Source organism: Cetorhinus maximus, chromosome 6, assembly GCF_964194155.1.
Source record: "Cetorhinus maximus chromosome 6, sCetMax3.hap1.1, whole genome shotgun sequence".
NCBI lineage: Eukaryota > Metazoa > Chordata > Chondrichthyes > Lamniformes > Cetorhinidae > Cetorhinus > Cetorhinus maximus.
This window is the reverse complement of record NC_135884.1, coordinates 89,371,324-89,443,412: the sequence shown is the minus strand read 5'-3', so window position 1 is coordinate 89,443,412 and position 72,089 is coordinate 89,371,324. Positions and strand designations below refer to the sequence as shown.

Sequence of the window (72,089 nt, the reverse complement as noted above, 5' to 3'; positions counted from 1 at the left end):
TTTTTGCTCCCCTGAGTCCTATCCTATCCTGCTTCATTATCCATATCAGCATATCTTTCTATTTCTTTCTCCCTCATATACTTATCAAGCTTTCCCTTTCAACGTCTCCATGCGATTCACCCCAACTACTTCTTCTAATGCCCTTCACATTCTTACAATTCTTGAACTGTAAAGTTCTTGAATTTCCTATTAGATTTTTTCATAGCTTTCTTATGGTTCTGCCCTCTAGTTTTGCACTCCCTCACAATTTTCTCTAGGACTATCCTATCAAACCCTTTTATAATTTCAGAAATACCGATCAGCTCTCTTGAACCACTGCAGTCCATGTGGTATATGCACACCCACAGTGTTGTTAGGAAGGAGTTCCAGGATTTTGATCCAGCGACAGTGAATGGGCGATGATATAGTTCCAAGTTAGGATGGTGTGTGTCTTGGAGGGGAACTTGCAGGTGGCAGTGTTCCCATACATCTGCTGCCCTTGACCTGCTAGGTTGTAGAAGTTGCGGATTTGAAAGGTGCTGTCAAAGGAGCTTTGGTGAGTTGCTGCAGTGCATATTATAGATGATACACACTGCTGTCACTGTCAGTGGTGGAGGAAGTTATGTTGATGGTGGTGCTTGGGGTGCCAATCAATTGGTCTGCTTTGTCATGGTTGGTGCCAAGCTTCTTGAGTGTGTTGAAGTTGCACTCGTCCAGGCAAATGGAAAGTATTCCATCACGCTCCTGACTTGTGCCTTGTAGGCGGTGGGCAGGCTTTGGGGAGTCAGGAGGTGAGTTACTCTCCGTAGAATCCCCAGCCTCTGAACTGCTATCGTAGCCACAGTATTTATATGGCTGGTTCATTGAAGCAGGTGAGGTGAGAGTGACTGCCCTTGACATCAAGGCCGCATTTGACTCCAAGTGTGGCATCAAGGAGCCCGAGCAAAACTGGAGTCAATGGGAATCAGGGGGGAAACTCTCCGCTGGTTGGAGTCATGCGTAGCACAAAGGAAGATGGTTGTGGTTGTTGGAGGTCAGTCATCTCAGCTCCAGGTCATCACTGCAGGACTTGTTCAGGGCAGTGTCCTAGGCCCAGCCATCTTCAGCTGCTTCATCAATGGCTTTCCTTCCATCATAAGGTCAGAAGTGGGGGTGTTCGCTGATCATTGCACAATGTTCAGCACCATTCGTGGCTCCTGAGATACTGAAGCAGTCCATGTCTAAATGAAGCGAGACCTGGACAATACCCAGCCTTGAGCTGACAGGTGGCAAGTAATTTTCGCGCCTCACAAGTGTCAGGCAATGACCATCTCTATCAAGAGAAAATCCAACCATCGCCCCATGGTGTTCAATGACATTACCATCACTGAATTCCCCACTATCAACATTCTGGGGGGTTACCATTGATCAGAAACTGAACTGGACTAGGCATATAAATACTGTGGCTACAAGAGCAGGTCAGAGGCTAGGAATCGTGCGACAAGTAACTCACCTCCTGACTCTCCAAAGCCTGTCCATCATCTACAAGGCACAAGTCAGGAATGTGATGGAATATTCCCTACTTGCCTGGGTGAGTGCAGCTCCTACAACACTGAAGAAGCTGGGCACCATCCAGGTCAAAGCAGTCCACTTGATTCGCACCACATGCACAAACATTCACTCCCTCCACCACCGATGCAGAGTAGCAGCAGAGTGTACCATCTACATGATGCACTGCAGGAATTCACCAAGAGTCCTCAGATAGCACCTTCCAAACCCACGACCACTACCACCTAGAAGGACAAGGGCAGCAGATAGATGGGAACACCGCCATCTGGAATTTCCCCATCAAGTCACTTACCATCCTGACTTAGAAATATAGCGCGGTTCCTTCACTGTCACTGGGTCAAAATCCTGTAACTCCCTTCCTAACAACACTGTCGCTGTACCTGCACCACATGGACTGCAGTGGCTCAAGAAGGCAGCTCACCACCACCTTCTCAATGGCAACTAGAGATGGTCAATAAATGCTGGCCCAGCCAGCGAAGCCCACATCCTGTAAATGAAGAAAAAAATTACAAATTTAACAAACTATTCTTTAGAAGTTTCATATTGGACTTGAAAGTTGACCTGTTTCTCCCTCCACAGATGAAACCAACTTGCTGAGTTGTTTCCCAGCATTTTCTGTCTTTTTCATCGGAATTTGACATTACCTCTCTGCCTTTTAATTCTGTTCCTTGAAACATTAACTCCAATGCTTGCCTTAGCCTCCATTAATACTTCTCGTGATTTGTGGTTTATAGCCCTAGATCCCTTTTCCACTCTACCCCATTTAGGCTCTTACTATGCAAACAGTATAAGATCCCCTTATTCTTGCTACCGAAATACACTACCTCGCACTCAACTATACTAAAATTCAATTACCAATTGCACAGGAATTCTGCAAGATTATTAATGTCTTCTAATATTTATCATATTCTTCCTCAGTATTAACCATAGTCCCATGTCGCTATCGCCAGTCAGCTCGGCAGTGCTACAGATTCCCTAAGTTAACGCTTCAGGTCGACCAGAACTCCCATGCTTATCTTTTCTTCTTACACTTGTTAAAACCCAAAAGAAAGGAATATCATTTTAAAATTTAAGCCAGGCATTCGGGACTGAAACCAGGAAACATGTTTTTTCACACAAAAACTCGTAGGAATCTAGATGCCGCTCCCGAAAAGGCTGTGGATGCTTGAACAATCGGAGGCTTCAAGACAGAGATGACGGATTTGTGTTAGTTATCGATATCAAGGGATACAGAGCTAGGCAGGTAATTGGTATTGAGATGCTGATCAGCCATGATCTAACTGAATGATCAATCGGCACCCAGAGACTGTTCTTATGGCATGCCTGCAGAAACCATTTTAGACGCATACTACCCCCATTAGCGATAATTTTGCGATGTTTCTCATGTTTTAATGGATCCCCCAAAATGTTACGTGGTTGATCGGCAGACCCCTGCTCGAATGATTAGCTGCACATCTGCACAACTTATCAGCTGAGCTGAAATTATACAATTGTGCTGCTAGGGTTTGAATTTTGCTGTGCGATGGTCGGCCCTAGCCGCAGCGGTAAATTTGCGTAGCCTTGGAGAAATGCTCTAAATGGTAGGGCATCCGCCAATCTTTTGGCACAGTTATTGCTGGATTTCCGGAGAACCCTGCGCCGAAATAGCACGTCATTAAGACCCAATGGAGGCATAAGTCACATTACATAAACTAAAATCTGAACTCCTGTCATCAATCTCATTCACCAGGCATGCCTGCAAATGTATTGGACTTCATAACAAAGTGTATTTTTAATGGTCAAATAACTTTTGATTATTGAATTATGAAAGTATTTTGGGCAACTTCATCATATAGTTGGTGGAAATGTGCTGCATTTAATTTGATGTGAGTGGTGCGTTGTGCACAGCTTGGAGCGCAAAACGACTCTCTGCCAATGCCCTCAATGTGGAGATTGCAATCTGGAATGGGAAGTTGAGTGTGCCCGTGAGGGGACGTGGTTTCTGCTCCACATCCAAGTATTTAACATATATCTTCGGGAACTGCTACAACTGCTCAGATGAGGAGGACCAGTAGAGCAAATTCAGCGCTCCTTTCTTTGGACCTTTCATGTGAGCGACAGGCCAGGTAACATGGGAAGTCACTGAACATGTCCTCCAATGAAGACCAATTTATTATATTTCTTAAAAAAAGTATCATATGATAAAGTCATCAAAGAGTCCAGGCCCTGAGAGGAGAGTGCCCGGAGAATCTATTAGTCTTACTATTAATGAAACTTGTGGCCTAAGGAACATTAATAAAAAATCAAATTAAACAATGCGTGGGGTAGTCTTAACTTTGGACAGGATGTAAGATGGGCGATATTCAATTGGGTGTCCCGATTTTCATTTACTTTCCTGGAGATGAAAATGCGGCGCGGCTAATTCAGTATCACCCAGCTCACAACAGCGTCCAAGGGTAAAATGGAGTCTGTACACCGCTGAATTTTAAAGAGAAACATTTTTAATTCCTATAATCTTACCACTGATACAAAAGGCCTAATTGAAATAATCACTTTGTTTAGATAGATTGCACGAAAATCCTTTATTAAATAGATTCTATGATGGTACAAACAGAAATCGCCCATTCCAATAAAAAGCTGGCAGTACGCGACGTGGGTTAGATTTTCCACATGCTACCCAAACGGTTTCTATTACCAAGGGCTGATTCGCAATGTCGGTTTTACCCCTGGTTGGCAAATTGAAGATCTAGCCTTCATGATGAAAATAATACTGTCAATATATTGTACACTACAGGTGGTAATTTAAACACAACTGGGCTCCAATTTTCTGGTGTCTCCAATGATATCATTAGAAGTTCATTTTTGTTAAACAGGCCAACGCTATTCATAGTAAACTCATTTTACTGTTTTCCTTTGAGGAGAAAATGAGGCCGATATTGACTTTGTGCCACATTGTAAAACGAATGACAACAAGGCAGCTGCCCGTGTTATAGCACATCGGATCTATCGTACACCAGATTGACTTCAATGAGGAGAGATATAGTTTGCAAACAAGCTGTCATCGTTGTACAAGATCTACCCCGCTTTGCTTTATTAAAAATCAGTTCAATTACGATGGACATTTTAGTTGGATCCTATCATTATTAAATATCTATTTCTGTGGGTTTAATCAGAAGTTCGGCTACAAAACTTTGCAAAAAAACAAATGACCGTGTATGGATGAAATCAAAATTGTAATGGTTGTGCTGGAGCCAGTGGACGCTGACAGTATAATTATTGTATCTGGGTATCTAATACTACAGGGAGCATGGGGCCAGATCTTGACTTTTGGAGACAATGTAAGATGGAAGACAGTGAGGTAACAGCCCGTTTTATATTCCTCATATTCCTATTGAATTTTGTTCCCATTCTCACTGAAATAAAACTTGGGAGAGATGTAAAAGGCACTGCCAATTCTCTAACACCCATTCACCGCTATCTCACCAAATCAAAATCTACCCCCATCACATATTGGGGCTTGAGAGTCATACCTTGCACAGAATACCGGTTTCACAATTTTCTTGGAGACAGTGAAATCTTGTTCCAGACAGTTGTTTCCTGGAGGACCTGCTAAAAAAATACAACATTCTATGCTGGCAGTGGATTGAATTATTGATTACTTTGAATAATTATTACAAACTCCCAACCCCACCAATTTTACCGGTCCTCTTCCATACGTGCTGATAAACTTCCCTTCTATGTTGGCAGTACACTTTCTGTTATCTCACTCAACTGACGAACTTTCAATGGTAAGCGTAATCGGTAAGAGGTATATGTTTATCCCGCGCAATAATGCAGTACAGGCAATAGCGAATTGTTTTTGAATTCCGCCTGATTTGCTTCTCCATTTTCTTCAACGAAAAAAGCAAATCAGACAGAGTGAAAACGGGCCACCGATTCGATTTGGCCCGAAACTTGATATTGTACAAAGCTAATTTCTATCTGTAAGTTTGAGCAGGATTTTGGTCTCAGGTGGAGGGAACATCACATCCTGAGCTCCACACATGAAGTCTTTCCAAGGGAGTGATTAACCGTACAGTCATTGAGCGTCTGACCTGGCTGATTTCACCCTCCCTAGACAAGAACAACACAATGGGATCATACTGCCCCACTTGCAGAAATCAGCCCTTTCAGTATAGTCCAATATGGAATATGAGATCTTCCCACTCCCTAAGTATAGCCTTTGACAACACGACTATTAGTTATTGCTATTTTAACCATAAATATACATTTGTTTCAACCTTTAACGAGTTTCTCAGGTTATCTCCAGTCTGTAACAATAGCAGGGTGATCAGCGAACTTCATTTTATCCGTAAACATGATTAAATCAGACTCCAACCCAACTATTGGAACCAATGTAATCTACTCTGAGTTTATCAATAACCCGACATCTGGGAGATTGATTCTATTCTCCTTGGGGGACACATGTTTTCGGCACGCCGGCCTTAAAGTAGAATGTGGTTCTGAAAAGCTTACTGAGTTCCTCAATTTGCAGAAAAAAAACCTAAGGAAAAACAAAACAGGTGAACACAATACATAATGAGTAATGCCTAATGAAAAGGAAGGTACCTGCGCTGACTCCAGCCAAATCACAAACGCTATTTAACAAAAACGGATTTACAATGACCCCAAACAAGCATCGGAGAAAAAAAAACTTCCTCCTTTCTAACGATGAGTGTCAGCCTTGGCTCGTTTTGTAGTTCTTTTACCCCTGGTTTAGACAGTTGTGGGTGGAAATCCCATTCCAGGCCTTGAGCACAAAAATCAAGGCTGACACAAAGTGCACTACCGAGGGAGTGCTGCACTGTCGGAGGCGCTGTCTTTAGATATGAGATATTTAGCCGAGGCACCGTCTGTCCTTTCAAGCGCAAGTAAAAGAAGCCATAGCACGATTTAGAAGAAGAGCAGGAGATTCAGCTCTGGTGTCCTGGCCAATATTTATCATTCAATCAAAATCAGGAAAACAGATCACCTGGTCATTATCAGATTATTGTTTGTGGCAAGTCGCTATGGGCAAGTTGGCTGCCTTGTTCCTACATTACAACAGTGACTACAATTCAAAAGTACTTCATTGGCTCTAAAATGCTTTGAGATTTTAAATGGCCATTAAATGCGACATATAGATGTATTTTTTCTTTTTGAAATTGTTTTGAAACAAATAATTGGCCTCATAACCAGCGATTAGATTTTTGCGGTCGTTTAATAACTGGGATAATATTCCTCTGTTTGCTATATCTGGTGAAATCTTAAATGTTTTATTTTAAATCACTTGTAAGAACATAAGGTTATGAGAAATAGGAATAGTAGTAGGCCATTTGGCCCATCGAGCTTGCTCCGCCATCTAGTAAGGTCATGTTGATTTGACTGTGGCCTTAACTCCACTTTCTGCCCCCACCCCACCTCCCCGTCAAAACCTGTATCGCTCAAGCTTGAATATATTCAATGACCCAGCCTCCGCTGGCCTCTGTGGAACAGAATTATAAAGACCAGCGACCCTCTGAGAGAAGAAATTCCTCCTTATCCCCGTCTTAAACGGCATACCTCTTCCTTTAAAACCGTGTCCTCTATTTCCCTGGAGCATAGAAACCATCCAAACATCTTTACAACGTTGCTAACCAAGGGTAACCAGAGAGGATCGTTGTCCTTTGTGAGGCTTTGCTGGCCTGAAGATATAATCGAGGGAGCCCTGTGCCCACTATTGCTCCGCGATAACATCCTATTACTTTCAATGTGCAAATTGTAGTCCGAATATCCAACTTCAAAGACTATTCTTTTTCACCTCCTATAGGTGAACGCTGACCGGCAGCAAATATGCGGTTTGTAAAGCGCTGATGCGCTCTGGTGATAATGGTGCGTCTTACCTTTGACAGTACCTCAGCTTAAATTAACTCCCAACGATGATCATAAGCACCATTATTATCAATATACCCACTAAATGTCGAGACACCAACAATGGATTAACGTCGTTAGCGCCTGCAAAAGAGTAACGGCGGTATAAGGTCAACATGCATTAATATCAATTCGACGAGCAAGAAAACCCAGAGATAGACAGGATCATGTAATCCTGTAAAGGGGATTTAATATATGTTTTTAAAATATTCAAAATAAAATGCCAACAAATGAAACAATTCACAGCCTGAACAATGAATCCTCAATGCAATAAAAGAATGCAGAGGCATCAAATGCTTACACGTGTCCGTGTCTTAGGTAAAACGATAAACGTTTTCTGACCGAACGTTTCTGAAAAGAATGAATCAACGGTACCTGCAAAGCTGTAATTGATTTTGGCGGGAGTCTGAGGGGAAAGATGAGACACTTGACAGCTGTATACAGCTGCGCTGCGGGATGGCCCCGTCTGATTTAAAGTGCTGAACACCTCATACATTCCCACCGCGGTTCGCTGTTTCGTAGTATTGATCCCAGTTACAATTTTCGCCTCGTTCCGATACCAAGTCAAATTGAGATCGTCGGGGTAAAACTTAACCGTCTTACACAGAAGAGTCAAGGCAGTCGACGGACGGAATTTAGACTCATCCAAGCTGATCGTCAGAGGCGTTGACCGAATTTAGGAGAAAAAGAACATTATTTATTGATTGAAATATTAAAGATTACTGTATTTCTGTTCATAACACGAATTTAGGCCGGGTATGTTTAATATTGTGCTTCATTGGAACGTTTTTAATTCCTACATTTTCAAATAGTAGTAAATATGTAGCTAGAAATTACATGGAGCCCTTAACGGAGAAAGGAACGATGTAGATGGGAGCGTCACGGAGGTCAGGAGGCTCTCCATAGCCCTGCCAAAACTTTCCATTTTAAGTATATATCCAACCCCCTCTTGAAAATTATTATTTATTCGGCTTGCTACCAGGCTGTGACTTGCACATCATAGGACCTGCCGTGCAAAACTATTTCTCCTCCTCTCCCCTGGTACTCTTTTGTTAATTAGCTTAAATCTGCGCCTCCTGGTTACCGAATCATGGTTTTATGGTTATAGAGTCATAAAGCTTTACAATGCAGCGGGAATCCATTTGGCTCAGTGTTCTGGTCTCCTCTCTGACAGAGCAATCCAGCTAGTCACATTGACATATTCATCCAGTTCCCCTTCTAAAAAAATCATAGATTCTGCTTGCATCACTATTTCTGAAAAGATATTTCACCTCTTTAGGTATTCCAGTCATAGGCTTACTTAATTTCAATATTTTGATATACTCCAATTGTTTCCAAACATCATGATCTCCCTGGTTCGCCTTAATTCCGCCGAAAGAGCCGCAGGAATCCAAGGGAAGCCGGAGTTCCAGGAGATGAATGGGAAAATCACCCGTGTCGTGTTGCGAGGAACCGCAATGAAGGGGTTCTGTGGTCGCTATGTGCAGAGGCATTGTAAGTATGTTTATAAAGGTCCTTTGTGGATTTGCTTCTAATAAAATCATAAAGTTGCTCCAAAAGAAGACTTAATACCTCGAGAACAAAATTGCATGTTAATTATGAACAAAATTGGAGTGACCAGTCCTACTTTCTCCACAACAGAAATTCGTTATGTTTGATGTTTCCAGTAAACGTGAGCAAATATTTGACCAACAATAACGAGAAGGAATCTTCCATACCGATACCAGGCCGGATCTAGCACACATTGACTTTGTGTGGTAATGGAAACTGGACTAGAGTCAGCGGGCAACCCCTTTTACATCTGCCCCGACTTTTATTCCGATTGAAGTTGCAATCACCAACTTGCCGTCAACTGTTCTGGACAGCGCCGCAAAGTCAGGTTCTACCCATTGTCACTGAAGGAGGAAGATTTTCTCTCTTGTACTCTTCAGGGAAACAGTATTGCGCAGAACACAGGCTGAAACGCTTCCCCGTAAATCGACGATGTCAGCCCCAAAGTGTCTTGATGCTGGCACTGGATACAAAACCCAAACCCGTATCCCATTCTCGCACCCTTCTCTACCTCTTTGCTATTTTAGCAAATACTCATTGCACAACTAACACCTGTACCGATTGGAACGAGGACTCACCGGACACAAGGAGCTCTGAGCCGGTTCCATTCCCAAAACATTCTTCCCTCACAGTACACGGAGCAGTAATAGCGGCCAGAATCGTTGAAGCTCACATTCAGAAGATGGAGGACGGCTCCCCCTTTTCTCAAAAGCTTATACTGTTCCTTGCTCGCTTCTACGTGGCTCCGGCTTTTCTCAAAAGCTTATACTGTTCCTTGCTCGCTTCTACGTGGCCCAAGAACCCGTTTCCACCATATCGCCACCAGTGAACCGTTACCTCTGACTCTTGAAAGAGTCGGAATGTGCAGGAGAGAGTAATGTTTGTCCCTTTGAGCGCAACTGTGAGTGGCGGGATTTGGACGATTTTGGAATCCGCAACAACGACAGAAAGCCAATATAAACACAAAAATAAACATCTCATTATACATATAAATAAAGGTAGAAACGGGGTTAAAAAGATTGATAAACTATAAGAACCGTAAATGGAGATTAATAAACTGATCAAATAATATCACTATATCAGATATTGTTCTTATCATTACCTAGTAACTATTAAAGTACCTGTGTGTGCAATCCCCAGGATCAATATACATGGAAGCATGTATGACGGTGGAAGTCGAATGAACGCAAGTAAGCCAAGGACTTCAGGTAGTTCGGATTGAGTGAGTTTACACAAGGCCAGGGAAGAAATGTGTCAGAGACTGGTGACACTCCGTAGCGATGTGCCTTGAATAAACCTGTCTATATCTTTATAACGGCCATGTAAATAGCGGTTTCTAACCCCAAACCTTTAACTCCAACCACTAGCCCAACTCCTAACAGCAACCGCGAACCCTAAGAAACTAACATAAACTCTATCAAGCTAACTGTTAATCTTAAACCAATGCGCGAACTCTGTTTAAACCTAGGATACTGAATCAACATGCTAGAAGAGAGACTAAATGGATCTTGGTCAATTTTTTTGTCTAGAAATTCCTATGTTCCCATGTTAATTGATGGCTAGTGACAGTCCAGACAAAATTCTGTTGGCTCCGTGTTGCTGTTCTGGTCTCATAGAGGTATTAGAAACCTCGTTGTTCCACTTGTCTCACCATTGATTAATACTACTTCTAAATGACAACGATAGTTTTCAATTCAGACTTTAACACTGGTTAAGTTGTTATTCTGATCTGGTCTCAGCTGAGCCACAAGAATCAGATTAACTGAAACTATAAATTTGAAATTGAATACCAAACTGTTATCCGAAGGAACACTAAGGGGAACGCAATGAGGTAGACAGCTGTCCAGTTATTGTTCGTAATTGGGTACTCTTACTTGCAGGCTGAAATGCTCCTTTGCCTTGTGAAAGCAGTTTTTTCCAGTTTCATTCAGAAATGTTGCAGGGCTGACTCTGCGGGGGGAGTTAGAAACGTTGCTCATAACGAATGTTCTATGACGATTGGAACGTTGGTGACATTTGAGGGTGCTTTACTTCGCTTCTAACATGTGCTATGCAAGACTTACAAGTCGTCGTGAGGCCTTTTAGAGGGAGTTTCTTTGCTTGAGTTTTGCATCTTAGTTGAGACGTGTTATGCAGGGATTCAGTATTCGGGTTGGGAAAGTGCTCTATTGCCTGGTGTTGATATTTTTAGTTGTTCTGGTTATCCCTCGAGTTAAAAATTTTCATCTCTCCGGCCGACACTTTGCTCTATCGTTGCAAGCTCGTCCAGCCCGACAACTCTCTGAGATCCCTGTGCTCCTCCAATTCTGGCTTGAAATTCAACTACGGGGTGGGTGCAAAACGGGTGATAGTAGATTAACCACTTATCACGCACCAGCTGATAAATCGGATGGGATGTAAAGTGGTCAGCAGCCACCTCATTTGCACCTCGTTGAAGTTAACTTTCATCACTTTTTCATGTCATTCTTAAGCTATTTTGTAACACCTGAACATATTTATGTCTAGTGCATGATGGATCCTCTTAACACTTTATAACATTTGTCCGTACTGTGTACAAGGAACGACAGCATCCTTAAACGATTTTACTCTTGGTCAACATAAGAACACTGGATGAAAGCAAAATGCTGCGGATGCTAGAAATCTGAAGCAAAAACAGAAAATGCTGGAAAAACTCAGCAGATCTGGCAGCATCTGTGGAGAGAGAAACAGAGTTAATGTTTCGAGACTGTGTGACCCTTCTTCAGCTCAGTCCCACTTTCATTCCTTACCCCATGTTCTTTGATTCCCTTAGTGCTTAAAAATCTATCAATCTTAGCCTTGAATATACTCAATGAGTGAGGATCTACAGCACTCTGAGATAGAAAATTCTCAAGATTCACAACTCTTTGAGCAAAGAATGTTCTCCTCTTCCCAGTCCTAAATGACTAGCCTTTTACCCTGAGACAATATTCCAAGCTCTGATTCTCACGTAAGGAAAAACAACTTCTCAGCATCAAACTTGTCAAAACAAAATAATTTTATTAGTTTCAATGAGGTCACCTATGATTCTTCTAAACTTCAGAGAATATAGGCCCAGTGTACTCAATCTCTCATCAAAGGACAGACCTCTCATCCCAGGAATCAACCTATTGAACTTTTATTGCACCTCCTCGACGACAAGTATATCTTCCCTTAGGTTAGGAGACCAAAACTGTACAGATTACTCCAGATGTGGTCTCAGCAAAGCTCGCCACAATTGCAGCAAAGCACCTTACAATTGAATTCCCTTGCAATAAATTCTAACATACAACTTTCCTTCCTAATTGCTTGCTGTACCCGCATCTTAATTTTCAGTGATTCATGTACAAAAACACCAAATTCCTTTGAATTTTATATTTACTAGTTTTATCGCCTTTTGAAAAAGTATTCTGCATTTTAATTCTTCCTACAAAAGTGGATAATTTATTGTGCTCCATCTGCTATGTTCTTGCGCAATCATGTAACTGATCTATATCCCTTTGTAGTCTCTTTGCATTGTCCTCACAATTTATCAATCCATCTAGCTTTCTGTCCCAAACAAACTTGGATATGTTATATAAAAACAAAAAACTGCGGATGCTGGAAATCCAAAACAAAAACAGAATTACCTGGAAAAACTCAGCAGGTCTGGCAGCATCAGCGGAGAAGAAAAGAGTTGACGTTTTGAGTCCTCATGACCCTTCAACAGAACTGAGTAATATTAGTAGAGGGGTGAAATATCAGGTGGTTTAAGGTGTGTGTGTGTGTGTGGGGGGGGGGGGGGGGGGGGGGGGGTTGGGGGGAGAGAAGTTGGGGTGGGGGTGGTGGTTGTAGGGACAAGCAAGCAGTGATAGGAGCAGATAATCAAAAGATGTCACAGACAAAGGATCAAAGAGGTGTCGAAGGTGGTGATATTATCTAAACCAATGTGCTAATTAAGAATGGATGGCAGGACACTCCAGGTACAGCTCTAGTGGGGGTGGGGTGGATAGACTAACAGGGCATTAAAGGTATAAATTTAAAAATAGTGGAAATAGGTGGGAAAAGAAAAATCTATATAAATTATTGGAAAAAACAAAAGGGAGGGGGAAGAAACGGAAAGGGGGTGGGGATGGAGGAGGGAGTTCAAGATCTAAAGTTGTTGAATTCAATATTCAGTCCGGAAGGCTGTAAAGTGCCTAGTCAGAAGATGAGGTGCTGTTCCTCTAGTTTGCGTTGGGCTTCACTGGAACAATGCAGCAAGCCAAGGACAGACATGTGGGCAAGAGAGCAGGGTGGAGTGTTAAAATGGCAAGCGACAGGGAGGTTTGGGTCTTTCTTGCGGCCAGACCGCAGGTATTCTGCAAAGCGGTTGCCCAGTTTACATTTGGTCTCTCCAATGTAGAGGAGAGCGCATTGGGAGCAACGAATGCGGTAGACTAAGTTAGGGGAAATGCAAGTGAAATGCTGCTTCACTTGAAAGGAATGTTTGGGCCCTTGGACGGTGAGGAGAGAGGAAGTGAAGGGGCAGGTGTTGTATCTTTTGCGTGGGCATGGGGAGGTGCCATAGGTGGGAGTTGAGGAGTAGGGGGTGATGGAGGAGTGGACCAGGGTGTACCAGAGGTAACGATCCCTACGGAATGCCGCCGGGGGGGTGGCGAAGGGAAGATGTGTTTGGTGGTGGCATCATGCTGGAGTTGGCGGAAATGGCGGAGGATGATCCTTTGAATGCGGAGGCTGGTGGGGTGATAAGTGAGGACAAGGGGGACCCTATGATATTTCTGGGAGGGAGGAGAAGGCATGAGGGCGGATGCGCGGGAGATGGGCCGGACACGGTTGAGGGCCCTGTCAACGACCGTGGGTGGAAAACCTCGATTAAGGAAGAAGGAGGACATGTCAGAGGAACTGTTTATGAAGGGAGTGTCATCAGAACAGATGCGACGGAGGTGATGGAACTGAGAAAATGGGATGGAGTCCTTACAGGAAGCGGGGTGTAAGGAGGTGTAGTCGAGGTTGCTGTGGGAGTCGGTAGGCTTGTAATGGATATTGGTGGACAGTCTATCACCAGAAATTGAGACAGAGAGGTCAAGGAAAGGAAGGGAAGTGTCAGAGATGGACCATGTGAAAATGATGGAGGGGTGGAGATTGGAAGTAAAATTAATAAATTTTTCCAGGTCCCGACGAGAGCATGAAGCAGCACCGAAGTAATCATTGATGTACCGGAGAAAGAGTTGTTGGAGTGGGCCGGAGTAGGACTGGAACAAGGAATGTTCCACATACCCCATAAAGAGACAGGCATAGCTGGGGCCCATGCGGGTACCCATAGCCACACCTTTTATTTGGAGGAAGTGAGAGGAGTTAAAGGAGAAATTGTTCAGTGTGAGAACAAGTTCAGCCAGACGGAGGAGAGTAGTGGTGGATGGGGATTGTTCGGGCCTCTGTTCAAGGAAGAAGCTAAGGGCCCTCAGACAATCCTGGTGGGGGATGGAGGTGTAGAGGGATTGGACGTCCATGGTGAAGAGGAAGCGGTTGGGGCCAGGGAACTGGAAATTGTTGATGTGACGTAAGTTGTCAGAGGAACCACGGATGTAGGTGGGAAGGGACTGGACAAGAGGAGAGAGAAGGGAGACAAGATAATGAGAAATGAGTTCCGTGGGGCAGGAACAGCCTGACACAATCGGTCTTCCGGGACAGTTCTGTTTGCGGATTTTGGGTTGGAGGTAGAAGCGGGCCGTCCGAGGTTGGGCAACTATCAGGTTGGAAGCTGTGGGAGGAAGATCTCCAGAGGAGATGAGGTCAGTGACAGTCCAGGAAACAATGGCTTGATGTTCAGTGGTGGGGTCATGGTCCAGGGAGCAGTAGGAAGAAGCGTCTGCGAGTTGACGTTCAGCCTCTGCGAGGTAAAGGTCAGTGTAGAGCTGTACCTTGAGTGTCCTGCCATCCATTCTTAATTAGCACATTCGTTTAGATAATATCACCACCTTCAACACCTCTTTGTTCCTTTGTCTGTGACATCTTTTGATTATCTGCTCCTATCACTGCTTGCTTGTGCCTACAACCACCACCCACCCCCCCCGCCCCCCCAACTTCTCTCCTCCCAACCCCCCACCTTAAACCAGCTTATATTTCACCCCGCTCCTAATATTACTCAGTTCTGTTGAAGGGTCATGAGGTCTCGAAACGTCAACTCTTTTCTTCTCCGCCAATGCTGCCAGACCTGCTGAGTTTTTCCAGGTAATTGGATATGTTATACTTGGTTCTCCTATCCGAGTAGCTGAAATAGATTGTAAATGGCTGCGGCTCAAGCACTGACCCTTGTTGCACTCCATAAATTGCACCCTGCTAATCTGAAAATGACCCAGTTAATCCTTGTCACTTTTCTGTTCATCAGCCAGTCCTAATTCCCTGTTAATATCGTATTTCCGAACCCATCCCCTAATTTTGTATAACGACCTCTTGTGTGGCAACTGATTGAACGACTTCTAAAAATCCAAATATACTATATATACTGGTTCTCCCTCGTTTACCCTGTCAGTTACATCCTCAAAAATACTTCAAAAGATTTACCTAAATGATTTCCCTTTCATAAAACCATGCTGATTCTGTCAAATAATATAATGATTTTCTAAGTACCCTGTTACAATGTCCCTAATAATAGATTTGATGTCAGGCTAACATATCTATAATTCCCTATTTTCTTTCCTTCTCATTTCTGGAACAGTGGGATTACATTTGTTAGTTTTTAATCCACAGGGAATGCTCTAGGGAATTCTTGAAGATCAAAATCAATACATCCACTATCTCTGCAGTCACCTATTTTAAAAGTCTAGTTTGTAGGCCAACAGCTCCGTAGGATCCGTCAGTATTTAATCCCATTAATTTTCCAAGACTTTCTCTTCACTAATATTAATTACAGATTCTTGGTTGTACAGAGATTGAATATTGCTGAAAACAGAGACATGTTGCCAAAACTTTTCATCTTGTACTCATCAGAACAAATGGAAGAATGCCAAATTTCAAATGATCACAGCAAAGTATACTACAGGAGAAAAGAGGTCCTGATTGGCTGGCAAGTTGACTCTGACTAGTTATGGCAGTGCCATGAAGAAAACATCAGGGATCTATAGACTCCCCATGCTTCTGGGTAATTTACAAAGTGTGGAGCCTTGAACATATTCCTTTATAATAATTACTTGCAAATTCCTCACACTCATCAGTCCCACCATTCCCCATTATTTCTGGTATGCTCTTGTGTCTTCTACCGAGAAGGCATATACAAAACATTTGATTAATGTGTCTGCCAATTTTTTTCTTCTTAATTATAATGTCTCCTGTCACTGTCTGTAAGGGAGCCATGTTTGTTTTTGCTAATCTCTTCCTTTTCATGTGCTTAAATCATATTTGTTACTTGCTTACTCTCATGTTTTACTTTCTCTCTCCATCAATCTCTGTTTATCTCCGCAAACCTGAGACTTACTATTCCTTTTGGCAACACCGTAAGGCTTTTCTTTTAATCTAATACTATCCTTAACTTCTCTAGTTACTGATAGTTCAGCCCCTTTTCTAGTGGAGATTTTTTTTCTCAAGCGAATTTATGTTTGTTGAAAACAATGAAATATTTCCTTAAATGTTTACCATTGCTCATCTAGTATCATATCTTTTAAACTGATGTCCAATCTACTTTAGCCAACTAGCCACTCATACTTGCACAATTGGCTTTATTTAAATTAAAGACCTGCAAGCCCATTGGATGTGATCCCCTTACTCTCAAACTCAATATGGAATTCTATTATACTAAGATCACACTTTGCTAGAGGATCCTTTACTATAAAGTTACTGATTAACTCTGTCATATTACACAATACTAGATCTAAAATAGCTTGTTCTGGAGCTGGTTCATTACTATGCTTTTCTAGCAAACTGTCTTGATTGCCTTTCCTGAACCTTCTTAAGGTACACAGAGAAAACTAGAGAAATATGTCACTGGATAGTAAAGATTTATACAAAAAAAATGCCTTTTTTATCACAGGAATTTTTCATCTAACCTACCCTTTTGGTGCTGTCCCTCTGTTCTCTCACATTGATACCCACATTGGAAAAATGGAAAACCAATATTTTTCATAATCTTCTTCATAAGCAATTCCATGCGAGATCAACCAATTACATAAGTATATATACCTTTATTTTTATTAAATATAAATGTTACATTTATATAAGAGTTTCTAAATAATCATCACAAATGGTAATTCATTCTATTGCATCAGCCTGCATACCAGCATATGTTATTTATATGTTATTTACATGCATTCCTGCAGGAAGAGAGCCTATTGGACTGATTTGCTGACTTGACACGATCAACCTTAGAGGATTGTTGGTGCATTTATGTTGCACTAAAGTTTTACCCAAGTTCTGTTTTGAGAGTGTTGTGAATAGATAAAACTTGGTTGTGCTGCGCACTGTTTAGATTTCTCTACTCAGGCAAAGCAAGATCCTCTTTTGTCAGCCTCCAACTGCTGGAGAAATGTCTATAATGTTAGAAAAGAGTTCAAGCCAGATAGGGAATGCCAAAGGCTGAACATGAAAGACAACAGCAAGAAATGGAGGCTGAAAATGTAAGTCATCAGGACCAGAAATGGGGAAGGTATAGATACTGAAGGAAGGCAAATATTCTGTAGGTGTAGCATTTAAGAGTCCAATACAGGTTGCTATTGCCCAGCAATACCTGACATAACAGAACAAGAATGTTTAAATGGTCCTGGCTGAAATAATCTATCAATGCAATCTCATTACATCTGGTGTAAAAACAAAACACATAGAATGGAGAGCAAGGCAAGGAAATTCAATCCATCCAGCTTATTCTACCATACAGATCTTTGTTTTTGATTTTTACTTTCTAGTATTCAATCTCCTTTCTAGCCCGTTGCCAACTGCATATCACTCAGCTGATGCATTATTCCAAGATGCAGAAAGAACCAAGATTATTCCTTGGGGTCACTGGGCTGGAATTGTCTCCAGTCTGAACAGGAGAGAGAAAGTAAGGTGATCGTTAACTTTGTTACATGTATAGGAGAAACGCAAATCAAAGAGAAGCTGATAATCATTAAGTAATACTGAAATACTGAGTTATATGTATTGTATATTACATGCAACACTAAGAACCTTGAACAGTTTTTTATTGAACTAAGTTAGTCATGTATTAATTTATGAAATTAGGCAGAGAAAAAGCTAATATATGGAGCAAGATCTGAGATGAGATTGTTCAAATTCAATTTCCTTAAACTTCTTAAGGCCTACAAAATAGAAGATACAATCATTTCTCAATCTGTGCTGGATTCATACCTTGGTTCCTAAGCTGACATGATAGTGTTGTAATCTATTACATTGTCCAGTTCCTGGCAAATAAAAATATCATATTACACTTTTTATTGTACAACAGAATTTGTTTAATAATAAATTCTTAACAATCATTCGCAAAGTAATTTCAAACAAATAAATTGAATTGTGCTTGTGTTTCCTTTACTTATGTCACTTGATTAATGTTATAATGGGTATGGAAAGAAATTACTTGATTGGCATGCCTGCCATATTGATGATGCCATCAAGCAATAACATTTTCTGAGTATTATGGCATCATAGAGGGGCACAAGCAACACCATGACATCATTAACCATTGTTCTGATTGATCTACCTTTAAAAACATACAGTAATGTTCAGTGATCCTATGCTCCCGGCATTAGCTGCATTTGAGTGGTGCCCACATTGGATATGGCACAATTGTAATATTATCCAGCTCATGCTCCCTTTGAGCTTGACTCCCTGCTAAGAGAACGGCATCAGTGAATTTACCATATAGTTAAGTGGAAATTAAAGCTTAGCAGGGGTACGATCCTTCAAGTAATTCACATTCTTAGCATAAATAATTATATGATAGCCTTTACAGTCATCAACTTTGTTGCTGACCTTGAGTGAGGTTTTTCTTTTGATCAGTTGCTTCAGCGACATTAGTAAAGGCAGTGTGCAAAGGCCAAACAGTAGGGAGCACAACTTTACCTCAGGCTCACAGTTGCTCTGAGTTAGACTATCCAAAAAATGACGGTACAGGTTGGAAGTACTGCTTTCCCACCTGAGGTGGGGTTTGCTGTAGTTCCGAGGCTCTAAGCAATTGAGGCCTGAATTGGCTCGGCTAAGATACCTTCACTGTTAAACAGTGTGATAGACACTCCTTGTATATATTTACACCTCAAAAATTATTGCTTGGCACCCATAGAAACAAACACATATGCAGCATTCCAAGAGAGAAGACAGGAAAAGTGGAAAATAGAAGAAAAATGAGTGTAAAGTTCATATTTGAAATTTTGTTAAAATGTAATTACCATTGAAGAATGTTTAGTAAGGTTTAAAAGAACTTGAACCATGAACTTCCAAGTATTCAATCAGAACAATGGTTAATTATGTCATGGTATTGTTGGTGCCCCTCATAATACTCAGAAGATGTTATTGTTTGATAGCATCATCAATATGGCAGGCATGCCAATCAAGTAATTTCTTTCCATACCCATTATAACATTAACTAAGAGACATAAGCACAATTCAATTTATATGTTTAATTAACTTTCTGCACGATTGTTAAGCATTTATTCTTAAACAAATCCTGTTCAGATACTACTGTCAGATACTACTGTCAAGCCAATGAAAACAGTTGTCTGGAAAAGTTTATCAGGGATTTTCCACAGAGGGCTCATTTGCATAATTGGAGTAGTCATTGGTACATCCCATGTGAAACATATATAATTGGCTGGAGTACATGGAAACAGGGATGACAACTTTCATAAAGTTTCATAATCTACACACTTCAGCATTAAGGACAAGGAGGTAAGGAAGGAGCAGTGCATGATGCCCTCACTTGACTCCAAGATAATTTCACTGCGTGTCTCATTTACCTTTTGATGATACTTTTGAAAAATATGTCTCCAGTCTACCAAGCAAGGCAGCAGCTCATGGCATCAAGCTAGTGAAGAAGTGCATAGAGTTTTCCTGATTCTGGCTTTCAAGTCCTCCTGGGGCAAATTGAGTTAAAGGTGCACAGATTGCTTTTACTAGGAAGCCTGGCAGGCATGTCATTTATTCCATGTGAAGTTTGGTGATATTGACTTTGACACTCAGTGGCAACTTTCTCACTCCCATGACTGCAAACTAGTGACAAATGAAGTGCAGTGACTCCTCCGGGGCAGGCAGCATAGCACATGGGACACTCCTCCTTTTCTTCCACCCACCAACATATCCCTCACCGCTTAAACGGTATATATACAACCAACCTTTCATAATGCACTCTGGTTTAGTGGAGACTCTAAATCAGAATCTTTCACTATGGCTACCGAGTTTCCCTAACAGTAATTACTTTCACAGTCTGAAGTTTTGTCCACTTTTCCTGGTTCTGCACTTCCTTAAAGGCTATTCATTTCTAACATCTTCCAGCATGAACGAAAACCATCAAGCTTAAATGTTAACACTATTTCTCTCTCTCCACAAATTTGCAACTCCTCAGATACTTGAGCAATCTGTATCGGCATTCAAGGACACGTGGACAACATCCAGGCTTGCACTGTTAAGTGGCAAGTAACATTTTTTCCATACAAGTGCAAGGCAATGATCATTATAGTAGCACTGAATTGAACCAAGCAACAGAAAAATATAAAGATGAGCTCTAACACTCAAAGTTTAGGTAGTGAAGCGCTGTATTCTAACAAAAGTTAGAATGCAGCTGTCACCAATGTGGAAACCTAACTTTAAATGTTGCCAATCAAAGAATTGGTTGAAGGCTTTTGTATTTTAAACAACTGCTCAGTGAATTTGAATAGCTAATGTTCAAAGCAAGCTGGTTTAGGAGGGAGGAAGGATTGATTTAAAAATTATAGCATTAAATATAAAACCTAAATGTAACAAGACTAGATGAATGTAATGGATATTTTGTCTCTGTTTCTTGGGTCCAAACAAAGCCAAGAAAGGAGAAGAGATTTTCTTCTCATCAGTCTAGGCTGGATTCATACCCAGGTCTGTAAGGAAAGTGGTAATTAGGTTGCTTTGAAGTCTTCAAATATTATAATTACAGGGCAGACTTGCTTTATCCTTTGCATATGTATTTTTCATATAGATGTAGTGAACACTGAACTATTGAACTAAGACTGACCTTAATGCAATGGTCAATTTAGGCAATAAATCTAATTAAAGATAGAGAGCTGTAATTAGTTGATATTGCACTCAGTAGAAACAATTAGATCACCTTTTATCATAATTAGGAGATTAGTATTGAATGGTATGGGTTTATAATTTTAAGTTTAATTTTGTAGATAATGTTTTTAAAATGGTCAGAACTCACAATCACAGAACAGCAGAGAAGTTCCCTTTGTTGGAAGACTTTGAAGTCTTACTTGAAGATGAACACCTGCTCAAGAAAGACCAAAAATCTGGAACTTGTAAGTATAACAAATTAGAGTGCATGGATCTCTGGCTACAAGTCCAGGACAGTCAACTCAGTGTTGAATTACTATTAATGCACCTACAATACATGCAAACATTGGGGGAAAAGGTATATAAAGTGGTTGTTGGAACAGATATTTTGGAGTTTGATTAAAGTCTGATCGACCAAGTACCCTGAGCTTGGAATCATAATATGTTTGAATTCCCTGGCTAAAAGCTCAGATGATTTTATCGTAAGTGCTGCTCTTAAGTGTATGCTTAATTATGGTGAATCATAATCATTAATATTGTGTACTAAATAAATCAGTCATTTCTGACATTTAATGCTAACTAACCATATTATTTTGAGTAAATGATAAGAGCATCCATCCTCGATTAGGTTTTGGAGGTGTAAGTAGTTACTGTTTATATATAACATAGTGACTAATCTCTGATGAAAATAATACAATGTGGAACAATTCTTTGTTAGACAATTTACATAGCTGAACAGGATTGGATGAACAACTCCTGATTTGACATTTTTAAAAAGCTGATGTTCTACTTCTCACTCCATGAATTACATTGTGTTCATTAGCTCATTTCTGTAACATAAGAACATAAAAATAGGTGCAGGAGTAGACCACATGGCCCATCGAGCCTTCCCTGCCATTTCAATACAATCTGTGGCTCCTGTTGGGCTTCAACTCTATTTTCCTGCCCGGTCCCCATATCCCTTAATTCCCCGAGAGATCAAAAATCTGTCTATCCCAGCCTTAAAAGTATTCAGCTATGGAGCATCCACAACCCTCTGGGATAGATAATTGCAAATATTCACAACCCTTTGAGTGAAGAAATTTCTCTTCATCTCAGTCCTAAATGATCGGCCCCTCACCCTGAGACTGTACAGCACTCAGCTAAATCCAAACTATAATGAGCAGTGTGACAGAAAGTTGATTGTTAGGTAAGTTCATAGCTCTGCTTTCATAAATAATAATCCCTGGTAATACGAAAAAAATCAGTATGATTGAAGATTGTTTGCAAATCATAGAACTGAAGTTACAGCACAGAAGAATACCATTCAGCCTATCTAGCTTGTCTCAGCACTTTGAAAGGGTTTTCCAATTTACTCCTATATCCCAGTTATCTCTTCATTTCTTGACAAATTCGTCCTTTTCCAGTATATGTTCAATCACCATTTGAAAGTTCCTATGGAATCTTGATTCCACCACCATTTTAGGTATTGCACTCCAAATGTTAACAGCGCCGCGTGTGAAAAAGTTGTTTCCTCATTTTCCCTCTAATTTTTGCCAATTATTTTAAATATATGACCGCTGGTCATTGACTTACTTGCCAGAGTAAAGTTTCTCTCTACTTTTTCTATTAAAACCCTCCCATTTTTGATTACATCTATTAGGCTTCCTCTTAACCTATTTTATTTTATTCTAAGGTTATGCAGTTCCAGGTTCTGCAATCTCTCCACATAATTAAAGTTCCTCATCATAAGACCATAAGGCATAGGAGCAGAAGTATATCTGTTGCGGAAAATGGAGTGAACACTCAGACCCAGGAGGTTTGTCTCGGAAGTCTTTACTGAATCATGATATCATGGAGAGCCCAGCAGCATACAATGAAGCTAGCCGGCACTCTGAGGAAGCATCAGAGTACACACATAGTTATAGTAAAAGCATGTGTAATTAATAACATTGAAATTTTATCTTTGGCATGCATACAATTGTTCTGTCTTAGTTTATAATTACGCAAAAACCTTGAGTAGTTACACAAAACCTTGAGTAGCCCATCTGGTGACTAGTTATCTAGACAGACAACAGATAGCATGACTAGGCCCTGTCTCATGTGCTGATAACGGATCTCCTATCTTTGTTTCAAGAACTCTTGGTAGTTTGTTTATGATACTTGTTTTTCTTCCTTCACAATAGCTGACAGCGCTGCTGGTGCAAGGAGACTTCGCTGTAGTATTCCACTATGGTTTAACCATTTAACCCTTTGTTATCCTGTAGATGTATTTTATTCTCCCACAATCCGTCCTTGTTAATTTTCTAGATTAATACCAATGAGGAATAGTATCTTCATTATCATAAGGGGGTTCATAGCCATAAGGAAAAGGCCGATCTCTGGCAGGGTGAACCTTTTCTCCCCATCAGTGGGCCTCACTGGGACCAGTGCGCATCATTTGAGGGACAACTGGAGTTCCTCCTAATCCAGTAGAGACACTGTTAATAATCTGGAAACAGCAAATTCGCAGAGCAACACATGCACAACACCCTATAACACATGCTATGACCAACCCAATTAAAACATACAGCAGCCAACTTCCCCAATCGGAGAACCAACCTAGTATTACAGACCACCAAGAATCTTTTTTATAAAAATTACTCAAACTTTCCGTTTCAATACATAATACAAGTTAGATCACTTGGTACCAGCTGCTATATTGTTGCTGGATAATGTCTTTTACAGCGAGTGGCGTGGACCCAGTCTTCCTTCCCTTTAACCTTCAAGGCCATTCGAGTTGTTAGCAGCACAAGGTAGGGTCCTTTACACCCTCTCATGCAATTCAGCTGCTGTTTTGCATAGAGGAAAATGAGTACAAATCCAACATTTAGTCCAATTAACTTGCGAGGCTCTGGCCTGCATTCGTTGAACTGCAGAATCGGTAGTCCATGCCCCCGCAAGGAGCACACAGGACAGGATCCAAATCAGAGTCAGCATTCTGACGGCTCAGTTAAAGTTCTTGCACAAGCACTTCCGTCTGAGGTCAGCGAACGCTTGACGTGCGATGCGTGGATCCACAAGGGCGTCCTTCAACCTTCATGGCCATATGGGTGGTGAGCAGGACTTGGAAAGGCCCTTCCCATCGAGGTTCCAAACAGTTCTTTCTCCTGAAGGTCTTTACTAGGACTAGGTCCCCGGGCTGGTATTGATGGCAGTCTTCAATGATGGGCTTTTTCTGAGCTTCTACTACCTGTATATGCAAGCTCTTGAGAGAATTAGTGAGCGCTATACAGTATGTAATCATTCCCTCATCCATAGCATTGATGTCCATTTCCCTAGCAGATAAAGGTGGGGCCACTGGGAGGCGCATAGGATGTCCCATTACAACTTCATAAGGAGAGAGGGAGGTGGTATGGTTAGGGTGAGAGCGCATAGTCATGAGCGCCAAGGGTAGAGCTTCAGGCCCTTTCAAACTGGTTTCTTCACATAATTTAGCTAGTTTGTTTTTCTGAATACCATTTTGTCTTTCCACCGCTCCAGTAGACTGGGGGTGGTATGGGCAGGAAAGGTGATGGTTGCATTGTAAGGCCTTCAACAGTTCCTTTATCACTTTAGCAGTAAAATGAACAACAATTTTACAACAACAACAGCATCATTTCGTCGGGTGGGATACGCCTCCACCCATCGCGAGAACAAACATACTAGAACTAAAACATAATTATATTCCATACATTTAGGCATTTGTATAAAGTCCATTTGTAGGTGTACAAATGGGCCCCATGGCTGGGGTCCTGTACCAGCAGTCACTGTGGGCGTCTTGCCTGGGTTATGTCATTGACATAGGTATGACAGGTATTACTAATACAATGCCTTTTAGCATATTACTATTCACTATACATTCAACATTCATTCTACATACACGTGTTAAACCCCTGAGCTGGCAACCGGTCAAGTCATGATTCTTGTTTCGTGAGAGATTCAATCGATGCTCATTAGTTACCCATAAAGGGACTACCTCTTCATTAATCTGTCTTAAATTTTTTCGGGCTTGTTCCAGTGCCCAAGATCCATAGGGGTTGCATACATCATTTCTGCTCACTTCGTCTGAAGTATTTTTTCCTATTTCAATTAATTTATTGATAGTCCCCGCATGACTTTCGAGCATGGTAGCCAGACTTTGGATTAACCAATGATGTCCCTTTATTGAATATCATGGTGGCATCATTTATCAGGCTGCGCTTAACGCGGTTCCCTCCCAAGCCTGATCGCATCTTGCCACTGAACTGAACTGCTTCAGTCATCAATTGGCACGTCAGAGCCGTATAGAGTGCTTGGGTATGGGTTGAGCACCATTGGGGCAGGACGACACCGGATACATTCAAGACTATGGGTACCAGCTCATGGTGTACATTATCATACAAAACTTCTGATTAACCAGTACCAAACCATTTGTTGGTCCTGGATGCATAGTCGGACAAGATGGATCAGTCGGTGTGGTTTGAGGGGCTTCAATTATCTCTACTCAGGCTGTGAAAGTAGAGGTGGGAGGTGGCTGGGTAGTGGCAGACCTCCCATGCTTGATCTGAAGCAAACCCTTACTACAATTTGAAAGCACTTGTTCTCCTACTGTTACATTTATCATTCCCCGTTGCGTGTCGCATTCGGCACTGTCCATGCTGTACCAAAGTTCCTCCTGCGGTGCGGGATGAGCAGTCATGATCCCCGACCTTGTTGCTAGTACTGATAGGCCCACGACCAGGATCATAGATCTGTGGAGACATTAACATCGGCTCCCATTTTCTGGGTTACCGCTTGGTTAATGCCTCCATTTACTTTCCGTTCTCATATCTACAAGTGCGCATGTATCACCTGTCATAATTACCTGGTATGGTCCATTGTTGCTCTTTGGATTTGCCTGTTTCCATATCCTTAATCATCTGTCAGTCTTTAACTTCCTCTCTCAGCTCATGTAATTGCCTACTTAATTCCCTTACATTGTCCTGTATTTTTCCTTTCTGTGGCCTTACACCTCCTACTATAATACCTTCAGGTAATTGCATGGCCCTTACCTGTTATCATTTCAAATGGGGTGAACCTGTCGGTCCTGTTTGGGGTAGCCCACAGTGCATTAGAATATTGGGCTGTTCCCTGTCTCTTGATTGATTTTTTTTTTGGAGTTCAGTTCATCCTTTCCACCATCCCTGGACTCTGGGGGTGATAAGGAATATGGAATTTCTGTTTAATCTCCATAAAATTATACACTTCTTTAATGACTCTCCCTGTGAAATTAGTTCCCTGATCTGAATCCATTTGGGTAAATTCCTTCCAGTTTACTCCCTCCTGCTGCTGTCTCATGTCAGACCTCAATTCCTTAAACAACTCTACAATGCACCTTCTTATCCTATCTTTCAATGGCTCAGTATTTTCACTTCCAGTGATGGTTCTCTCTGGGAACTGCTTAACTCTGCCTGTCATCAAGGTGTTAATCCTATGGTTTTACTTTTTGTAGCTCACAGGCACATTAATATAATCAGTAATACATCTATTTAGCCTTTTTCCAGCTTTCCCTTTACCTGTATCCATCTTGTGGTAAGTTGTTGTTAAGTATTATTTCTCCTTACATTTCAATTCCTGAACTATAGATTCCTCATAGTTTTACCTCTAAGTTTTCTTTCCTGACCATGATCATCCTAAGGTTCTCTTGAGTTCAGTTTCTCTATTGTCTTGATTGTTTAAAATGTTTCCTTACTCTTTAGGGCATATTAACTATTCCATTTCAACTGGGATCTCTGTCTCTAGATCTTTGCTTATCTCCCCCTGTGCAGTTCCAATGCCTCAGTTGATGGCCAGATTATCAAATTCATTTCCCTTAAAACAGTTTGGACATTATGTCCTCTTTCCCTAACTCATTCTCCTACTTTCCTCATACCAGTTTACACATGCAACAGCTACCATCTTATCTTGTTCAGGTTGTCTGGAGAGACTTTACAATCCAATAAAGTATTCTCATAACAGCTTTAAAACAGAAATCAGGTATTGACATGGTTTGCTTCCTTTTCTTCTTCTCAAAGATTTTATTGTCTTAAAAGTAACCCACTAAATTGTGTCTGACCCTTTTCTTTTAGAATTATCTCCGATTCATTAACTCGGCCAAAAATTGGATATCTGCCAAACTTTGCCAAGGTCTTGAGCTTAGCTTCATATTTTGATAACAGACTTACAAACACAAAAGCTTGCAGCATTTGAATTAGTGCCAATTGTCAGACCTTTTAAAATGAAAATTCCCTTTTGAGAACTTTATCAAGAACCAAACCTCAAATTTTTAAACTCTGTAACAACTGTAATTTATACTATCAAAATTAAAACAACCTCTTTGTCATGTGTAATGATTTGTATCCAAGTTATAATTTCCGTATGTTTATCGACACATTCTTTATCTTAGATAGCATCCTAGTGATAAAGTAACCTGTTAAATTACACTGCACTTTACATCTCAAGATTGTCCCAAATTCAAATTCCAGTGCTTTTGGAAAGCAGATTTCCTTTAATATTTAATTCATCTCTTCTTAAGAAACCCCTTTTTATCCATTGGAACCATCCAGACCTTGTGTTTATGTCTTTTCGTTTTCCTAGAATCTTTCTAAATTTCAAGAAATTTCTTTTTCTCAGAATTTTAGAATACTAACTCGTATGTATTAATCCCAATCAGCTTGGAAGCTGATGATGAGGGTTATTCCCTACTAGTCTACAAGGGGGTGGTACAAGGGTTCATCTCAAACATCTCAAACAAAGGCAAGCCCTGTTTTATCTTTACACTACCTTCAATTATGATTTCTTTTGCCTGAAATCTCAACTCAAACCTTATACTCAAAACTTTGGAATATTTGGGGCTTTCGACTCTAAAGTGCTCAACTACACACACACAAGACAATTCAGGGAAGAAAACACATTAAAGCTCACATACAAATGTTTCTTTGCACCACAAACAAACACATATGTAAAGGTATGTATCGATACTCCTATAATATTGAACTTAACTCTAAACGAATCTTCGAGTAGCAGTGGGGGAATAAAGGGATCTTGAAGGCTCCACCTATAGGGACCTTCAAACTGACGAAAGCTCACATTTTCTCTGCTGATGCTTGTAAATTGCTCATTAACCCCCTAGGGGTACCCCTTCTCTCTCTCTCTCTCTCTCTTCAGCACAAACAGCTCTTGTAACTTAGATCAATTCATTTTTTTTAAGTTACAGAAAATTCAGTAGCGGACTATCTACCTCCCTTAAAACATATTATAAGCGCTCAAATCTGTCCTGATTAAAAGTTCCAGCTGGTGGGAAGCTCTCTCCTTTACTTTGAGTCCATTTAACCCAATCAGAAACATATTAGACAATTTCAGGACCATAATGGACATACACATAAGCATTGGGTGTTCCCTTCAAAGGGGGAACCTGGGGTTTCTTTGATGTCATATTTCCCATTTTACTTCATATTATACACAAAAGAAAACACAGAAATTACTTACTTTTCACCTCCAGGGGACTCGAACCCCTGGGTATACTACTACTACTTTTTTTGTTTTCTTACCCATCATCAAAGTTCCTGATTTAAGGTCCGGTTTCGGTTTGTTCTTAGTACTTTGAGAAGTGGGGGGAGTGGCAGAGCCCACTCTGCTGTTGCGACCTCCCATTTTTCTGAAAAGAAAACACAATTAACAGCGCGGCGCGTTTCCTACCCTGTGCGCTCACCGGTGTTTAAGAGTTCCTTAACAAGTCCTCTGATTCTTTGGGTCACTTAAGTCTCTTTGGTCGGTAGCTACCCTTTTACTCTCAGTCCCCCTTTCAGCTGGGATGCTAATTCACTGCAATCCCCCTCTCAGCTAGGATGCAGTTTGTACTCTCCCTAACTTAGGAGAGTTATTCCTCCCTTTCTCCATGAGGGTTCTTTTTTAGCGATCCGACGGCCCAGGATTTCAATCACCTCTCCAGCTTAAGAGGCTACTGGACTTCAGCCGGATCCCATCCTTGTCGCCAATTTGTCGCGGAAAACGGAGTGAACACTCAGACCCAGGAGGTTTGTCTCGGAAGTCTTTATTGAATCATGATATCACGGAGAGCCCAGCAGCATACAATGGAGCTAGCCGGCACTCTGAGGAAGCATCAGAGTACACACATAGTTATAGTAAAAGCATGTGTAATTAATAACATTGAAATTTTATCTTTGGCATGCATACAATTGTTCTGTCTTAGTTTATAATTACGCAAAAACCTTGAGTAGTTACACAAAACCTTGAGTAGCCCATCTGGTGACTAGTCATCTAGACAGACAACAGATAGCATGACTAGGCCCTGTCTCATGTGCTGATAACGGACCTCCTAACTTTGTTTCAAGGACTCTTGGTAGTTTGTTTATGATACTTGTTTTTCTTCCTTCACAATAGCTGACAGCGCTGCTGGTGCAAGAAGACTTTGTTGTAGTATTCCACTATGGTTTGAGCACTTAACTCTTTGTTATCCTGTAGATGTATTTTATTCTCCCACAATATCTTTCCTTAGATAAGGGATCCAAAACTGTTCACAGTATTCCAGGTGTGGTCTAACTAGTGCCTTTCATATTTTTGGCAAGACTTCCCTATTTTTATACTCCTTTCCATTGGAAATAAAGGCCAACATTCCATCTACCTTCCCGATTACCTGTTGAACTTGTATGTTAGCTATTTGGGATTCATGCACAAGGACTCCCAAGTCCCTCTGTGTTGCAGCTTTCTTCAGTCTTTCTCCATTTAAATAATATTCAGCTTCTCTATTCTTCATGCCAAAGTGCACAACCTCACATTTTCTCACATTATATTCCATCTGCCAAGTTTCTGCCCATTCACTTAACCTGTCTATATCCCTCTGTAGGCTCCTTGTGTCATTCTCACCACTTGCCTCATTAATATATATTGTAAATAATTGAGGCCCCAGCACTTATCCCTGTGGCCCTCCACTAGTTACAGGTTGCCATCCTGAAAATGCCCCCTTATCCCAAATCTCTGTCTTCTATTAGTTAGCCAATCCTTTATACATGGTAATATACTACATCCAACACCATGGGCTCTTATCTTATTAAGTTGCCTTATGTACCATACCTTATCGAACACCTTTTGGAAATCCAAATATATTACATCTACTGGTTCCCCTGTATCTATCCTGATTGTTAGCTCCTCAAAGAATTCTAATAAATTTGTTAGGCATGATTCCCCTTCATGAAGCTATGTTGACACTGCTTGCTTAGATTATGTATTTCTAAATGTTCTGCTATTACATCCTGTATAATAGACTCCAACATTTTCCCAATGAAGGTGTCAAGCTAACTGGCCTATAGTTACCTGTTTTATGTTTCCCTCCCTTTTTGAATAAGGGTCTTACATTGGCAGTTCTCTAATCCTCTGGGATTTTTCCAGAATCTAATGATGCTTGGAAGATTACTACCAGTGCATTCACTATCTCTGTAGCTGCTTCTTTTAATACCCTAGGATGCAATCCATCAGGTCCAGGGGACTTATCGCTTTTAGCCCCATTAGTTTTCCTAGTACTTTTCCCCTAGTGATAGTTATTGTATTTATTTCCTCCCTCCCCCTTTGCCCCTTGATTATTTAGTACTTCTGGAATGCTATTGATGTCTTCTGCCATGAAGACTGAGCATTTATTCAACTCCTCTGCCATTTCCTGGTTCCCCATTATCATTTCCCCAGCCTCATACTCTAAGCAGCCTCTGTTCACTTTGGCCTCTCCCTTTTTATATATTTAAAAAAGTTCTTACTGTCTGCTTTTATATTACTTGCTAGTTTACCCTCAAAGTTTATTTTCTCCCTCTTTATTATTATTTTGGCCATCTTTTGTTGGTTTAAAAAACTTTCCCAATCCTCAGTCTTACCACTAATCTTTGCCGCATTGTATATTTTTTCTTTCAAGTTTATACTGTCCTTAACTTCCTTTGTTAATCATGGTTGGTTTATCCCCTTCCTTGAATCCTTCTTCCTCACTGGGATATATATTTGTTGAGAGTAATGAACTATTTTCTTAAACAGTTGTATCATCCTAGCAAACCTCCTCTGCACCCGCTGCTTCCTCAAGCCTGATGCCCAAACTTGTGCTCAATACTCCAACTGATGCTTAATCAGTGGCTCATAAAGGTTTGGTATAATTTCCTTTTTTTTTTAATTCAATGCTCTTATGTACAATCCAAGTGTTCTATTTGCTTTCCTAACCACCATATCAACTTGGCTTGCCACCTTTAAAGACCTCTGAATGCACCCCATATCCCTAAGTAAGAGGATCTCCAAGCTCCAGGGTAATTGAAAAAGATGCATGGCTTGAATTTATTCCTTTTGTTTGCAGAGAATGAACTCCTGCGTATGAAAGTATGTCACTTCTAGCAAGCATAAATGAGCCACATTATGAACTCCACTGATTATCTTAAACTGGTTGTTTGTGTAGCTCTTCACGCACTCAGAGTTGTTAAGCAAGTGCTGCCCAACGGCAGATCACATGGACCTGTTGCTTTCTCAATGGCAATGCTTCTGCCAATCAGAATCAACTTGCTAATCAATCAGCACCCTTTTCTCCTGTAGGATACAGCGTTTGAAATTTGGCATTCTTGCAATTGTCCTGATGAGTGCAAGGCCAGAAGCTTTGTCAACATATCTCTCCTTTCAGTAATCTTCTGATTTTGTTGCTGAGAGAAGCAGCAAACGGCAAATATTGACACAAGTGGCTGCAGTCTCGTTTGCTACCACTGGCAGTGCACCATCGCATCGCTCCAGCGCCTGAGTGGGGAATGGCGCAGTTGTCATTGGCCAGCTTATTATGCGCTGCCCCAGTGGCTGCAACTCCTGTCCGACCTTTAGGAGGCGCCGTTGCGGGAGGCGATGATTCCGGTAGTGAGCTGGGTGTTGCTGGGAAATGCAGTCCCCGGTGAGGTAGCGGCTGGCGGTGACACACAGGATTTGGAACTGCTTCTCCGGGGTAGAGATGAACTCCAAGAGGATTCAGAGTGATCCGGAAAGTGGGGGCGGAGGGAAGAGACGGCTAAAGCAGCAGGACCTTGCGGAACTCAACCCGTTGCTGCTGGAAACGAAGGAGCAAGTGAGCGAGGCCTGGAGCCGGGGGCTCGAGTACTCACATGGTGAGGGGCGGCGTGGGGTATGGGGCTGGGAGAAGGTGCTAAAACTCTCAGACGGCTTAAGCAATCAGAAGACTCGAAAGACAATCAGAGGCGCCAGGGCCGGGGAAACAATTTCAATGTCAGTTTAGATCAGTGGGTGCGTTTTTGTTTGAATCAGAAGATCACGGAGCAATAATCGATCGACAATTCAATGCAATATTGAGGGAGTGCTGTCTTTCAGAAGGCATATTGGCCCGATTTTTGTGATAGTAGTGGCGACTAAATTATCAGCATAGCCAAAATAATCCTCTGAAATTAAAGACATTTTCTGAAGACCTAATTTATACAACTATACGCGGAAACCCAGGAGTTGCTGTTAGTGATTCTGTGCTTTCCCATAGGGTGCGCTGTTGAAGCTTCCTATTAGAAATCATTGAACTGACAGATTTTCATTTTTGAACGAGGAAAGATCTTTGAAAAAGTTACAACACCTTGTTGAATGAGATGTAATTGGGTTTTTATTGATTTTCTGGTTCATAATTACTGTTGAACAGCTTCATCCTCTGTGGAAACCTAATTTTATATTTGTGGGATGTCAAATTTCTTTTTTATGATTAAAAAGTCACATCTTAATTTTTAAAAATAGTTTATTATATTTCAGTTTCCACCTTGAACCCATGCATATGTTCCAATCATTTATTTTACTCTCAATAAAGCTTTAAATTAAAGCGAAAAGTTCACTGCATTTTACTTCCTAGTTAGCTGTTCATGAGAATACTTCAGTGTGATTGGCTGCTTATCCTTCTTGATGACACCACTAAGGTTGGATGTCTGAAGATCCCCTTGATTTGGCACCAGATTCAAATTGAGGTTGGCAAGGGGGGAATCCATACCATAGAAATTGGTAGATTTTTGTAGGCAGCTCCCTTTGATGTCAGTGGTGAGTGCTGTCGCTTCAACACTGATGATGAAATCTGGGCCATTAAACTGAAACTTCATTTGCTTGAGTAGATGGAAGTAAAATATGTAATTGCATTGTTTGAAGTAGAGCAGGGGACTTCTCCCAGTATTTTGGCCAACATTTATCCTTCAACCAACTCTACTAAAAACAAATTAACTGACCATTCGTCTTTGCAGTTTTTTTTTGAGTGATTGTGGTGGTAAATGCTGTGCATGTCTACATAACAATAGTGACCATGCTGTGAATGTCTTTTGGATAAACAATCAAAGCTTTTGAATGCATAATAATCCAGGATATAATTGGTGAACATTTAGAAATGTGTAGGTTAATCGAGGGCAGCCAGCATAGATTTACTAAAGGAATATCATGGCCTAAATTTTACGCACATTCTGCATGCGCAATTGCAACGCAGACATGATTTCACGCTGGCTGGCCAATTAAGGGCCATGCCAGCATGAAATGTGCCCAGACACTGGCTCAGCGCTGCCGGCGGGGGCGCGAGCTGGATCCAATGGTGACCCAGACGGGGCATTTAAAAGAGCACAGGCAGCTCCCTGAAGGCTGCCAGGAGTTGGGGAGGACCCTCGGGGAACTGTTGATGAGAGAGTGCAAGATCGCATGTTTGACATGAGTGATGGCGTCAGCACCCGCTGGGCACGCCAGGTGGGAGGGCAGTGCCAGTGGGCACTCTGGCCCCCCCACCACCATTCTATGATGAATGAGTGCCTGCGCACTCTAGTGGAGGCAGTGAGTGACATACTCATGATGTGGGATGGCAAGAGGAAGCCACCCCACCGGATGAAGAGAACCTGGATGGAGGTGGTTGCTTAGCTGAGCAGGCATGATGTTGTGCGCTGCACATGGATCCAGTGCTGAAATGGTTCAATGATCTTCTGTGCTACGCAAGGGTGAGTACCAACTTGGCATGGGACTATGTATCAATATCTTGGAGAGTGGTTGTTCTTCGTGACGCTCAGGAGTGTGAGATGCAGAGTGCCAAATGGCATATTTCCCTGTGTGAGCCAAGGCTGGGAGATGTACCTGCTTGCCTTGTGTGTATAGAAGGATAAGGTGTGCTAAACCGATGGGCACCTCAACATGTGTCTGCTTGGGTTGGAGGTGTCGAGGCTGGGATGGTGTGGCAGGTGGAGGGTGCACTAATGAATGCACTTTTGCCTGCACAGGGGAAGAGAAGCCATAATGCGCTGGAGCGTGCACGCACGGGTGGTGAGACCCCCAAGATACTGATACTTTCCACTTCCACTTTCAAGATGGACGCCCTGGACATGTGAGCGTGGAGCAAGGTCCATAGGTCGCAGAGAGGCGGGGGTCTCGGATGAAGTTAACAGTCCAGAGGACAGGTGAGAGACTGGGGAAGTGTATAAGAGCTGTAGGATCGTGACATCTCTAATGTGAAGTTCTAATCAACAGTCCCTATTGCTCATTGAATCTCAGTGCCTCGGTGAGGCATCAGTCCATTCTGACAAGCAACTGTAATTCATGGACAGTCACTTTGTTACAATGTAATCAACTGATGTATTCTGTTCCTTCCTCAGAAGCACCATCCTCACTGAGGGAACTCTTCTGACAACTGAGGAGGAGCCGCGGACAGATGTGCCTGTGTCACATCATCCTGCCAATCCAAGCACCAGCGCAGATATGGCATGTCAGTGGGCAATAGCGCGTCGGATCAGTTCGTAGTGCACAGTGGTGAGGGCACATCACACTTGCTTGAGGAGCTGGTGAAGGCAGGGAATGCCCAGGGCACCGGCAGTCGGAGGACTGCTGGAGACCAGGAACATGCTGAGTCTGAGGCAGATGATGCCCCTGTAGTCATCCATCAGGCAGCAGATGCTGGATGTCTAGCAGGATGTGTGGGAAGATCTGGCAGAGACCCCTGATGGTCTGTGTGCCATGGTCTCTGTCACAGAGGAGTCCACGCAAAGCATGAGCACTGCATTGACCCGGAGCTCCAAGTGGACGGCCTCCTCCATTGAGAAAGCGGCGACTTTCATGAAGAGGCAGCTCCAGGAACAGAATCAGGGGCTCCTGGGGTCACGCTCGGATCTCAAGCCCACACACTGGTACTGACCTCAGCAGGACACTGCCTGTGTGAGAGATGAACGAGGCACCTAGTCACTCTGCTAGGTGCTCGTCCATCAATGGCGAGCAGGGAGGTTCAAACCAACCTCACGTTGGCAAGCCAGCTGCGTGTCACACCTGTGGGCTCCTCTCAGGGTGCTCCAGATGAAGGCAGCAGCTGCTCCTCCCCTCTGCCAGTGCCCATGGCATCTGATGAGACGATGACTGAGGAGCGCCCAGCAATGGCGCTGGACGCACCCTCCCAGGTAGTGCCTGCACAGGCTTTGCCAGCCAGAGGATGTCTGCCAAGATCATCAGGGCTGACAGGTCATCACAGTCAGCAGGCAGCCTCTATGCCGCTGCCAGTGGCACCAAGACGCAGCACTTGCAAGTGGAAGTTTACAACACTATAAACACAAGAGGGGTTGTCATGAGTGATATTACTTCAGTTGAAACCTGTTCTAAGTTCAAATTGTGTAAACAACATCACCTTTGGAAGATGTTATGATGTTTCATGGTCTGAATGTGCTTTATGTTTCTCATTGATGTGGGCTTGGGAGTGGCTTGTGATAGATGGTAGGGCTGCAAACGTTATTTCAGAGGTAGTTGACATAAGGTGCACAGGATGGCCTCATCACAAATGCTCAGTAAGGAGGTGTTACCCTTGCCCTCACCTTCTGGCCGTGCCTTGGATGCCTAGCTGAATGAATAGAGAATCAAGTCTTCCCTGATCAACCTGCCTCTCACAAGGTTCATCACTTCTGCAGCCACTTCCTCACCCTGCGCCTCCTCTGGCACCTCGTCAGACCCATCAGTTGAGTCGCCTTTGTGGCCTGGGGAGCTACCTCGCTGTTTTCAACCTCCAAAAGGTACCCCTTTGACAGAGCCAAAATGAGCAGATTGCAGCACACAACGGTAATAAGAAAAACTCACTCTGGAGGATGTTGCAGTGCTCCCTCAATCGGCCCAGGCAGTGGAACCTCATCTTGAGCAGGCCAATGGCCCTCTCAATTACTGTCTTTGTAGGGGCATGACTTCTTTTGTACCTCTCCTCCGCTTCTGTCCTTGGGTGTCAGAGCGGCGTCAGGAGCCACCTTTTCAGGGGATAGCCTTTGTCACCCAGGAACCAACCATCCAACTGAGCCGGTGCGATAAAGAGCCTTGGCACCTGGGAGTGCTGCAGGATGTAGGCATCATGGAATCTGTCTGGGTATCTGGCGGATCTGTGTCTTGTGGTCACAAACAATCTGGATGTTGATGGAGTGGAAACCCTTTCTGTTGATGAAGGCACCCAACTTACCTGCTGGCGCCTTTATGGTCATGAGTTTTTTTTTATTCATTCATGGGATGTGGGTGTCGCTGGCTAGGCCAGTATTTATGCCCATTCCTATTTGCCCTTGAGAAGGTGGCTGTACGTGGCCAACCTGACCATGGGTGAAATCGCATGAGAAAACATCTGCACGTGTCCCAACATCATTGCCCCATATTACAGTTGTGAGCTGCCTTCTTGAACCACTGCAGTCCCTGTGGTGTAGGTACCACAGAGAGGGAGTTCCAGGATTTTGACCCAGTGACTGTGAAGGAACATTGATGTAGTTCCAAGTCAGGATGGAGAGTGGTTTGGAGGGGTACTTCTAATTTATGGTAACCTGGATGCGGGGAACCCAGCAATTACAGCGAAGACTCTGGCTTGCTCAGCCTGGCTGGCTTCGTCAGTCCAGAAATGAATGAAGTTCATCACCCATCTGAACAGAGCGTCAGTGACCAACTTGACACAGCTGTGGGTAGCAGATTGGGAAACACCACAAAGATCTCGCGCTGACCCTTGAAAAGAATAGGAGGCAAAAAAGTTCAGGGTCACTGTCAGCTTAAGGGCCACTGGCATTGGGTGACCACCAACACAGTTTGAGGCGACCTCTGGGCCAATCATATGGGAAATGGAGATCACAGTCTCCCTAGAAAGGTGGAGTCTCCTTCAGCACTGGACCTCTAACATGTCCAGGTAGCTGGAGCATTGCTTGTAGACTCTGGCTGCAGGATAATGATGTCTTCTGCAGACCCTTCTGCCTTGCACTTCCTGCTGGCCTTGCACCCCGTGTGGCTACGCCTCTCTTTCTACAGGTCACTCTCTGGGATGCTGCCTGTGGACACTAGCCCCCCTCTCCCTTCTGACCCTTTCCTTCTTCAGAGGAGGTCCCTCCAGCAGAGTAGATAATCCCCGTTTGCTGGAATACAGATGTTACAGTGCCCTGAAGTGTGCACATGGCAGAAAGCCTTTAAGAAAGCTTGTAAGCCAAAGAGTCCTGCAGAAAACCCAGGAAATGCAAACAACTGTCAGAAAAGCACCTAGAACTCTCACCTAAGCTCCAGCCTACTCACATAGCCACAGCACTGGTTGACTTTCACTTAAAAACGGTTGACTATCTGGCCGTGTCGCCCATCGACTGTAATATGGCGCGATGATGTCGGGACATGTGCAGATGTGTTCTCGTGCGATTTCACACAAGGTCGGGTTGGCCACATGCCCAAACCTGCAATGTAAAATTCTGGACCGTGTTTTACAAACTTAACAGGATTTCACTTTGCAGAGATGATTGGCTAGATAAAGGAATGCAATGAGATATATGTATGGATTTTCAGAAGCCATCTGATAAGATGTTTTGCAAAAAGGCTTGTTAAAAAATATAAGGCGTTTGACAAAGGAAGTGTAGTGGTGCTTCAAAATCTAACGACGTGAATTCAAAGTTGGTTCCTGGACAGGAAACCTGGAGTTCGGGAAATGGATGTTGCACATTGATACCTGCTTTGGAGGTTAGTGGCGCCTTCACAGGTGAGACTTTTTCCAGTGGAAGCTTTAAACCTTAAGGCACGCAAACAGGGGATGCATTTATGGTGGATTTATGGTGCATTTGTGCATTGACTTTAGAGTTGCTGAGAAGGGGGCTCAACTTCACACTGTCACTAAGGTTACAGTAGGGTCAGGTGCTGATTTGACTTTGGAGTGAAATGATGTGATGTTCTCCAGTGGGAGCAACCTCATTGGGCTTGGGTTACACAATTGATGTAACTCTAGTTTGGTGTCAAACCTGTGTTCATAAAGCACACAGGAAGTCTGTTAGACCTCTTAAACATGTTTTAAACGCAAGCATATTTGATTTAAATGCAAATACATTGGGAATGCACTGACTTGCATAGTCGGTACACTCGAACACTACCGGCCAAAAGGAGAGCTCTGCACATATTGAACTCGTATCTGGCCAGGAGAATTCCAGTCCAAACCAGGTAGCATAAATGAAAGAGTACTTAATCTGTAACCAGTGTAACAGTGTACAGATAATTCTTTTGGAGTCTGACAATTCAACTTCCTTTTTATTTTTACAAAGATATGGAATGGTAAGAAAAATATTCCATGTCTGTGATTTATTGCAGCAGAAGTGCTCCTTGCCAAGGTATTAACAGTGCCTTTCCTCCTCCCTTTACAGAGAAGGGTCTGCTGGTGGGCATTCAGCCGTTTACACACTGTGTGATATCAAATTTTATCCAGAGTCAAACATTCCTGGAAGGGCTTCAGAATGAGCTTCTACAGCTGAACTTTCATGAAAAATCGAATGATCTGTATAAATTCAAGCAGGTGAGAAACAGATTTTGCAAAGGGAAGGTTTGGGTGGCGAGAGAGCAAAAATTCCTACTTCTTTGTTATCTGCGCAGAACAAGCAAACTACTTGTTCAGTCTATCCACTTACACTGTAACTGAGAACTGTGATTGTACTAGGACAGGCCATAGGTTGCAGGCATCTTTTAATGTCTGAGTATTTACTAATATATTTAATAGAGACTGGGAAGAAAAAAACACAGCTAACCTCCATATTGTGATGCCTGAAATATCAGTCCACAGCACTGGTGAGGTCTGGATGTAAATATTTTGTTTTTTTCCCTCTTGATAGTCTGATGACCTGCAGAAGAAGAAAGGATATCATATCTCAGCATTAAGGTGAGTTACTGTGAACCCATCTTCTCTGAGCTTGCTCAGGACATAATTTGAACTGAATAATTGGAATAAAATGTGTTGTGTTTTCAGGCATGTTTCCCTTGTTGCAGCATTAATTTTCAGTTGAGTGGTTTCCAGTATGCTTTGTGTATGTTCTGGGGAAAAGTGAGAAAGTGAAGTTAACACTTCTGAGAGCAAACTGCTGCTGCACATTTGGGTGAAATGTAATAGAAATAAGCCATTTGGAAGATTCACTGGCAGAAAATAAAATATTTTAAGTAAAGTTTTTAAGCAAGCCATCTTGCTGCGCTGAAGCATATTTATTGTTGCTTTCATTCAGTTTGTGGTTTTTGCAGGCTGACGTTTAATTCTATGCAAACTCTGGGAATCAGACGCAAATATTTTTTTCCTGCTTTTTTTAAGGAAAGGTTTTCTCCTTTTGTTTGCTCTCTTGCACTAGGTACTTTCTCTGTCTCAGACTGATTAATTCAATCCTTCATCATCATGCTGGTTTGTATAACCCTTGCCCTCCGTGCTGTTAGTTTTTAAAAATTCTTTTGTGGGATGTGGGTTTTGCGAGCAAGGCCAGCATTTATTGCCCACCCCTAATTTCCCCTGAACTGAATGGTTTGCTGGGCCATTTTGGAGGGCATTTAAGAGTCAACACATTGCTGTGGGTCTGGAGTCACATGTAGGTCAGACTGGTAATGATGACAGATTTCCTTCCCTCAAGGGCATTAGTGAACCAGAAACAAAAACAAAAATACCTGGAAAAACTCAGCAGGTTTGACAGCATCTGTGGAGAGGAATACAGTTAACGTTTCGACTCTTCGACATATGACTCTTCACCAGAAGATGTGTTTTTACAACAATTGATGATAATTGTCATGGTCACAAACTAGCTTTATATTCTACTTTTATTAATTGAATTTAAATTCCACCAGCTGCTGTGATGGGATTTGAACCAATGTCCCCAGACCATTAGCCTGGGTCTCTGGATTATTAGCTCAGTGACATTGCCGCTATACCACTGCCCACCCTACTGTATGATTGTGGCCCTTCATATATTTGACTGTGATCTCTGCAGAATGTTTGTTCACAGATCCTGAATCATATTTCCTTTATGAAACATTCGCTGATGGCCTTGCTGCCATATTGCATTGTGTTCCCTCCAACACTTTCAGTGAGTAAACTGTCCATAATACATGATAATACAAGAGAAAATCCTTTCTACTTATTCCATGAGCACTATCTGGTGTAGTTTGTATCACACTGCCATTGCCTGGCACATTATAAGAACATAAAAAAAAGCATTCATGAAAGACTTTTCCCTACCACCTTCTCTGATACATTGGGCAAAATTGTGGTGGTTCCGTGCAGGCGGGTTTGAAGGTGGGACCAGGAAGAAACTTGGGAATTAGGACACAAGGTCAGTGGGCCAATGTGTTTTGGTGGGTGAACATAGGCAGCACCTATCTGTCTGGTAGCGCTGCCAAGAAAACCTCTATTTTGAGGCAACCTCAGGCTCTCCTTTCTGCCTGAGAGCACCCACCTCTCCCAGTGGGCCTGTCGGCCTTCCAAAGCTGCTGGCCCTCTGATTGGGCCTGCAGCCTCAGGAACTCGCCCGCCATCCTTAATTAGACAGCGCAGACGATGAGGAGGAGGATTCCTGGTAGATTGCTCTGGACTATGCATTGCAGACCCATGAGGGGGTCAGGACCCAGAAATGGTCCCAACTCCTGAAAATAAACAATTAATATATGATTTTGTCCATCATTTTGAGAAACTTGACAGGAATGAGGGAAGCTGTCCAGTACATTCAATGATAGACCCTCTTCTCCATTTGTTCCCTCTTGATGCTTTCAGTGGCAATCTTTGTCCACTTCCTGGTCCCTTTCTGATACTTTCTGCAAGGAGGAGGTGTAGCACACAGAATCACACAGAATGACAGAATCACAGTGCAGAAGAGCCCCTTCGGCCCATCGAGTCTGCACCAACACGTGAGAAACACCTGACCTACCTACCTAATCCCATTTACCAGCACTTGGCCCATAGCCTTGAATGTTATGACGTGCCAAGTGCTCATCCAGGTTCTTTTTAAAGGATGTGAGGCAACCCGCCTCCACCACCCTCCCAGGTAGTGCCTTCCAGACTGTCACCACCCTCTGGGTAAAAAAGTTTTTCCTCACATCCCCCTAAACCTCCTGCCCCTCACCTTGAACTTATGCCCCCTTGTGACTGACCCTTCAACTAAGGGGAACAGCTGCTCCTTATTCACCCTGTCCTTGCCCCTCATAATCTTGTATACCTCGATCAGGTCGCCCCTTAGTCTTCTCTGCTCCAACGAAAACAACCCAAGTCCATCCAAACTCTCTTCCTAACTTAAATGTTTCATCCCAGGCAACATTCTGGTGAAACTCCTCTGCACCCCCTCCAGTGCAATCACATCCTTCCTATAATGTGGCGACCAGAACTGCACACAGTACTCCAGCTGTGGCCCAACCAAGGTTCTATACAATTCCAACATGACCTCTAAACTTTTGTAATCTATGCCTCGATTGATCAACGCAAGTGTCCCATATGCCTTTTTCACCACCCCACTAACATGCCCCTCTGCCTTCAGAGATCTATGGTCACACACGCCAAGGTCCCTTTGTTCCTCAGAACTACTTAATGCCATGCCGTTCATTGAATACTTCCTTGTCAAATTACTCCTTCCAAAGTGTATCACTTCACACTTTTCAGGGTTAAATTCCATCTGCCACTTATCTGCCCATTTGACCATCCCGTCTATATCTTCCTGTAGCCCAAGACACTCAACCTCACTGTTAACCACCCAGCCAATCTTTGTGTCACACGCGAACTTACTAATTCTAACCCCCCCACATAGTCATCTATGTCGTTTATATAAATGACAAATAATAGGGGACCGAGCACGGGTCCCTGTGGTACGCCACTGGACACTGGCTTCCAGTCACTAAAGCATCCTTCTGTCATCACCCTCTGCCTCCTACAACTAAGCCTATTTTGAATCCACCTTACCAAATTACCCTGTATCCCATGTGCATTTGCCTTCTTTATAAGTCTCACATGTGGGACCTTGTCAAAGGCTTTGCTGAAATCCATATAAACTACATCAACTGCACTACCCTCATCTACACAGCTGGTCACATCCTCAAAAAATTCACTCAAATTTGTTAGGCATGACCTCCCTCTGACAAAGCCATGCTGACTATCCCTGATCAAACCTTGCCTCTCCAAGTGGAGATAGATACTCTCCTTCAGAACTTTCTCCAATAGTTTCTCTACCACTGACGTGAGACTCACTGGCCTGTAGTTCCCTGGCTTATCTCTACAGCTCATCTTAAATAGCGGAACCACATTAGATATTCTCCAGTCCTCTGGCACCTCCCCCGTGGCCAGAGAGGAATTAAAAATTCGGGTCAGAGCCCCTGCAATCTCCTCCCTTGCCTCCCTCAGCAGTCTGGGACACAAATCATCTGGACCTGGACATTTGTCCACTTTTAAGCCTGCCAAAAACTCCAATACCTTGTCACTCCCTATATCAATTTGCTTAAGAACCTCGCAGTCTCTCTCCCCGAGTTTGATACCTTCATCCTCATTCTCTTGGGTGAAGACGGACGTGAAGTATTCATTCAACACTCTAGTGATGTCCTCTGGCTCCACCCATAGATTGTCCCCTTGGTCCCTTATGGGCCCTACTCTTTCCCTGGTTATCCTCTTCCCATTGATATACTTTTAGAATATCTTGGGATTTTCCCTACTTTTACCAGCCAGAGCTTTCTCATTTCCCCTCTTTGCTCTCCTAATTGCGTTCTTAAGCTCCACCCTGCACTGTCTGTACTCCACTAATGCCTCTGCTGATTGGCTTCCCTTGTACCTGCTAAAAGCCTTTCTTTTCCTTCTCATCGTAACCTGAATATCTCTGGTCATCCATGGTTCTCTGGGCTTGTTATTCCTTCCTATCACCCTAGAGGGAACATGTTGAGCCTGTACCCTCCCCATTTCCTGTTTGAACACCCCCCACTGTTCCTCTGTAGATTTCCCCACAAGTAACTGTTCCCAGTCTACCTTGGCCAGATCCTGCCTTATTTTACTAAAATTCACTCTCCCTCAATCCAAAACATTTTTTTGCAACTTATCAATTTCTTTGTCCATAACAAACTTAAACCGTATAATGTTGTGGTCGCTATCACTAAAATGTTCGCCCACCACCACCTCAGCCACCTGTCTGGCTTCATTCCCCAGAACTTGGTCCAGCAATGCACCGTCCCTTGTTGGACCCTCTACATATTGACCTAAAAAGTTCTCCTGTACACATTTCAAGAAATCCACTCCATCCAAGCCCTTAACACTATGTCTATCCCAATTAATGTTGAGAAAGTTGAAATCACCTAATATAATTATCCTATTGTTATTGTTTTTACATACCTCCACAAATTGTGCACATATTTGCTCCTGAATTTCCTACTGACTATCTGGGGGCCTATAATAAACACACAATGTGACACTAGCTGCTGGTTAACTTAAGAATGTCAGGAAAGCGAGATGGCACAGTACAGTCAGCTGTGGCAAGATAAGGGACTTGTAGATGGTGTAGAATAGTTCTCTGACCAGCAGAGTAACTGTGCACATTGTCAATCACTTTATGAATTGTTCATTTTTGAAACTTTAGTTCTGTACATTGGGTTCACAAAAGTGACTGCCTTTTTAAAGAGGATAGTTAGTTTGACCATTTCGCACAACTTTCACCCAGGGTTTGCTAGAATATATGTGCTGTAAAATTTTTACCCTTCACTTAAAGGGATGCCAGTCAGGAACTTGGTTAAACTTAACATTTGCTGCACAGTATCCCTCTTTGAAAAAGGCACTGTGTTATCCTTCATTGTGGTGTCAGTATTAGTGTAAACCGTTGTTCTCATTCAGTACTCGATGAAGTAAAATACTTAATTCTAGATGGTATCTGCAGATCTCCTGTAGAATTTTTCTCTTCCAGTCTGTTTAAATTTTGTGGAATTAATGATCTAATTTTGTTTTTTCAAGATTCAGTCAGTCAGCTGTTTTTCTCTCTCCAGGAAGGCTCTCTTTGAAGACTTTCGTACATGGTTGTCAGATATTGTTGATATAAAACTGGAAAGCACAGTGGATTTATCCTGTGCTAAATATGAATACACAGGTATACAACATTAAGTACATAATGTTTTACACATTGGATATATTGCATGCGTACATTTTACTGGGGGTACTGTATGTATTGTATTACATTGATGTTATTACGCATGTGATATCACATTGGCACTTGTATCACACTGGAGCAATTGCATATGTGACATTTCACAGGCACTGCAGTAGGCACAGGGGACATTATAGCATAAACAGTGTTAAACTGGAGATACTTCATCATCATGTCACAGTGGTAATGTCAGATACACTGGGAATATTGCACGTTTGGTGTACCAAAGCTGTGGTATACATGAGAGATAATAGACGATAGTCTTATGGTATGCCCTGAGAATATTGCAGACAATTAATTAATTTGACTCAGCTGTAAGGATGGTCTTTAATGTTATAATTTTTTTGCTAGTTTCAAATTTATTTTGGATGCTATGTTTAATGTACTAGATGTGTTCAGAGAAAAGCAGAGTGTACATCTGATGCAGTTTTTGTGTTCCTGATGGCCATAAAGAACCAAATTGCAGAAGATTGAGAAAACTTAAGAAAGGGGCCTTTTTATACAGCGCCTTATCATGTCCTTCACAAATGTCACAAAATACTATACACACAATGACTTATCTTGAAGTGTAGTGATTTTCCATGTATTTAAATGTGATAGCTGTTTTACATATGGCAGTGAGATGAACGACTGGCGAGTTTGTTTTTGTCGCTGATTGAGTCGGAATAGCTGACCAGGGCACTGTGTGCACGCCATGCTTTGTTGTTCATGAAACATAGAACAGGGCACCTGTTTGAAGTTTTGTCAGAGGAATACTCTTTTAACAATACAACACTATTCATAGGTACATTGGAATGTCAGCATGAATTATGTTAGAGTGTGACTTGTTCTTATCATGTAAATGAGAGGTGAAAGTGCTGCCAGGTAAGGTGAGCTGATGCTGATTTGGGTTAAGACTCTGTGCTTTTTTAGCGAAATCTTGTGAAGGCTGATCAGGGATGTCTCAGAGCAGCTGCAGGGCATTCTGAAGGGGGAGAGTGAAGAGCCAGTGATTGTGGTACACATTGGTACAAACGACATAGGTTAAAAAAAGGGATCAGGTGCTAAAAGCAGAATATAGGAAGTTAGGAAGTAATTTGAAAAGTAGGAACTCAAAGGTAGTGATCTCAGGATTACTACCAGTGCCACGTGCTAGTCAGAGAAGAAATAGCAAGATATATCAGGTGAATACGTGGCTGAAGAGTTGGTGTGAGGGGGAGGGTTTCAGATTCCTGGGACATTGGGACCGGTTCCGGGGGAGGTGGGAGCAGTAAAAACTGGACGGGATACATCTGGGCAGGATCAGGACTGATGTCCTTGGGGGAATATTTGCTAGAGTGGTTGGGGAGAGTTTAAACTAAAATGGCAGGGGGATGGGAATCTATGCAAGGAGTCAGAGGAGGGGGAATCAAGGACAAGAACAAAAGACAGAAAAGGGAATGAGAAAAGTGAGAGGCAGAGAAATTAAGGGCAAGAATCAAACAGGGCCTCAGTGAAAAATAGTGGGAACGGGACAAGTAATGTTAAAAAGACAAGCCTTAAAGCTTTGTGCCTTAACGCGAGGAGCATTTGCAATAAAGTGGATGAATTAACCGCGCAAATAGATGTAAACAGGTATGATATAGTCGGGATTAGGGGGACATGGCCGCAGGGTGACCAGGGATGGGAACTGAACATCCAGGGGTATTCAGTATTTAGGAAGGACAGACAAAAAGGAAAAGGCAGTGAAGTTGCATTGCTGGTTAAAGAGGAAATTAACACAATAGTGAGGAAAGATATTAGCTCCGACGATGTGGAATCTGTATGGGTAGAGCTGAGAAACATCAAGGGGCAAAAAATGTTAGTGGGGGTTGTCTATAGACCCCCAAACTGTTGTGGTGATGTTGGGAATAGCATTAAACAGGAAATTAGAGATGCATGCAATAAAGGAACATCTGTAATTATGGGTGACTTTAATCTGCATATAGATTGGGCAAATCAAATTTGTAACAAAACTGTAGAGGAGGAATTCCTGGAGTGTATACGGAATGGTTTTCTGGACCAATACGTTGAGGAACCAACTAGAAAGCAGGCCATCCTAGACTGGGTATTGTGTAATGAGAAAGGAACAATTGGCAATCTAGTTGTGCGAGGCCCCTTAGGGATGAGCGACCATAATATGATAGAATTTTTCATCAAGATGTAGAGTGACGTAGTTGATTCTGAGACTAGGGTCCTGAATCCTTAATAAAGGAAACTACGATGGTGTGAGACGCAGTTGGCTATGATGGATGGTGAAACGTTACTTAAAGGGATGACGGTGGATTGGCAATGGCAAACATTCAAAGAGTGCATGGGTGAATTGCAACAATTGTTTATTCCTGTCTGGCGCAAAAGTAAAACAAAATATGGCTTACAAGGGAAATTAGAGCATTAGATCCAAGGAAGAGGCAGACAAATTGGCCAGAAAAAACAACAGACCTGAGGATTGGGAGCAGCTTAGAATTCAGCAAAGGAGGACCATGGGATTGATTAAGAAGGGGAAAATAGAATACGAGAGTAAGCTTGCAGGGAACACAAAAACTGACTGTAAAAGCTTCTATAGGTATGTGAAGAGAAAAAGATTGGTGAAGACAAATGTAGGTCCCTTACAGTCAGAAACACGGGAATTTATAATGGGGAACAAAGAAATGGCTTACCAACTAAATACATACTTTGGTTCTGTCTTCACAAAAGAGGACACAAATAACATACCAGAAATGTTGGGGAACACAGGGTTTAGTGAGAGGGAGGAACTGAAAGAAATCAGTATTAGTAGGGAAATGGTTGTTGGGGAAATTGATGGGATTGAAGGCCGATAAATCCCCAGGGCCTGATAATCTACATCCCAGAGTACTTAAGGAAGTGGCCCGAGAAATAGTGGATGCATTGGTGGTCATCTTCCAAGATTCTATAGACTCTGGAACAGTTCCTATAGATTGGAGAGTAGCTAATGTAACCCCACTATTTAAAAAGGGAGCTAGAGAGAAAATAAGCAATTTTAGATGAGTCAGCCTGACGTTGGTAGGAGGGGGAAATTCTGGAGTCCATTATAAAAGGTTTAATAGCTGAGCACTTGGAAAACAGTGGCAGAATTGGACAGAGCCAGCATGGATTTACGAGAGGGAAATCATGCTTGACAAATCTACTGGAATTTTTCGAGGATGTAACTAGTAGAGTTGATGAGGGGGAGCCAGTGGATGTGGTTTATTTGGACTTTCAGAAGGCTTTCAACAAAGTCCCACATAAGAGATTAGTGTGTAAAATTAAAGTGCATGGGATTGGGGGTAGCGTAGTGAGATGGATAGAAAACTGGTAGGCAGACAGGAAACAGAGTAGGAATAAACGGGTCTTTTTCCGAATGGCAGGCAGTGACTAGTGGGGTACTGCAGGGATCGGTGCTGGGACCCCAGCTATTCACAATATATATTAATGATTTAGATGAGGGAACTAAATGTAATATCTCCAAATTTGCAGATGACACAAAGCTGGGTAGGAGTGTGAGCTATGAGGAGGATGCAGAGATGCTTCAGTGTGATTTGGACAAGCTGAGTGAGTGGGCAATGCATGGCAGATGCAGTATAATGTGGATAAATGTGAGGTTATCCACTTTGGTAGCAAAAACAGGAAGGCAGATTATTATCTGAATGGTTATAAATTGAAAGAGGGTAATGTGCAATGAGACCTGGGTGTCCTCGTACACCAGTCGCTGAAGGTAAGCATGCAGGTGCAGCAGGCAGTAAAGAAGGCAAATGGTATGTTGGCCTTCACAGCCACAGGTTTCAAGTACAGGAGCAGGGATGTCTTGCTGCAATTATACAGGGCCTTGGTGAGATCACACCTGGAATATTGTGTGCAGTTTTGGTCTACTTATCTGAGGAAGGATGTACTTGCTATAGAGGGAGTGCGACGAAGGTTTACCAGACTGATTCCTAGGATGGCGGGACTGACATATGAGGAGAGATTGAGTCGGTTAGGATTATATTCGCTGGAGTTCAGAAGAATGAGGGGGGCCTCATATAAACCTATAAAATTCTAACAGGACTAGACAGGGTAGATGCAGGCAGGATGTTCCTGATGGTGGGGGAGTCCAGAACCAGGGGTCGCAGTCTGAGGATATGGGGTAGACCATTTAGGACTGAGATGAGGAGAAATTTCTTCATCCAGAGAGTGGTGAGCCTGTGGAATTTGCTACCACAGAAAGTAGTTGAGGCCAAAATATTGTATGTTTTCAAGAAGGAGTTAGATATAGCTCTTGGGGTGAAAGGGATCAAAGGATATGGGGAGAAAGCGGGAGCAGGCTATTGAGTCGGATGATCAGCCATGATCATAATGAATGGCAGAGCAGGCTTGAAGGGCCAAATGGCCTACTCCTGCTCCTATTTTCTTTGTAAGAAGCATTCTTCACCCTGCCAAATGTGTTCCACGGGTGCTGACAACTATCCATTGTTTTGCGCAAAGCTCCTTCACATGAGACAGGTGTCTAGTATTAACAGGGTATTTGACCATAGAGCCATCACAGCTGAATGCAGACTGCTATCGCATGTGCACTCTGCGGCATGCGCCATTGAATTGGATGAGGACAATTTGTTGTAGTCTTCCTACAGCAATGATTGCTAGGATCAGCGAAGTCAATGCAGATCAGTGATGGAGTCTAGTACCTGCCTGACCTGTGTTGCTTGGTGTACAGGATGTTGGATGTTACTCACTAAGCCATCAGCAGAGCCCCAGAGGAACACATTTTTACAAAAATCCATAAGCACATCAGTCAAAATTGTTAAACTGAAAATGAAATGCTCAAGCTGTGCTGAAATTTAAGTCTGATGCTGTTGCAGATGTGTTGCTCTGTCACGATGATGAGTTAGAAGGGCGGAGAATAGCATTCATCCTGTATCTTGTTCCTGAGTGGAGAACAAGTGACGGTGGCACTTTGGACCTTTATGGTGCAGATGGTGAGTAGGATTAACTAAAGATAATTGCATGTTCCAGCTTTAGCCCTGACTAATTAGTGCTTCCACCCGGGATGTGTTAATCTGACACTCAGCATAGTTGTGGACATTAGTTTTGTGTCAAACTTGAAGTCACAATTAAGGACAATTGACATGAACATCCTGGTACAATGCTGGATACTGGGCATAACCATTGTGTTAACACAGTGCCTCCATGTACATGCTAGCACTGCGCCTTAATGCTATTGGTAGGATTTTGGTGTTTATGGACAGTGAGGCTACAGCAGGATAAATGGATCTTGCAGGCTTCAGTTTCTAATGGTGGAACTCAGAATTAAAATTACTATTGTGACAGGCCAAATTAAAATGAGGAAACATAGGCTGGTCATTATAAGTGTCGCGGAAATAGGAGTGAACACTCAGACCCAGGAGGTTTGTCTCGGAAGCCTTTATTAATCGTGATATCACGGAGAGTGTCAGCTAGCTACCTTGTATGCTACTGGGCTCTCCATGATATCACGATTAATAAAGGCTTCCGAGACAAACCTCTTGGGTCTGAGTGTTCACTCGCGGAAAACGGAGTGAACACTCAGACCCAGGATGTTTGTCTCGGAAGCCTTTATTAAATCGTGATATCACGGAGAGCCCAGCAGCATACAATGGAGCTAGCTGACACTCTGAGGAAGCATCAGAGCACACACATATTTATAGTAGAGGTTGTACATATCAAAGAGCTTGAAGGTGCTAAGACTGTCTAACTTTCAATGATCAATTACATTGAGAATCATTGTCACACAATTAGTCTATTCTAAGTTTATGACTATACAGGATATTGGGGGAAGCTCACGTAGTAATAAAAAGTGAGACAGAGAATAGGTAACCATGCTTGACCTTATCTTTAGTGCTAGGGGGTGTACACTCTAGAGAACAGATGACCATTGCTTGATCCTGTCTCCTTGTGTTGGGGGCAGACATCCCAGCCCCGTCTCAAGGACTCCAGGAAGCCTGCCCATGACACTCCCCTTTCTCCCCTCCTGCTCAATTAGCTGGCAGCTGCAGGTGTGCCTGCTAGAACAAAAGAGGGAACTGTGCTATAGTATTCCACTATGGTGCTAACGAGAGAGGGAACTGTGCTGTAGTATTCCACTATGGTGCTAACTGTTTAACCCTTAGTTGACCTGTAGATGTATTTTATTCTTCCACAATAAGTAAGGGAATCTCATGTGGAAAATTAGAATGCTGCTGTCTATTACGCATGGAATTGTGTCAGAAAGCCTCCCTTTTTTTTCTTCTCCTATTAACCCAGCTGGGGTTTCAAAGATTAAGGTCTGCTCTTTTGAATGTCGGATGGGTGAAAAACTTGATGAGAACTCTGACAATGACTTGAAATCCAACTTGAATCTCAGTTCTGCATTGTGGCTGAAAATTTCCACTGCCTGATGCAGAACTAGATGATGCAGTGGGTTAGATTTCTTTTCTTTCACTTGCAATCTCTAGTTCAAGTTAGGGCAGATTTGGAAGTGGGGGATGGATGGAGGCTTTAACTTGATGATTCTAATGTAAAATGGGTGCAAAATTATATTGCCTTTTATAACTAGCAATTAAATAAATTTACCCTACATGCATGACCCTGGAATTTTAGATTTATGATTATGTAACTAAATTAATTGTCTTTTACAGAACATTATCAGCCTCAGCAGATCGCCAAGTCACTAACTCCGTCATGGAACACATTAGTTTTCTTTGAGGTTTCCCCTGTGTCTCACCATCAGGTACTGATGTGACAAAATTCAGGATAAGCTGAGTGATAACAATTTGTGGCACGTGAACGATGAAGTTATGCAGAATAAAATAGAGACTATTTAGCTCTTGTTTCCGTTTATTAGGTCAGGATGTTTTCTGCCAAGTGATCTGGCATTGCTAAGTTTTTTGTATGTCCATAACATTATGACTGTGGGTTTTCCAATGTGAATCCCTCTTTACTTATGTGAAAAGAGCATGAATTAAGAATGAGAGGCAGGTTTAGCTGCACCTGAAGCAGTCTGTATTGATCCGCATTTATGGACAGAGACACATCCTTTGCCTGGCAATAATTGTGTAGAACTGACGATGCAGGCTCTGGGTCCAGATGCAGAGCTGTGCCATCTGTTGCAAAGATGCTGAAGCTGAAGTCTCGCGTTTAGTGTGTGGAACTGCTAGTGGTTAACTGTGCACTCAAATGTGTTGCCTCTTTCAAGACATGTTGCAATTCTTACTTGGGGAAGGGGACCTTGGAGTGGAAAGCAGGGTTGCCCTTCTCACTTTCAGCTCCTTTTGCACCACCTCCACTTCACCAGCCATTAAACAGGGGTTGGAGGTTACACCATTCCATTACTTGGCCCATTGGAACGCATCCTTTCTGTAAATGGAACTGAAAAATTAGGTGGGATCAACACCTTATGCACTGGTTTGGTTTCTGTGCCTTGTAGCAGGGTATATTAGGAATTGCTATTGTTTTTTTCATTACAAGGGAGAGTTTGCTATTTATAAAAGCATTCATTGTTGAAATATGATTTAATAAAGCAGTAAATAGCTTGTTCTCAGTGCAGTGCATAACATGTCTGACTGAATCCAATGCTTAATGCTGCTCTGCATACTTTACCTATCCAGGTTTCTGAAGTTCTGTCAGAGGGAAAGTGCCGCCTTTCTGTCAGCGGTTGGTTCCATGGGCCATCATTGGAGAGGCCACCTCGTTACATCGAACCTCTTTCTCCCCGACACCCACATATTGCAAGTGATGTAAGTTTGGATTCTACATCTTGTCCACAATCAGCGCACTAAAGTTTCACCCTGATTAAAATAGCATGCTTTTGGGGATGGGAACTGAGTGCTGTTGTGGAATCTCGTATTACTATTTCACCTCCGAGACTTGGATTTCAATCCAGTACAAGACAGATGGGATGAGAAAGGTCTCCTCTTCATTTCAGCTGTTTAATATATGAAATGATCTTGGGCATAAACCACTGTATCAACGTACCCATCATTTGGCAATTGTCATTCGTTAGAAAGGCCTCAAAAGCGGCTGACATTGGAAATGGAAAATATCATAACTGATGTGGCAGGGGTTCATCTTCTGGGGCAGAGGTTTGTTGTTGGCCAGAGTATGAGAAGTTTTGCTCTGTGTCTAACCTGTGTTATACCTTATCTGTGAGTGCTTGATAGCAACAATGGTTATCCAAACTGCTCAAATCAATGTAAAATTCATCAAAAATATTTCTAAAAAATAAGGAACAAGAATAAAAACAGAATTACCTGGAAAAACTCAGCAGGTCTGGCAGCATCGGTGGAGAAGAAATCAGTTAACGTTTCGAGTCCTCACGACCCTTCGGCAGAACTGAGTATAGTCAGGAGAGAGGTGAAATATAAGCTGGTCTAAATATATATTTCACCTCTCTCCTAACTATACTCAGTTCTGCCGAAGGGTCGTGAGGACTCGAAACGTTAACTGATTTCTTCTCCACCGATGCTGCCAGACCTGCTGAGTTTTTCCAGGTAATTCTGTTTTTGTTTTGGATTTCCAGCATCCGCAGTAGCTTTTAGCTTTTTGTTTTTAGGAACAAGAATAGGTCATTTATCCTCTCGAGCCTGGTCTGCCATTTCAATAATTCATAACAATAACAACAACAACTTGTATTTATATAGTATCTTTAATGTAATAAAATGTCCCCAGGTGCCCCTCATGGCCCTATATCACTTGGTACCCTTATCTAACAAAAACATATCCCTGTCTTTAAAATTCCAATTAACCCATCATCCACATCCTTTTGGTGGGGAGTTCCAGAATTCCACTATCCTTTGTGTGAAAAACTGCTCCCTGTTTTCCCTTCTAAATAGACTAGCTCGAATTTTAAGGTCATGCCCCCAGCACACCCTCCACCCCCAACCCGATTCTTGATTTCCCTCACCAGAGGCGATACTTGCTCTGTATCAAACCTATTCAGCCCACTTAACATTTCAAGCATCTCAATTGGATCACCCTTCAATCTTGTATACACCAGGGAATATAAGACATATTTATGCAACCTGTCCTCATAATTTAACCCTATAAACCAAACAATCTTCTGGTGAATTGCAATGCAAGTTCCAATTTTTGAGCTTGTGATACAGCCTGATCCTGAGCTAGTAGGAATGTTTCAGATATGATTGAAGGGTGCTTGTTGATTTTTGCATTAAGTTTAGAATTTGAAGATTCACTGAGGATCTCCACCACATAAAGCTCTATTAAATACTATGTTTTACTATTTAATGTAACTCTTTTTGCTAACAAAGGAAATGGAATCCCTGTACCACAGATTATTCCATGACTAAATGGTCTCCAACAACTGCATCCTAACCATTAGCCTACTCATAGGTCTCTGCCTATACCATTCCGTGAGCTGCAACCAGCAACTGAGTGCAACATGGTGTAGTATCCAACTTCCAATACAAAAAGCCATTGCATCATTGGCTGCAATTCCCCCATGGCGAATTTCATGGGGGGGACATTTAATTGGGCAGCAAGGTGATGGGTGGGTGGGGACCCCTGGGTGGGTGGGAACCCCCTTTCTTCCTGTATCCACCTAGATTAAGTCTGTGGAGGGAAGGCTTGTGGCTGGTGTTCCTGCCCCTGCCACTTAAGGGCCTCTTCCCACCATTGCTGGATTGGATGTTTGTTCTGCCATTACATCACACCCTACTCCTGGGGTGATGCAAAGCATTATCCTGGGTTTCTGTAATACTTGTCCAATGACAATACCACTATGCCACCGCCCACTGCCAGTGGAATATTCTCCAACTGCCTGGATGAGTGCAGCTTCAACAACACTCAAGAAGCTTGACACCATCCAGGACAAAGCAGCCCATCTGATTGGCACCCCATCCACCAGCTCCAACATCCACTTCCTCCACCACCGATGCATGGTGGCAGCAGTGAATACCATCTAAAAGATGCAATGCAGAAGCTCACCAAGACTCCTTGGGCAGCACCTTCCAAACTCACGACCTCTACCATCTAGAAGGACAAGGGCAGCAGATACATGGGAACACCACAACCTGGAAATTACCCCCCAAGCCACTCACCATCCTAACTTGGAATATATCACCGTTCCTTCACTGTTGCTGGGTCAAAATCCTGGAACTCCCTCCCTAACAGCACTGTGAGTGTACCTATACCACATGGACTGCAAGGGCTGAAGAAGCCAACTCACCACCACCTTCTCAAGGGCAATTAGGGATGGGCAATAAATGCTGGCCTAGCCAGCAAGGCCTACATCCCATAAATTAATTTTTAAAAAAAGAACGTGGTGCTAAAGCTGGGTTCTCACCGGCTGTCCAGCCGGTGGGTGGGACCCCGGTCGTTTCCATTAAATCTAGTCCATTATTCCAATAACAGGATACAGTCTAATTATCAGATAATTAAAAAAACTTTTCGCACCACATTGTCATTTTGCTTTGTTATTTAGTTGTTTTTAAGTGAGAACATTTCTGAAGTTAGCAGGAGTAGGCTGTCATGTAGTGGCAGAAAGAACATCCAATAGCAAGATCTTCCATTCATATAGCACCTTTAACGTAATAAAATGCTGCAAGGTGCTTCACAGGAACATTACAAAACAAAATTCAACCCTAAGCCGTATAATGAGATATTAAGACAAGTGATCAAGACCTCAGTCAAAGAGGGAGATTTTAAGAAACATCTTAATTGAAGAGGAACAGATAAGAGGGACAGAGAATTCCAAATCTTAGGATTAAATACCTAATTGGAGCACAGAACCAGTGCTATGCTGGAACAGAGCAGGAAGCTGATGATCTTAGTATTGCAGTGATACCAATTAGATGAAATATATTTGCTTCCTTTTGTTATGTTTCAGGAAGAAATTCTTTATGACTGGATCAATCCAATTTACCTGGATGTGTCAACTCAAGTTCATGTCCAGGATGAGTTTGAGGAGAAATCAGAGATACTTCTAAGGAACTTTTTCAAGGTGAAAACTCAGTTGAGATTAATTTGGTTGAAAGGCAAGAGCCCTTTAAAAAATGCTTGTGGAACATGAATAGGAAAATGGTGTGGTTCAGTGGGAACTGCCATGGGAAGGCCCATGGAGTTAATCCATTTCTTTGTACAAGTGTCAGCATGAGGTGTCCGCTTCTATTCACTGCTGATTTTTTTGTGATATGTTTCATATACAGATGTACTGCATGATAGTGAATTCAGCCCTAGTGAGGAAAGAGAGGGCTTTTTTTGTTTAGGCTAAAAGCTGCCACTGGAGTCATACATTTAAAAAAAAAAGAAACATAGGCACTGAAAGCTAGCTTGACATTTGGAAACCATGTATCAAGGCAGACAGATTGTTATAGACATGATACTTAAGGGAGAAGAGTCCTGTTCCAGGGTTATATGGTAGAATTCAGATTCTGTTTAGATTAAGCTTAAAGACCCACCAACATAGAATAGCATTCATTTCTTCTGATCATGCTAAACTCCTTAATAAAGAAGGATACCCGCTCCATCTCATGGCAATTCAAAAAGTGGAAATATTCACAATACTCAAAAAAATTTTTGCACAGCTTAAACTAGTGCTCAGATGTATTTAAAGTGTCAGTCTTGGCTCACTCTTGGTACTCTCACCTGAGTCAGAAAGTTTCAAGACGTGCGCACATAATCTAGGCTCATAGTCCAGTGCAGTATTAATGGAGCTTTGCAGTGTGCAGAGATGCCATCTTACAGATGAGACATTAAATCAAGGGCCCATCTTCCTGGTCAATTGAATGCAAGAAGAACAGAGGAATTCTCTTGATACCCTGGCTAAAATTTATCCATTAACCAGCATTACAAGGCGGATTATCTTGTCATTACCTCATTGGTGTTTCTGGGAACTTGCTGTGTGCAAATTGGCTGCCAAGTTTCGCTTCATAACAACGAGTACAATTCAAAAGTACTTCATTGGTTGTAAAGCACTTTGGGACTTTTTGAGATGATGAAAGGCGCTGTATACGAAAGTTCTCCTAAATAACCTGATTCCCAGAGGTGGAAGAACAGGCAAAGTCATAACCAGCACATTGAGCAGTTTGCTACACTTCTAACAAAGATGACACTTTAAAGAAGGTTTCAGTTCTTTGAGCTTGTAATTAATTTAACACTGTTATAGACACCTTGTCAGTATAGTGCCATCAATAACTCCTGTAAGTGGCCTGATCATCTTAATTTTCAGGAGTTTAGCATGATCATTGGTTAACTGTTAGTCCTGGGCTATGCAGTAGAGGCTAGTTTTAGGTTGTAACTTGTTTTCTGCTTGTGAAAACTCCTGAAACAATTGCCTGAGAAATTTGTGTTGGTATCCTTCCATTTACGAGTGATGGACACAGAGCAAACAATCCATTTAAGTCGAGTGTCTTCATTTGGCACACCTTTGCTCATGACTATGAAGCCCAATCCTTGAGAGGCAAGGGTTCTGCCACAAGCGCTGTGCATCAAGCTGCCAAGTGACATTGTGGGGTGTTGTTTTTAGTGTTGGCGCTTGTTGCCAAGCTGCTGTAGCTAGTGGTCATTGTGATGGTACATGCTAGCCCACAGTAGGTTGCCAATCCTATCTTTCACCAGCTATTGACTCCTAGATGCAATAGCCGATGTTTAGGGTCTTCATGTCATGCTTGATGCAGAGACTTGGATGGCCCATAAGTTGTCTGACTTTGGCCACCTCATTGTACAGAAGGTCCTTGGATTTGCAACCGTCTTTCATCCTGCGGACGTGTCCGATCCATCGAAGCTACCTCTGTTCGAATAGTGTCAACACACTCAGAGCTCTGCCTCTGAGAGGACTCTTGCATTCATGATTTTGCCGCTGACAGTAAAGATGGAAATTATTGATCTTATTTTCCTGGTAACTGTAAGTCACTTGTGCTTCACAGGTGTTGAGAACATAGGCTTTATAAGCCTTTGGCTTGGTCTGAAGGGTCAGCTTGGTGTTATCCCATGCATGTTTTGTGAGTTGGCCAAAGGTGATAGCTGCTTTCCCTATGAGTGTATTGCACTCTGCACCAAGGAACAGATTGCCTGTCACTGTGGACCCAAGTTAGCAGAATTTGCTAACCACTTCCAGTGGGGTTTTATTTTGTGTGATCAGGGGTGGAGATGCAATATCTTGTCCCAGGACCACGGCTTTCTTCACGCTTATAGTCAGGGAGAACAAGTTACAGGTGTGGGAGAGGCAGTCCATGAGTCTTGGTAGATGAGTTTCTGTGTGGGCGACTAGTGCAGCATCATCAGTGTAGAGGAGTTTCCTGATCAGGCACAATGTATTTTTGTCTTTGCTTTCAGTCTTGATAGATTGTAGATTACCATCTGACCTAGTTGCAAGTGGACTCCTTTTGTAACTGGAGGGAAGACATGTAGAAGAAGATACCAAACAGAGTGGTGGCTAGGACACAGCCCTGTTTCATTCCATTCTTTACTCTGCCTAAAACCATGCCACACAGCATGAGAAACAGGTGCTGGTAAAAATCCAAACTGTATCATTGGCTTCGTACTAAAAGGTTAGAAAAATCTGGTTAGATCTTAGCAAGAAACATGGAAACCTAATAGTCTGTCTTGCATCTTGTGGTGCTTGATTTATGTTACATTAAATCTTTTAGTGAACGGGCTGCTATAGCTTCTTATATACCAGCTTACATCATGTTTGTACAGAACTTGTCGCTGAGACTTGAAGCTGCACTGTATTAGGAGCACATTATTCCCTTTTACCAGTAAATGGTGCGGACTTAGCATCAAGGCACATGTTACATGGTCCCATATTGGAGTGCTTTTTTTTAAATTTGATATGTACTGTACATGCAAGGGAGCTGACACCAAGATGTATGTGAGCCATACAGCTATGTAATATGTATTCAGTTGATACCAACAAATACATGAGCCGCGCACTATTAGATGGAGTAAATGGTTTGTTTCTATCTGCCATATAAATTGACTTAGCTTTGCTGTGTTGGCACTCCAGAGTGCAACTATAACACTAACATTTTCCTCCAATCGCGCAGAAAGAAAAGTTTGAGATGGTTTGTGAGGCTTTACACAGCTCAGATATTAAATGGGAGAGAAGAGGACCTGCCAACAAGAGGTAGGTGGATCTCCGAACTCAGAAGATTGGAGTCTATGGATATTATAACTGTGGAGTGATTAAAGGCACAGTTAACCGACAGTATGCATTATGAAGTAGCAACTGCAGCATAGATGCAGCAGGGAATACATTATGCTAAAAAATCCAGGAAGTCTAAACCTGGAACAGAAGAGAATGGCAATGCAGATGACACAAAGATTGGGCGGATGACACAAAGATTGGCCGGGTGGTTAACAGCGAGGTTGAGTGTCTTGGGCTACAGGAAGATATAGACGGGATGGTCAAATGGGCCGATAAGTGGCAGATGGAATTTAACCCTGAAAAGTGTGAGGTGATACACTTTGGAAGGAGTAATTTGACAAATATTCAATGAACGACATGGCACTAGGAAGTTTTGGGGAACAAAGGGACCTTGGTGTGTGTGTCCATAGATCTCTGAAGGCAGAGAGGCATGTTAGTGGGGCGGTGAAAAAGGCATATGGGACACTTGCGTTGATCAATCGAGGCATAGATTACAAAAGTAGGGAGGTCATGTTGGAGTTGTATAGAACCTTGGTGAGGCCACAGCTGGAGTACTGTGTGCAGTTCTGGTCGCCACATTATAGGAAAGATGTGATTGCACTGGAGGGGGTGCAGAGGAGATTCATCAGGATGTTTCCTGGGATGAAACATTTAAGTTATGAAGAGAGGTTGGATAGACTTGGGTTGTTTTTGTTGGAGCAAAGAAGACTGAGGGGTGACCTGATCGAGGTGTACAAGATTATAAGGGGCAAGGACAGGGTGGATAGGGAGCAGCTGTACCCCTTAGTTGAAGGGTCAGTCACAAGGGGGCATAAGTTCAAGGTGAGGGGCAGGAGGTTTAGGGGAATGTGAGGAAAACCTTTTTACCCAGAGGGTGGTGACGGTTTGGAATGCACTGCCTGGGAGGGTGGTGGAGGCGGGTTGCCTCACATCCTTTAAAAAGTACCTGGATGAGCACTTGGCACATCATAACATTCAAGGCTATGGGCCAAGTGCTGGTAAATAGGATTAGGTAGGTAGGTCAGGTGTTTTTCATGTGTCGGTGTGGAGGAATAAAATACGTGTGTAATTGGGAATGAAATAAAATACATGTATAATTGTGAATGAAATAAAATACACATATAATTGTGAATGAAATAAAATACACGTACAATTGTGAGTGAAATAAAATACACGTACAATTGTGAAATAAATAAAATACACCCATATTTGTGAGAGAAATAAACTTAAAATACATGTATAATGTAATTTACTGTAGACTGTCCCCAAACAGTCACGCAGCCAGCACATAAATTAGCAAATAAAGGGCCAGTGCTACCTTCCCAGACTAAGGGGCTCCGGATGTCAGATACGGTGGCAAAATCTAAGGGAAAAAACTATTGTGTGTGTGCATTGCCCAGGATATGTAACCAATTATCACTGTCTATTTGCTAAACCATTGAGATTGTCCTGTCTATTTGCTAAACCATTGACATTGCCCTGTCTAATCGTTAAACCATTAACACTGATCGCTATCTTTTGAAACCATTTGAAACTATTGTAATTGCCCAAGTTTCTGTCACGAACCTTTTGCTATATCTATGTGTGTAAAGAGGTGTTAGGCAGAGACTGGTTCGCTCCGTTGTATGCGACTAGGCTCTCTGTGATATCACGACTTTAATAAAGACTTCCTAGACAAACCTCTGGGTTCTGAGTGTTCACTCCGTTTTTCCGCGACAGTTGGTGCAGACTTGATGGGCCAAAGGGTCTCTTCTGCACTGTGATTCTGTGAATGTCACGACACTTTCTTGTTTTAGGGAAACAAAGCTATTATTTGCACTACAAGTAAATACAAAAATATTAAACCTTTTTTCAATATTTCTATCAAACCTTTTTTTATCCACATGCAAAGAAGATGGGCATTACAGGTCCTGCCTGCTGATTTATAGGGTTGTATTATGGGCCTCCCTCTTTTTATTTTTTCATTCCTCACAACAGTATGGATGATGAGTTTTGTACAACTGAGCACCTTTGTCTTTGCTCAGCAGCACCATGCATTGTTGCTATAACACATTGGTGCTTCTCTCCAAAAACATTTTGTTACTTTACAGACCCTATGGGAAGCAAACTCAAGCTTTTGCTTAAAGCAGTTGGGTTATGGTGGGGAAATTTTCTATCTCATCTATTATTTTTAAAATCGTATCACTTTGTGAAAATGTGGCTGCACCATATCATGTTTGTGTGTCCTTTGGGCCTTGCCATTTGGCCTGTGATAGTCATGTGGTATTGTATGTAGTGTGATTAACAGGGACCAATCACATTGACAGCCGTGAAAACAGTGTGTCCACTTTTGATCTTCCACCAGCATCTCTGCTCCACCCTGACTCTGCAGGCAGCCTTCCCCCTCCCAGCCTGATTCTGCCCCGCTCCATGCTATAGTTTGCCATGCTTGTGGTCTGACTGCTGCCTTATACCCATCCTCATTAGACCTCAACTGGAGGCCCAGCCTCAGCCTGCATCCTCTTCCCCAGTGTACTTGATATATTCTGATGTTGAGTTATATAACTGGTTCTTTAAGTACTGATACATGTGAGAAGCCCAGTTGATGTTGAAGTATATTCAGACTTCAGAGATATGACAGATTCCACTGTACCACTGAAATGAATGACAAACCTTGTCAGTGTTGAGGAACCAATATCTGGTCCTTTTATTTTTCTGGTATGTAACAGGTACTGTGATATTACTTCTTTGTTTTATAGATGCTATGATCACGCAGAGGAAGATGGCCTCCCTGACATTCTTGCCAACTGTATGAAGCTGTTTTGTTCTGAGGCTATGTTCCTGCTTCTATCCAATTTTACTGGCTTAAAACTGCATTTCCTCGCAACCTCAGATAATAATGATGATGAGGATGAAGTGAAGGAGTCTGATGGCCATGAATACACATGTTCTAGCACTGAAGAAAGAAACAAATCTGAATCAACAGAAGATGATGGGAGAAAAGAGGGTGATAAGGTTGGACCAAAGGAAGTTGAGATGCCAGGTAACAGTCCCAAAAGTAAGTTTCACTGAAAACCATTCTAAAACTCTAGCAGGTGAATGATTGCTATGAGGGGTTCAGAACTGATATTTGAAGCCACTTTGGAAATGAGACCAGTAAAATCATCATCTTAATTCTCTACTCTTAGATGCCTGCATGCACAGAATTGAGTACTGTGAGTTTTAATGGATGGTTTAATTTAAGATGATCCAGATAAGCTGTTCCAGTGACCTAAGTGGATAATGGCATGTCCCAGTGTAGTACTAAACCATGAAGATTAGTCCTTAGTCCTGATTAGCTGATGTTTGTGAAGCAGGTGGGACCGTTGTGGACATTGAGGAAAATTTTAACCTGACCTGCCTTTTGGGAAACTGATGAAATTGGACGTAACCATGTCCTGCCCAATATTAATCAGTGCTGAGTGTGTTACATCCAACACCTGTCCTGGAACTCCCTTCGTAACAGCACTATGGATGTACCTACAACAGATAAACTGCAGTGATTCAAGAAGGTGGCTCACCACCACCTTCCCAATGGCAATTAGGGCTGAGCACTGAAGAAAGAAACAAATCTGAATCAACAGAAGATGATGGGAGAAAAGAGGGTGATAAGGTTGGACCAAAGGAAGTTGAGATGCCAGGTAACAGTCCCAAAAGTAAGTTTCACTGAAAACCATTCTAAAACTCTAGCAGGTGAATGATTGCTATGAGGGGTTCAGAACTGATATTTGAAGCCACTTTGGAAATGAGACCAGTAAAATCATCATCTTAATTCTCTACTCTTAGATGCCTGCATGCACAGAATTGAGTACTGTGAGTTTTAATGGATGGTTTAATTTAAGATGATCCAGATAAGCTGTTCCAGTGACCAAAGTGGATAATGGCATGTCCCAGTGTAGTACTAAACCATGAAGATTAGTCCTTAGTCCTGATTAGCTGATGTTTGTGAAGCAGGTGGGACCGTTGTGGACATTGAGGAAAATTTTAACCTGACCTGCCTTTTGGGAAACTGATGAAATTGGACGTAACCATGTCCTGCCCAATATTAATCAGTGCTGAGTGTGTTACATCCAACACCTGTCCTGGAACTCCCTTCGTAACAGCACTATGGATGTACCTACAACAGATAAACTGCAGTGATTCAAGAAGGTGGCTCACCACCACCTTCCCAATGGCAATTAGGGCTGAGCAATAAAAGCTGGCCTTGCCAGCGATGCTCACATCCCATCAAAGAATTCTTTAAAAAATTTGTTCGGTGGTTTAGTTTAACATTGCCCCCAATGTTTCAGAAATTGATCACGACTAGATGAAAACATGGAGAAGTGTTTAGTAGCAATGGAGGTGAGGTATGGGCATAAATGGGTAGTTCTCGCGTCAGTCTTGGCAACAAACTGAACAAAGGTTGAACAAACTACTGAGATTATGTATCACTGGTGTTGATCTCAATTTGCAGCCAGGGTAGTTGATGGAGTTGGAGGTACGCCGATGCTGGCAATAATCAAATAAGGTGACATCTGTCTTAATGTTGAACTGCTGGAAATTTCCCTTGGATTTGCTGTGGCAGGCACAGCAATATCTTGGGAGTTGGCCCTGGTGGTACATAGTTAAGTGTTATTGGTATAATTTAGAAACAATGCCCATGCTTCCACATGATATGACTGAGGGAGTTGCGTGCAGGTGAAGAATGAGACAAGAAACCCAGAGCTTCCCCGCTGAGCTGGAAAATGTCACTGTAGATCGCTCATGTATATGTGAGTACCACTGACACTGGACAAAGACCAACTCACCTGCGTGTTAATTGGTCAATGTTCCAGGAAAACTAAATAAAAAAGGAGATACGATAGTGTAATTAAAAATAACAGGTCAAGTCAATGTTTGGTTCTTCAGATGCTCAAAAGCAATAGCTTAAAGACTGTGAAGGTACTGTGAAGGCGCTTTCATCATGTTTGTTCATTTCAGATCCTAGTGTTCCTGTTTGCCGAGGGGAGTTACGACACTGGAGAAATGGATACTACACACTTATTCATGATACCAATGTGGAAAATTCAGAATTTGCTCTGGACCTGCTGTTGTGCTTTGGATGTGAAGGTAGGAGCTGATGGCTTTATTCCGACAGAAACAAATTACTTAACCCACTTGTGGAGTTGTGAGGAAAAATCTTGTAAATGTGAGAGGTGGAATAAAATTGGCAAAAGTAGAGATACAATGAAATAAAGAATGAGCAATAGTCTATTCTGCTTCTCTTAAAGTATTGCTGATCCATGCGGATTTTATTATATTTCAGTGGACCCATTCTGAAGAGTTGTATTTTCTTTTGGTTTGACCTGCATATTTGAATTTAGTTGAGACCGGTTGTTACCATTTGCAAACTTTGCATCTTTTATGAATCAGATGTGTCTGTACATATTCTATATGTGAATGAACATAGTGAAACTTGGGCTGAGCCAAAAGCCCACATCAATGTACTCCATATGGATGATGTGTTACATGAGCTCCTTGACTATTGGGTGAGAGAAAATAGCAGACTGTGTGGCTCAGGCTTTAAAACAACATTAACGTTAAGAGGAAAGTGAATATACTCAGTCCAGCAGTATATTTAATGTAATTATAACCTTTATTGTTCTCTATGTCAAAGCAACAAACATCTTAACCCTTAATATAGAACAAATATGACACAAATTTAGGACTGATGTCGGAACATCTTCCTCATGGAAAGTGATCAATGTACATCACAGGGAAGTGGAATTGAAAACCTCTGGGATCTTTTAAGAAAGAATTGAATGCTGAAACAGGAAGAATTTAGCATCATTGGATGGGTGAATTAAGATGGGCCAAGTGGCTGCCATCACCTGTGTGATTTCTAGAATTGGTGAAAGTACAACTCATTAGGAAAGAGCATCAAAAGCCAAATATTGCAGATGTTGAAAATCTGAAATAGAAAAAGAAAAGGCAGGAAATATTCAGCAAATCAGTTTCGTCTGTGGAGAGAGATATAGTTAACGTTTCAGGTCAGTGACCTTATACCTAAACTGGGAAAGGTTAGAAATGTAACAGGTTTTAAATGGGTGAAAGGGGCGAAGGTGGAAAAAGAACAAAAAGGAAAGTCTGTGATAAGGTTGGAAGGCAGGAGAGATTAAATGACAAAAGAGTTGGTAGTGCAGGGCTACTCGGCCAAACTATGCAGGTTTGGCTGGAGGTGGCAGAACATGTGAGCAGCTGCAGTGTGGTCAGGAAGATCTGAGTGATAGAGAACAGCAATGGGACAAGTAAAAAAACAAAAGATGTGTCTGGAGGAGGTGTGAATGATGAACAGCTGCTGTGCAAAAGAAAAAGAAAAATGAGAGTAAAAACCAAAATCTGCCAAGTGAAAGGAAACAAAATGGGAATAGAGATTACCATGGACATACATTTCTCCCATGTTCAGCAGCATGTGTCCTCAGGCTCTTCTGTGGGCATATCTGCTGGTGGTTGCAGACCTGGAGGCCTGTCATCTGGGTGTCATGCTGCACTCATTTGGTCAGGACAAAGAAGGTCATAAAATCTCTTGTGATATTGCACCCAGGTCTTCCTGATGACACTGCGGCTGGTCACGTCTTCTGCCACCTCCAGCAGGCATGCTTAATTTGGCCATCTCCTCCTCCCCTCCAGGAAGAAGCCTCGCCTTTTGTGCACAGTTTTCAGCATGATCTCCAGGGCAGTGTCGCAAAACCCTGGGACAGCCCTGCCACGAGTGCCAGGCCTCTACCTCTCCTCCTGCTGACTTCAGCCTTCCATTGAGCTGCCACAGTGATGGCTGCTGTCATGCCTTTAAATCGGGTCTGCATTTTAGTCTTCTGCCTCTTTCTGCCTGCCACCACTAATTGGCCACTAAACCCATCCTCCAGCCAATTAGAGCCAACTTTGGGGAATACTGGGACTCTGGACTGCTTCGTTGTCAGAATGTAGTTCGGAATCAGAAATGTTTTAGATGTCAGGGTGCTATTGAAAAATCATGCCCAAAATATTTGTTCAACACCTCTGCCATTTTCTCATTCCCCATGAATTTTCCTGCCTCAGCCTCCAAGGGACCAGCGTTTACTTTAGTTACTCACCTTTTTGTATACATTATAAAAGCTCTTAGAATCTGCATTTATATTTCTGAATAGTTTACTCTCATTCTACTTTTCCATGTTTTGTCAACATTTTGGTCATCCTTTGCTGGTTTCTAAAACACTCCAGTCCTTAGGTTTGTTACTATTCTTTGCAATGTTATAAGCTTTTCCTTTAAACCTGGTACTATCCTTCACTTCCTTAGTATGTTGCGGATGGATCTTTCTTGCTGTGTTTTTGTTTTTTATGGAATGTATTTTTGTTGAATGTTTATAGTTGTTTCTTTAAATGTTTCCCACTGTTTATTTACCACTATACCTTTTAATCTATTTACTCAATCAACCTTACTCCCCTCATTTTTATGAATTTGACTTTGTTTAAATTTAAGATTCTTGTTTGGAACTGGAGAATGGCACTTTCAAACTTAATATGAATTCAATTTTATTATGATCACTTTTTTCCAGAGGATCTTTTCCCGTGAGATTACTAATTAAGCCTGCTTTATTGCACAATACTAGATCTAAAATAACTTTATCCCTAGTTGGTTCCACAATATATCGTTCCAGGAAACTGTATTGCATTAGGTTTAAATTGACTGCCACTGCATTAAGTGGATGATTTGCATAGTTGTGCTGTGGTTAGTAATGGAGAATAGTCTATTACAAGGAGGGGTGAATAATTCTCAAGAGCCTGCCTTGTCTTTGTGAAACTAGTATCCTGCCTAATAATCATGGGATGCAGCTGTTTGAAATCCCAATGGTTGACCTGCTATTGTATGGAAGAGGAAACTATGGCATCAGAAGTCATCAGAAAGGGAGTTGATTAGGAATGTCAATATGTATCTTTTCCTCTGTTTTAGGCTGGAATGATGAATTTGGTGGTGTTACTTCATATATTGCTAAGGAGGAAGATGAAGAGGTATGCTCTAAGCTTATTCAAGTGCAATTCAGTGAAGAAAGAAGAAAAAAGAACATGCATTTATATAGCACTTTTCATGATCTCTGGACACCCTAAAGCACTTTACAGTCAATGAAGTAATTTTTAAGGGTAGTCATAGGAAATTCGGCAGCCAATTTGTGCACAGAAACTCCCTCAACCAGCAGTGATAATAGCCAGAAATCAGATTTGGAAATTTTGGTTGAGGGATAAATATTGACTGGGACACCAGGGAGAAATCCCTTGATGTTTTTCAAAATCATGCAATGGAATCTTTAACATCTATCTGAGAAGGTACATGGGCACATCGGAAAGACAGCCCCTCCGATGATGTAGCAGTCCTTCAGTATTGCACTGATGTGCCTGCCTGGAGTACCTCCAAGTGTCAGGTGCAACTTGAAGAAGGTTAAGTGGTGACCTCAATGAGGATATGTGAAGTGTTGAATGCTAAAGAAACCCATAATGCTAGTCCAAGGTAAGTCAGGGCAGTGGGATCAGACAGTGTCATTTTAAATGAGTAAAAAGTAAATTTAAAGCAGGTAGGAAGAAAAAACCTTGATCAAAAAATGATAAATATTTAGAATAATTTGCCATACAATGACCATAAAGACATTGCGACATTCAAAATGCAATTGAATGCTAACTTGGGTGATTTGGAACCCCAGAAGTATGAGCTTTAAGGGCCATGTGTTCTTTTCTCATCTTTCTCTGCACTTATGTTAGATTGTAATAGACAATAAATTAATAATCTCAAGCAGTCTGGTAACCCAAGTGGAATACCACTTACTTATAGTCAGAAACTTATGATTTTGATGTGCAGAAATGCCCAACAATATAATTTACTTATTTCATTTTAATGAGCCTCGTCCAATAACAGCAGGCATTCCAAAAACAAACTTATGTGCAACCATGGAATTCTGCATATTGGCAAATTAAAGCTGCCTGTTTCCCCGTTTGTGTTTGGGTTTGCAAAGCAGCAATCAGTGAATGGTACTGACAGTGACCACTAGCAACATACCCATTCTTCCCAAGTGGAGAATTTGGACTTGCATGAAGACCCTGAAATGTTTTACAATATTAATGGTACCATAAGCTTTTGGGGAGGAAGGGTGGTGCCCTTAAATGCCCCAAATCCCTAATTGGTGCCTGCAGTGGTGTGGAAAGATTCCATACATTGAATCTTTAGCCAACTCAGTGAGACAGGGGCCATGTCACCCTGAGGAGATACTAAATGAAGGTCCAGTACTCCAATAAGGGAACGGAGCAAAATGTAGATAGTGAATCACCCAGGACGTCCTCAGTTTACGTACCAGCAAGGTATTAACTCTCAGCAAAACACCCGAGGCCTGGGAGTTGTCATATGCCTCCCATCTTGACCAAAGACAAAGTGTAAGTATGGAGTTGAGGAGAGGAGGATGAGAAGAAATGAAGTGTTAACTCATTATAATAAAAACGTTTTTAACAGCTTGTGTTGCATTTCAGTTACTTACCCTTTGCCCAGAAGACAACTCCTTGGCCTTGATCTACCGAGATAAAGAAACACTGAAGTTTGTGAAACACATTAACCAGCAAAGCATCAGTCAGTATAAGAAGACACATGAGAGAAATGGGTTCTGGGACTTTTCCTTTGTGTATTATGAGTGATGGCACATCTGCCTTCTGTAACTAAATCTTTGCACCTGATGTGGGATAAAATATCAAAATGCTGAATGACATGCTCTTACTGATGAAGAGGCTTTTGTAGTATGTGCACTTCTAAGATCTGATATACGATTGTGGCAGTTAGATCACTACTGTACTTAGCCTGGGCTGTTATTGAGTTTGCCAGATGTTTGTATGTTTGAAGAAAGACTTATTTGGCCTGGGAGAGGTTGGTGTTAAAGTCTCAATTGCCATAACAGTCTGCTATAATAGTAATCAAAATATTTTTAGAACAGTTTTAGTTTTTTGAATTAAAAACATTTATGTAATAATTGCGAATCAAACCTTTAATTTCCTTTATCTCTTTGCATTTGGCCCCTCTTCACAATCATCTATCTTGCTTGTATGTTGTAAGTTTCTCATGGTGGTGCCCTCTAAATTTCAAGCATTTCATAGACTCAACGTGGCAGTAAAGTTATTGCCTTTTGCAGCAGGTGTAGTGATGCTCCTTTTAATGTCTCTTTACTTTTGTAATGATGTAATCTTATGATTTTTTTGGTGTATTTTCTGCTGGTGTGCCTTCCAATTTATATTGTTTTCTCTCTATCTCCGAATTTCTGCTATGTACCAGTCCTTGGCTGAGACGGTGAGTAGGTGACCTATTGCTAGTCCTCTGCCAATTTTGCTTAGAAGTGGGCTACAGGAAGTGATGTGAGTAGTCAAGGCAACAACTGCTTCTTTGATTTATTCTACATCCAATATTAGGCATTCATTAACGTGAAATTGCAGGAAAGATAATTGATGTGGAAAATATAAGTAAGTATTAGCAAGAGGAACTGTTATTCTGAGATTGGGAATTCAGATAAATTGTCTGCATCGAACCATGCTACAGAAAAAAAATTGCCTGTCCCAGGATGCTTGTTGCTGAATAGAAAAAGTATTTCACTCATTCCTCACTTGCATCCATTAGAGTGATGTATTTACTAGATTATCTAACTATATGCTGTGGAAACTAGGTCGATATAGAACACAGTATTTCAGGCAGCAATGTTCTGAGCAGAGAATGAGGTTGGTAAAGATTGAGGTAAGGAGGTAACATACAAGAAGCATGTTAGCTTTTATTGTAAGGGGGTTGGAATATAAGAGTAAGAAAGTCTTGCTGCAATAATACAGGGTGGAGATTAAGTGCAGTTGTAAAGTTGGGAAAAAACAAAAAATAAAATTATTCAGACATATCCCCTCATGCGACAGTGTCACATGAGCTGGGACATGTTTATGAATTTTGATAAATTTTATTTAATTAATAAAACCTTCATGAAACCTCATCCCTCCCGTGAATGAGGTTTCATGAAAAATGCGAAGGCCGCCTGGGCTCTTCGCCTGCCTGCCAACCTTAAGATTGGACGGGCAGCCCTGACAATGACATTAATTACTTTATTAATGGCCTTAACAGGCCTTTGACAGGTTGGTGGGTGTGCAGCCAACTCTGGTGCGTGCCCGCCGAACGAAAAATTGGACGCACGCCTGACATCGCCGTGTGTCATTTTATGTGCGAGCCCCGCACGCCGAACAGAAAATTCTGGTCCTTATTCCAATGTTGAACAGAAATGAAAACTGGCGAATGTAGGCATTTTGCCCTAACAATTGCTCATTTGCATAAGGGATCATTCAGAGTGGAAGATGAAGGAAGGCAAGTGGTCCATTATTGTATGATTTTCTCCTAACCACTCGCTTCCACCAGTCAATAAAAGTTATTTAATAAAAGAGAAAATTGTGTGACTTAAGGGAGGACATTTTTCCCAGTTCAGAAGTTCATGCTGAAAAGACGATTGACCTAAAGCTGCAGGCCAAGACAAAGTTGATGAGACTTTTTTTTCTATAATTAATACTTGGGCGAAAGGAATGAACAGAATTTGCTTTTGGAGTTTGTGTTAATGGGAATTCAAACTGATGCTGTTTACATTTTGAGTTTAGTTAGCAACAGAGAGATTGTGGTTGTTGAGTATCTCATGTTAAGTTTGGAGGATGACATGTGAGCCATCAAGGATTCTCAATGTATCCAGGAGCAGCCTAACTTTGTACTAAGTTTTGTAAATTTGAGTTACTGGAGCAAAAGATCTTTGTGCTGGGAGAATAATTGGCTCTGTTCCACACAGTATTTGGGAAGAAAGCAGTGGATTATACCTGAAAATAAATGTCCAAGAGGCAAGTGAGAATGCAGGGAACAGAGAAGTGGGAGACCATCCTCAGCTAGTAATTTCTGAACATGTACTAGACTAAGGTAATGCATAAGATAATTTGTTGACTTTGTATGGAACATTGGATGGCTTATTGGATAAAGTTGGTTTGGAATGGTGGTGTTGCGGTAGCTTTTATTTCTGTATTGTGGCCAAGAGGCATTGTGTCGATGACAGAGGGAAGATAGGGTGTGGGATGATTGTGGAATGTTGAATTTTGGGTTGCATTCACTGGTGCTACAGTGCGAGGTGATTGTTCGTGACCTGGATGGAAAGGAAATGTATTGGTCACCTCCTCCCTTCATCCTGCTCCTCTTCTTCCTCAGTCAAGTGCCTGAAACCTGGTGGCAAGAGTTGTGCACTCATGATGGCAAGGTTGTGCAGGATACTGCAGACCATCACAAATCATGATATGTTCTGACAAATACTGCAGGGCTCCTTTGGAGTGGTGTAGGGGCGTAGAGGCTGTAGAAGCATTTCATGAGTACCCAGTGGTCTATTCAATGATGTTTCTATGGCAGTCTGGCTCTCTTTATATGTCTACTGTTCACGTGTGGTTGGGTTGCACAACTAAAGCCAGGTGGTCAGTGGATTTCCCTTGTCGGCCATTAGTTACCCTCTGGTTTGATGTGGTGGCCCAAGTACTCCACTTGCTTCTCATTGGCCCAAAAGAATGCTATCTACTCCCTTCTTCTGGCATAAAGAATGTAAGTTACCTCCCTCATGCAGCATTGTAGGGTAAACTGGGACATGTTAGAGATATCACTTGCTCTAGCCTGGAAGAATCCTGATGCCATGGTCACCTTCAAAGCCACTGGCAGCACCTTCATTGCCCACTTTGAGATTTCAAGTCTGCCTGAACAAGGCAACTGATTCAGTGAGCACCTCCTTCGTAAAATGGAGACGTTGCACACACTGTCCTTCAGTGAGGTTGAGATAAGAGAAGTGTTCCCTGAAGACTCCAGGTGTTGAGCACTTCTCCTCCTCCTTCTGTTTCTTTGAGCAGCTTGTTCTTCTCTGTCATTGCTGCTTATTCTCCCTGTCATGTTGGGAGCAAGTCATCTGAACAGAACCCTTGAAGTGAGAATCAAGGCCTTCACCCTGTGCCACACCACTCTGTAGACCTCACCAACTTTAAGCAACAGTACAAACCACCAAACACTACTACAAACTCAGCAGCAACCTGCAGAAATTGATCAATAACTAACCTGAAAATAGGTGATAACTCCTTTAAAGAGTGCTGGTAGGGGGTCTTTCCTATTGCTAAATACATTCCGTTGTAAGAGTGGGCATTAGATGGAGCTTTGAGGTCAAAGATGATGTTACACGCTGATTGATGTTAGGATCTGCGTACTCTGCTTCTGGTGCATGATCTGAAAGCCTGCGCTAATGCTAACGCCAAAACGGACAGGGGCTGCCCTGGATGTGCACACATGTGATGTGACCAAAAGGGCACCTGTAGCGCTGAAAAAAAGCAGATGTTTTAGAGCTGAA

The 72,089-nt window shown here is 42.2% G+C and overlaps 1 protein-coding gene across 2 annotated transcripts; it reads left to right on the top strand.

Moving 5' to 3' along the window:
* Positions 1 to 32,045: 32,045 nt before the first annotated feature.
* ogfod1 (2-oxoglutarate and iron-dependent oxygenase domain containing 1) lies at positions 32,046 to 68,702 on the top strand. 2 transcript variants are annotated; one of them, XM_078543996.1, is made up of 13 exons: positions 32,046 to 32,318; positions 38,823 to 38,971; positions 39,285 to 39,331; positions 44,425 to 44,525; positions 49,415 to 49,531; positions 51,209 to 51,300; positions 52,178 to 52,306; positions 55,414 to 55,527; positions 58,574 to 58,653; positions 61,413 to 61,711; positions 63,652 to 63,780; positions 66,641 to 66,699; positions 68,200 to 68,702. In XM_078543996.1, the coding sequence occupies exons 1-13, from the start codon at positions 32,165 to 32,167 to the stop codon at positions 68,359 to 68,361; spliced, it is 1,632 nt and encodes a 543-aa protein (XP_078400122.1). In that variant the 5' UTR covers positions 32,046 to 32,164; the 3' UTR covers positions 68,362 to 68,702. The 2 variants fall into 2 exon arrangements, with proteins under 2 accessions (XP_078400122.1, XP_078400123.1); XM_078543997.1 differs by lacking the exons at positions 63,652 to 63,780; positions 66,641 to 66,699; positions 68,200 to 68,702 and adding an exon at positions 61,842 to 61,938 and having other exon boundaries at positions 32,072 to 32,318.
* Positions 68,703 to 72,089: the final 3,387 nt, after the last annotated feature.

Coding starts and splice junctions, on each gene's coding strand:
- ogfod1 (XM_078543996.1), top strand. CDS start 32,165: ATGAACTCCAAGAGGATTCAGAGTGATCCGGAAAGTGGGGGCGGAGGG. Junction 49,532..51,208: donor GGACCTTTATGGTGCAGATG/GTGAGTAGGATT, acceptor TGTCTTTTACAG/AACATTATCAGCCTCAGCAG. Junction 58,654..61,412: donor AGAGGACCTGCCAACAAGAG/GTAGGTGGATCT, acceptor TTTGTTTTATAG/ATGCTATGATCACGCAGAGG.